Here is a 68,884-nt window from a genome sequence, read left to right on the forward strand (position 1 = left end):
ATGGGGTATTTTTGGGGGGTGGGCGGAGAAATGAAAGGAAGAACAGTTGTGGGTTTCTTTTGAGTCATACAGTGAATTGATTGCGGGAGTAATGGGACCATTTAATTATGAAACATTCATTATTAACTGCGTCTTAAGTTATACAGTAAAAAGAAGAAAAGTCATTCCTGTGTCCACTTAATTCGGATGTATAAATAATTTGGGCCCCCCGGCGGGGACTTTAATGTACGAAGCATGAAAAACGAGCCTAATGATTAGTGATGCAACCTCGGCATTTGATTCGGAGCAGTGAAATTATGTGCTTTTCGTGGAAAGCATGTGTTAGATTTTTTTTTTTTTGGCCGCCGGCCGGGGGGGGGGGGGGGGGGAGAACATTTCGTTGGTGGGGCGAATGGTCACTGCCTTAGGTAGTGCGCTTACGGTTCCTGCAACATTAAACAGACCTCTCAATCTCATGCACAGTGTATAGCGTAACATAAACGGAATCGAAATAACGAGGTCGTAATTTTGAGTTCGGCACAAAATATGTTTTCTTGTGCTTTTAAATGAAAAGAAAAATGACGAAAATAAATATTCATCGCTGAGTATGGATGTTCAGAAAGCCAGCCTAATCATCAAGCAATATACTACCAGCCCGTCCCAACAAAATCCTTTTTTATAAAAAAGAATATTAATCAATTTTATACGTCTGACTTTGTTGATTTATTGCGAGATGCAGGTTGATTTTATAATTATCTGAAATTTTAATTGACTTATTATTTTTATTAACTTAATCCACATAAAAATAATGCTCCCTCCGATTCTCAGTATAAGAGTTGATTGATAAATTTAAGTACATTAAGAAAACTAGTTAAGTTAATTATTTATAATAAATGAATATTATCTTTTTTAAAATATCCGTACTAATCAAATATATTAGTTAGAATTACCATTACAAAGCCTACCTTTAAAAAAATGGATAAATATAAGAGATAAAATAGATTATAATCTTATATTTATGATTAAAATAAAAATTAAATAAACTTTTATATTAATGACAGAATGTAGTATATAACCATGGGATTATTTATTCTTGCCAAAAACCGTGGACTGCGGAGTGTTTATAATGTATATCAACATCAAACTCAGATAAGCCATGTTATTTATGATAACATAGCACTGCGTAATTGAATTTATTCGTAAAACATAAGAATCTTTAATATTATATTACATCCAGTTCTTAATATAAAAGTTTGTTTAATTTTTATTTTAGTTCTAAATATAAGATTCAAATTCACTTTCTCTTTTATATTTATTTATTTTTTTTTGAAACAGTCCTTGTAATAATAGTAGTTATAGTTAATGCACTTGATTAGTACGGATATTTTAGAAAAGATACTCCTCCGGTCCTTAATATAAGACCCTTTTAACTAATTTGATTAGATTAAGGAAGTTAGGTAAGTTAGTTAATTATAAGAAAAGTGACACATTTTTCCTAAAATACCATAGTCATCTTTCTTAATACCCCTCCTCTCTCTTATACTTAATTATGGTTGAAGGAGTATCCATAGGGGTAATTTAAAAAAAAATTGATAAATATGAGGAATGAGTCTTATATTTAGGACCAAAACTAACTCAAGGATTGGGTCCTATATTAAAAACCGGTGGAATAATTTTTATTTATTGTAAACAACTAACTTAACTAATTTTTTTAATATGCTTAAATTAGTTAAGTAACTTTTATATTAAGAACCCGGTAGTATTTTCCCCCCTTAATTTACATATAATTTATCCCTTTTTTTAGCTTCCCTGCGACTTAAAAGGCCTTCAAGGGAAATTGGGCCGGCAAGTTTAGTAGCTCAGGCCGCCAAGGCTTAAGTGGGCCCCCTTGAAACCATACCTAACACCTAAGCCGTTAACTTCGGTTCCGCACCAGCTGAGTAAGAACAGCAATGGGTTGTTTGATCTCGTTAAATGAAACGGACTCCTCTTTTTTTCCCTGGTTAAGAATAAAAATAATAAATAATATAATATTTATCATTTTTTTATTATCATGTACTCGTAATACTTTAACAAATAAAATTACAGGAACGGTAGAACTCTTTATACTTACACAGCTATTCATGTTATTATTACTACCTCTAGTCCTAATTATAATTGTCAGTTTACTAATTTGAAGCGATTAAGGAAATAAGTTGAATTAGTTATTTATTCTAAATAGGTGTTGTCTTTCCTAAAATATCATTGCTAATCAAGTGTATTGATTAGAACTATCATTGTTAAAAAGAGTTCCTTTGAAAAAAAAAGTACAAATATGAAAGACAGAGTGGATTGTGGTCTTGTATTTAGAACCAAAATAAAAGTCAAATATGATCTTATATTAAGAATCGGGGGTAGTATTATTTATCTCTTTTATATGAATTTGTCTAAAGCGAAGCATAAAAAATTCACCTAAATTTCACATGAACGGTGTCCTTCACTTATTTTCTTTTATTTGATATATGTACTCCTCTGGTCCTAAATATAAGACTCTTAAAGCTAAGAGTCTTATACTCCTCCAGTCCTTAATATAGGACCCAATTCTTGAATTGGTTTTAGTCCTAAATATAAGACCCATTTCTCATATTTATTATTTTTCTCTAAATTACCCCTATGGATACTCCCTCGACTATAATTAAATAGAAGATGGAGAGAGGGTATTAAAAAAGATGATTATGATATTTTAGGAAAACTATGTCACTTTTCTTATAATTAACTAACTTACCTAACTTCTTTAATTTAATCAAATTAGTTAAATGGGTCTTATATTAAATACCGGAAGAGTATTTAGGACCGGAGGAGTATCTCATTCACTCACATATTTACCTGATTTTATAAAATAAAAAATGATACCCGTGCTTCCACTTTCAATTTTTTATGCATACAGATTAAATTTGCACATTCACGTATCTGTATTCAGGCCCGTTTGTCAATCACACGAAGGCTTTTAATAAGATCCTGATTTTGACACGTGTCATTTTGATGCCTGGCTCCAGGCATCATTAAGAAATATACTTATTGCCAAAACATCGTGAATATAGCTTATTAGACCGTTAACATGCAGCTTTCCCGCCAAAGAGAGGGTATAATTAAAATTTTGAAAGGAGGGCATTTTACTGATCCAAACGGATAAGAGCAAATATGGATGATAACGGCAAAATCTAGACTCCTGGGCCTTTTTTTTTTTTTTTCCTGGAGAGAGACCTGAATTTAAGTTTATAAATTTATACTATTAAAACAAGTTTTAGTTTTTTTTTTTGGGTGAACGAACAATTCCTAGTTTATCACGGCTGTTAAGTTCAAGTAATCTATATATTTTTTCACCTTTAATATTTTCCTCCAGTGTTAGGAAGTTTCCAACATTAATTGGGATAAAAAATTAATTGAACGATAAAATGATATTTGACATGATTTTGAGATTTTTTTTGGGTCTAAACATCACTTTAATATTAAAGCAACTTTTTCCCCTTACTTCCTTTTTTTTTCAGATTTTAATATATTGAAAATGACTTTTAATGTATTATCCAAACAAATTTATATAGATTGACTTTTACAAAAATTTATTTAAATATAAATTATATTATACTAATTGATTTTCACTACAATTTCAATTTGTAAGAAGGTAGTTGGAATGAAAGTTATTTTTACCATGTCAGTACAAACACACCCCTAGTAAATTTGGTTAATAATAATAATAATTTTTTAAATTAATGTTTACCCTTTCACACTTTCTATTTAATATTTACAGTGATAAATAGAGCTAGTACATTATACACATCACTCGCTTAAGAAGGAGATAATAAATTTCGGAAAATAAGATTTTCTCGGCCGTTGAATAAATAAGCCGCAAGCCACCAAGCGAGAGGCTCGGAAATAGGTTCGGTGCAGCTTTTCTGGGTCAATATTAGAAACATAACTTGAGAGGGAGAAAACTCAAAAAACACGTAGAAAGCGAGGGAAAGGATCACGATATTCAAACCTCCATTCTCTTTCTTCTCGCTTTCTTCAATTTCTTCCCATTCTGTTTTCTTCTTTTATAACTCCACATCAAACCTCTTATTACGATCTTACTTCATCTTTATTCGTTTTCTTCTTTCCCTTAAAATCTAGCTGAGAATTTTTATTTCCAATCCCATTTTCCGCTTCACATTGTTCCCCCCCGGTTTTCATGAACGGAGCTTTTCGTTTCAGTTTATCGGATGACATAGCATTTATAGCAGATCCTGAGTCTCCTGGTGGTTTGGATTCCTCATTACTTGGTGAGTAGTAATGGCCGCAGAACAGGTATTGCCATTTTCGGTGTTATCTGTTGTTGAAGATGTTCTTCAACAGCACGGGACCCGATGGAGTGATACCAACACGACGTCAAGGAAGCTTGAACCATCTTGTGTGTAATCTTTTCAATTCCTCATTTGTCCTTCCTTTTTTTTTTTTTTTACTCTAATAGTCTGATTATTAATTTGACATTCAACTTTAGCACGTGATCTTAATATGAAAATATCATTTTATTAATTCAATTTTTTTTTTAGTGGCATAAGACTATAAGAGTTTTGAATACCTCTAATTATATTTTTCATTAATACCATAAAATACATTGCGCCTCTTTACCAAGCATGTTGGTTTCAATTGAAATTGCAATTTCTCAAAGCATGTCTGCTAAATCTTCGCTTTGAATTGTATCCATAAGCCCTCAACATTGAGGGTAATAATGGAAAAAAACAAGGATGATCATTCCTAGTGTGAATTCCATGACATGCAGTAGTAAAATAGAACTACCAGTACATGGTTTCTGAAGTCACCATAGTTGGCAAAAAAGCTACTAATTTGGGAAGGTCTTTTGCTCTGATATAAGATGTTCACGATAAGGTAACAGAAGATGGTATTTATTATTTTGCAGGCTTAAGAAGGTATGAAGCAGCTGGGTGGCTACGAAAGGCAAATGGAGTAGTTGGAGGGAAAGAGTTTCCAGCTGAGCCTTCTGAAGAAGAATTCAGGATTGGTCTGCGTAGTGGCATAATCCTTTGCAATGTTCTTAACAAAATTCAACCTGGAGTGGTACCCAAGGTATGATTCAGTAGAACTTTTTTATGCGTCATACATCCTTTTCTTTTCGGTGACATTTATTGCACTTATATGTATGTTAGGTAGTTGAAGGTCCCTGCGATTCCGATGATGGAGCCGCTGCACTATCTGCATTTCAGTACTTCGAAAATGTGAGGAACTGTCTTGTGGCTTTGCAAGAAATGGGGCTTCCAACCTTTCAAGCTTCTGATTTGGAGCAGGTGCTTATTTGTATAAGCTGAAAAGTTTTTTTAACTACTTTGAATGAAATCAATAACAGTTGTGATATGGTTCCAGGGAGGGAAATCGGCGAGGTTAGTGGATTGTGTCTTGGCAATCAAGGCATATAGTGAATGGAAAGAGGGAGGAAAAATGGGTTCATGGAAACATGGTGGGAATATAAAGCCGCTTGTTTCTGGAAGACCATTTTTACGCAAAAACTCAGAACAATTCCTCTCCAGTTTAACAAGAACCACAAGTGATCAATTTACATGCAGTGATCTCGGCCATGATCGCATCGAAGGGGTTAGAGAGCTATGCCTTTTATTAATTAATTGTTTTGCCCGCACGTGAACCAATAACCAATATTTATATGACTTGGCTTGAATTGTAGGGTTCAATTCAAAACTTGAATGTGCTACTTCGGGAATATTTGTCCGACAAGAAGCCTGAAGAAATTATCAACGTAAGGGTTTTTCACTCTTCTAAATCTGCACTTACATTATTATCACCATCTTCATCTACAATAAATTTTTTTAACGATAATTATATGCATTAGATTTTAACAAAGCATAAAGTTTCAGCCGATTTGTTGTACCACGTACACTAATAATTCGTACTATTTATGTAGCTCAAGCACTCTTCCCATCTTCCTCTATTCATCTTTGATTAAATTTATGTATTTATCTCTTTCTTATCTCTCTGTCTCTTTTTCAGGTAGTGGAGTCCCTGCTTCGCAAAGTCACCGAGGAGTTTGAACGCCGCCTATTAATACAGGATGAAATGGTGGACATCAAGCTCTTTTTAATTTCGCTCAACTTCATATATAGTGATATGCTTTTGCAAAGAAATTTTGCACATTTCTCCTTTTTTTTTTTTTATCCATAGAGATTTTCTCCAACTCTTGGTGTCCATGAATCTGATTGGGTTTTCTGACAATTTTTCAAAAATTTGGTAGTCGAAAACAAATCCAGAAGATAAGGCCGCAGAATCTGAAACACACGACTCGATTTTAAAACTTGCTTCTGAGGATGAGGAGGTAAAATTATTAGATTCAATATAGGATCCTTCAAATGCATGCTTTGAATATTGTTCGTCTAAGACGCATTGCCAAGATCTCAACAACGTGACTGTTTTGTCTAATATATTATGAAGACGGAAGAAAAGGAAGATGTGCAGCCTAAGCAAGAAGAGTGCTATAATGAAAATCACTATATCAGTGAAGAATCAAGACTCCAAGCTCTGAACGAGCAGCAAAAGTTGGTTTCCCAACAACACAAAGAAATCCATATTAGTGATGAAGTAACAAGAATCCATGTTTCGAAGAACCAACAAAAGTTGCTAGCACAACAACACAGAGAGATCCAGGTAACTTGCACCAGGGGCATACTAAAATTGGTGTAAACATGTTTTGAAACATAGTGAGGTAAAAGACCATAAAATTCTGATGTCCCCATTTTATAGGGCTTGAAAATTATTGCCCATCATACGAAATCAGGGATGCACTCCTTACAAATGGCATACCAGGAAGATTTCATCTTTTTGAGTGCGTATTGCTAAAGTCCCTCGTAGATATTCAATAATTTTGGACTAAAGTTTTAGTCTCCTATCTAATTACTAGTTACCCTTAATAGGTAAGCATGTGCGTAGCCTAGCTTCTGCTGCTTCAGGATATAGGAGAGTTCTCGAAGAAAATCGCAAGTTATACAATCAACTGCAGGACCTGAAAGGTGGAATTCAAGTGGTCCCGATGTTCTAATTATAATTGTTAACTTTGCTATTTGGATTCTCAATTAAATTATTTTATTTTTATTAGGAAATATTAGGGTATACTGCCGAGTTCGACCGTTCTTTGGGCAAGCAAACAATGCTGGCTCTGTTGGTAGCATAGAGGAAGGAAGTATCTCAATGATAGCACCTTCCAAGTATGGAAAAGAAGGGAGGAAAACGTTTAATTTCAACAGAGTGTTTGGTCCTACAGCAACCCAAGGTTGGTCTTCATCTAATTTGTGATCACAATCATTTGCTGCCTGGTAAGCTGTCTTTATCACTCTTATTTTCCTCTGCAGCTGAAGTTTTTGAAGACATGCAGCCTCTTATTCGTTCTGTTCTGGATGGCTATAATGTCTGTATATTTGCTTATGGCCAGACTGGCTCAGGAAAGACTCATACTATGGTGAGACATTCTGACCATGCTGTTACAATTTAATTTCCATCACTTGTGAGAACTATGTTAACTAAGTTAGTTCATGTATTAATTAATGCAGTCCGGACCAAATGATCTTACTGAGGAAACCGTGGGGGTAAACTATAGGGCATTAAGAGATCTTTTTCTACTGTCACAGCAGAGGAAAGACACTATTACCTACGACATTGGCGTTCAGATGCTTGAGATCTACAATGACCAAGTCAGAGATCTTCTAGCGACAGATGGTGGCAACAAAAAATATCCCTCTATTCGAACTTCTTTTTTTATTTGCAAAAGGAACTATATGTGGGAGTCATTTCTAAGACGATTTTCTCATTCATCTATTGTTTGTCCTTAATAACTACGTAAGTTAGATATTCGCAACAGTTCTCAAAACGGAATTAATGTACCAGATGCAACCCTCGTCCCCGTTTCATCAACTTCCGATGTCTTACGTTTGATGGACCTAGGACATAAGAATCGAGCAGTTAGTGCTACTGCTATGAATGATCGGAGTAGTCGTTCTCATAGGTGCACTCTGAGTCTAACTTGGAAGTACAAATAACATTTTTCCAAGACACTAACTTCAAATGTGTGTGATAATCGCAGTTGCCTGACAGTTCATGTTCAAGGAAGGGACATGACATCAGGAAGCCATCTTCGTGGCAGCATGCATCTCGTTGACCTGGCAGGAAGTGAGAGGGTCGATAAATCCGAGGTCACAGGTGACAGGCTCAAGGAGGCTCAACATATCAACAAGTCACTTGCTGCCTTAGGAGACGTCATTTCTTCGCTGGCTCATAAGCAAGCGCATGTTCCTTATAGGAATAGTAGACTTACTCAACTGCTTCAAGATTCTCTTGGTATGATTTCTTTTATTCGCTAGCATTTTTCTTTGTGGCTAATATGGTATTTTCTGTGACTATGAATAATGAGCTAAGTTCTGTATACCTCAGGAGGGCAAGCCAAGACACTCATGTTTGTACATATTAGCCCAGAATCTGATGCTCTAGGAGAAACACTCAGCACACTCAAGTTTGCAGAACGCGTCTCCACAGTTGAACTTGGTGCTGCTCGAGCTAACAAAGAGAGTTCAGAAGTGAAAGAGCTTAAAGAACAGGTTCTTACAATTTCTCAATCACATAATGCTAAGAAATGCGTTCTATACTATATCTGGAAGAATAATCCACTCGTGTATCCATAGTTTATAAGTGTTACTACTGTCATCTTTGCCAGATTGCTGGTTTGAAGGCAGCTCTGGCAAGAAAGGAAGGAGAAGATGAACCGCTTCCACATTCTGTGAATAGTAGTCTGGATGCCCCAAAATTCAAATCTTTCAAGTCTTCTACTACGCAATCTGGAGGTCATAGGAAACCCCAAGACGATTCTGGTAGCGTGGAGGTAATATGGATTTGTAACTTTGAAATCAAATTTTCCTCCTTCATTTTCTTTAACTCTTAATTTGTATATCTAAAATTGGAAATTATCATCACTAGACACCTCAAAAGTATGACATGTTAGAGAATGAGTTGACCAGACACGTCCAAATTATATTTTAATTAATCTCAGAGGCGAAGCTTACTTGTATATGAACTATGATTAGAGCCAGAAGAAAGTCAAAACGAAGTTGAAACGACGAAGCTTAGATCTCCAGGACATGATCATGCATTCACCTCCCTGGCCACCTGCAAGTAGTCAGAGGATGAACAGTAAAGAAGAGGATGGAGAGTCAGTTTCTGGGGACTGGGTTGAAAAGATCGTGGTGAACAGGAATGACAGCTTAACAAGTGATGATAGCCTAGTGGGTCAGTGGGAAGCAGAAAGTAAACAATCTTCTCCCTTGCTGAGTCCTAGTTCTCTTTCAGACGCTTCAAAAATATGCTCGGAACATTCCTTTAAAGTTACATTGAATAAAAAGGATAGCCAAGACTATGACATGGCCACCACAGATGACTCTGATGATCCGCTTGAGGTTGCAACTAGCGATTCCTCAGAATCAGACTTGCACTGGCAATTACATATGCCAAAACCAGCCAGTAAAATCAATGGAATAGTTTCTAAAGTTAAGAAACCCACCACCCATCACAAACTAGTAAAGAACGCAGAAGCCAGGTAATCAATCACTCCTCTTAATCACAGTTCAAATCTATTGCATGTTATAGTTTTATGTTATTTCTACTCTTCTACAATCTATTGACTTTAGTTAACCTTTCCTATAACTGTAATTGCAAACAGGAGCATGATTCCATCTTTGATCCCTGCACCGTCAAGGAAACAATTGATGATGAGTCAACCCAGAAAGCAGGCAAGTCCTATTGATGGAAAAAGAAGAACCGGGAATGCAAAGTGAGGTAGCTATTTCAGCATCCTTGTGTAAGATTTCATTAATTCTTGCCTTTTGCCTTTCTGATGTTCATGTAGTTATGTCTTGTAGATGGAACTTGAGTCTTTGTGCGCGAGAGAGAAAGAGAGGGGATTTTTCCTTTTACGTTGGAGGAGCAATAAACCAGTTGCTCGGCTTCTCTGGTGGTGAACGTGAGATCTTTTACATCCTGTTGGAATCAATGTGTTTTAGTGGCCGGATTTTTGTGGCCTTTTTTTGAACCCAGAAAAGAAAAGAAGGAAGAAATACTCCTCTTGCGCTTTGAAGCAGGAGCATGGCCGCTTGGGAAAGAAGGGGGAAAAGAAGATAAAGTTGTATTTGGGGGGTTGGATTTTGTAAATTTATACGATCTTATAGGCAAAAGAAAACTCCAAAGTTTATAGGATTAATGTGATTTTTATAGACTAAATAACTCCAGTTCTGTAATGTTCTTACAGGATTTGAGTGACACGTTATGAAAACCTTTTCAATGCTAAGTTTAGTTGAGCCACCTAATATTGACCTTAGTGCCAATGTGAAATGACAATTTTTTTCTTTTCTTTTGTTTTTTTTGGGAGAAATCAGCTTGCTCCTACACATTATTGATATAAAAAAATCACTACCTCGTGTCTCTATTATAAGTCATGTCCGAGAAATTTTTCATCGCGGTTTTTCTCTTGGCCCACCGAAAAGGTTTTTCTCCAGAACTGCCGTATGTATTGGAAGGCAGTCGTTGACGTTCTCTCCTGTAAAAGGATTAATGAAAGACAACCTTGGAAAACATTGGTAAAATGGTAGTTTTAAAAAAAAAATGTAAAACACAAAATTTTAACTATTTTTATTGCGTATGAGGAACTTAAAAATAATTTATTCGAAAAATAGAAAAAAGCGTCTTATTTATAAAAGCATGGAATCAGCAATGATTTCGAGGTTATATTAATCGCAAAAATTTGAAATAGTTCTTAAAAAGATAAATAAATGAAAGGGTCAAAAGGGACGTTTTATTTTTGCCCCAAAAAAGAAAGAAAGAGGGTGGGAGGGTAGAGCCGGGAAAACGGGCCGAGCCCGTCGGGCCGGCCCTTTTAGGCCCTGAAATTATGAGGGCCGGGCTTGATATTTTTCTCTTAAAATGAAACATAAGCCCTGGAGGGCTGGCCCTGGAGGGCCGAGGGCTTAAAAGGGCCGGCCCTGGAGGGCCACGGGCCGGCCCTTTTAAGCCCTTTTATATTTTTTTTTATTTTTAAAATTTTTTTATATAATATTAATGTTATTAATTTTTTACATTGTTAATAATATTTCAAATATTTAGTTATTATTATCATTTTAAAAGTAAATTTAGTTTTAGATAATAATTTATCCAATTAAATTTTTAAAAAATGGGTTAATTTGGACTTTAATAATGATTTGATTTATATTATATGCGTTGATATTTTTAAACTATATATATATTTGATAATAGAATATTTTTATACTTATATAACTTGTGATTCTATAATTTGAATTAGAAATTCATGAGTTTTAACAGCAATGTTTCTCACATTAAAGTAAAAAAATAGTTAGATTGCAAAATTTAAAAATAAAATTCTTATAAAGAAGAAAAACTTGATATTTTTGTTACGAAAGAAAAGTATACTTATGAAGAAAAGTAATTAATTATAGTGATGATGAAGTTTCAAAAGATTAATAATAGTGTTTATTTATTGCACAATTGCATTATAGATAAAACTTTTAGATGTTGTTATCTTGTTAATGAATGTTTTAGATGTTCTTAGATGTTGATGAATATTTATATATGATGATATTTTATATATGACTTAATTTTATTCATATTTATGTCTTTTATTAATAATTTCATTGATTTATTTTTATAAAAAATATGATAAATATAAAAAATAGTATTTTTTCTTAAACGGGCCAAAAGCCCGCGGGCCGGCCCTGGCCCTGGAGCTTAAGGGCCGGGCCTAGCAAATTAGAGTATTTTTAAAATTCCAGCCCTGGAGGGCCGACCCTTTTAAGCCCGCCAGTCCTGAAGGGCCGGCCCTGGAGGGCCGGGCCGGCCCTGATTCCCGGCTCTATGGGAGGGGCGGATTAGAGAGGCGGCGGAGGCGGGGCGCATGGGCACGGCTTGTAACGGAAGTTACAGGAAGTTGAGAGGCGGGGGAAGGCCCCAGCAGCGAACGGCGACGCAGATGATGGGCTTTCCAGCTGGCTCCTCATTGTCACTGTGTGGCGAATTCTTCGGAGCCATGGGCGGTCCAGCCCCACGTGGCTACGTCACCCTCTCTCCCACTCTCTTCTTCTATATTATAAAATTAGAATCATAATTTAGGACCTGTTTGGATGCTCTGAAACCGTGGTTTCAGAAGCACTTTTTCGCAAAACGAGATAACCTCCTCCACATATTTACTTCGTAATCCGTAAAAACACTTCTGAAACCATGGTTTTGTTTTTATCCAAACACTCTCTTAGTGGAGCAATATGAGACGAAAACAGATAAACTGGTAGTCTGGTTGTAAGAGACAATCAAAGGCCAATAGAAATCCTTTTTTTTTTTTTTGGGGGGTGTTTTCACAGGCCTTTGACTTTTGCAGCTCTCTCCCTTTCCTGCCCTTTTTGCATTCTCCAACTCACTCCCTGCCATCTTTTTCCCAACTCTTCTCTTCTCCCTTCTCAAATTTCTCGGCCTAAACTGCTCGTGTTGTTAAAAAGATAAAAAAAAATTATAAAAATTTTTTAATAACAATTTAAACAGTCTTTAATAATAAATTTCAAAATAAAAAATGATAATTTTTAAAATTTTAAAATTTCAAATTTTATTTTTTCTTAAAGCCTCATTATAATTCTTCCAAAAGATAATTTAACTATATTGATGATTCAAAACTAATATATATACACCCACACATGAACTTTTGTTCTTTCTTGGCGCGTGTGTCTATATAGTTTATATATCGGGTAAAAGAAAACTAGACAAGTGGAGGGTATTCCCACTACTGCGCCTGCCACATTCAAAGGAAGATTTTGCTGAGATAAATCTTCATCCCCTTTCATATTCACGGCATCCTCATACAATTTTTTGGGCACAAACTATCCAATTAACCCAAACTAAACCCCAAAATATTTCAACCATTTTGTTTCAAAATATTATTTTTATAGTTAAAATATGAACAACGAATTTTAAATCCTACCATAGATCTCCGGTGTTTAATTAGAAACACATATTATGTGAATCAGCAGTTTATTGCGTTGGCCGAAATAAATAAAGTCACCGAATACTTACCTTATACGAGGGTATTCATCGAAGCTCAAAAAGCGAAATGTACGAGGGTATTTATGTAATTTAGAGCAAGGGCATTGTGCTTCCGTATATTACCACGAAGACTAGGACAAAAATGTCACTATCGGAATCCTCTGCCCAAAGGGCCTCTTTTCCGCGTTTCCTCTCGCCCTCTCTTTCTCTGGATTTCTCTACCAATCATATCACAGGCAAGCTCTCTTGCTAGTTGCTTCTCTCTGTTTTGGGCTACTAGGGTTTATGAGCATTTGATCTGAAGCTCAGCTCCTGGAAATGATTCTAGAATTGGAGGGTTAACATGTATGATACGGCCAATCCACAATGTTGAATCGTCCGCCTCGATCTGCTGCATTTCTCACTTGTGAGTTCAGTTTTTACCTTTTCCCTTAACTTTATCATTTTCATTCCGAACTTTCATACCAATTGATTCTTGTCTGAAGAAAATTATAAAATGCTGCTCAAATCCAACCAATCACGTAGGACCCTTCGATGGATTTACTACTATCCTTCTCCTTTCTAAAATGCAGCTTCATTGGTTTGTGGATATGCATGTCGTAAGATGGAATATTTTCGGAGCATTCCGAGAAAGTTGTTAAAGTTTGATTTTTGTGAATTAGAAGTTGGATGCGTACTTGTGATATTTGTCAATGCCTTGGTTTGAAATTAACTGTTCTGGCTGAATCATCCGATCATGATTTATTCTGATATTTCACTTTGCCCCAATAAAATTGACTTAAACAGAGAAGTTTTTGCGGACCTTGTTTCGGGGAGTATGGTTTTGTCTTTTATCTAAATTGTAATGTATATCACCAGTGTTCCATGGTTTTAGATTTATGTCCCCAGTATGGCATTCTGCTTCATAGGCGGCTGAAATTAATGGATCTTATTTTAGAACTAAATCATGCGTGATGGTATACTTAGGTCGTTTCATAAGCTGGATTTCGCCATTTCCTTTCCTGTGGAAAGTACTAACAGTATAAGCCCTGACCAGGAAAAGAAGCCCCGGATCATTTCGATCTACCAGCAATGATATCCCTGTTAATGATTTATTTTATGATTGATTATTAGGGTTTCTTCAGTGGGTTTCCAGAAATGTTGAATTTTAGACCAAGATGAGTAAGACAGAATTACCAAGGACGAAGGCGCCCCCGGTTCCTTTGGCAACTTTGATTGGCCGCGAGCTCCGGAATGAAAAAGTTGAAAAACCTTTTGTGAGGTATGGACAGGCTGGTTTGGCAAAGAAAGGGGAGGATTACTTTTTAATCAAGACGGACTGCCAGAGGATTCCTGGGGATTCATCAACACTGTTTTCTGTATTTGCGGTATTGTTCAATCTTCGTGTACTTGTATTATTATATACGTTGACTGGCATTAGTGTGTCATTTCTTCTCTATGACCAGGCTGATTACCATTTTCTCTCAGCATTTGTTACTGATACTTACTATTGGCTCTCGTTTGGCAGATCTTTGATGGGCATAATGGTATATCAGCTGCTATTTTTGCAAAGGAAAATATACTTAATAATGTCATGAGTGCAATACCACAAGATATCAGCAGAGATGAGTGGCTTCAAGCTCTTCCTCGGGCTCTAGTTGTTGGGTTTGTGAAAACTGACATAGAATTTCAGCAAAAAGGTACGAAGGCCTCCAGTTATATTTCATTGTGTGGATCCTCAGACTATTAACGCATGCTCATTTTGACAATCTAATTTTGTTTACAGGCGAGACTTCTGGGACTACAGCAACATTTGTTCTGGTTGATGGTTGGACTGTCACTGTTGCATCAGTTGGGGATTCTCGATGTATATTAGATACCCAGGGAGGTGTAGTATCTCTTCTGACAGTTGATCACAGACTGGAAGAGAATGCAGAAGAGAGGGAACGTGTCACTGCTAGTGGTGGTGAAGTAGGAAGACTCAATGTATTTGGAGGCAATGAGGTATGGCACAATCTACTTCATCCTTTATAAGCAGGGCTTACTTGATCTCATTTGTTTTAATTCCTAAATATGTATACAGGTAGGACCCCTTCGCTGCTGGCCTGGCGGATTATGTCTTTCTAGATCGATTGGTGACACAGATGTCGGAGAATTTATTGTGCCAATTCCCCATGTTAAGCAAGTAAAGGTGAGGCAGTTTTATTCTTAAGAGTATATAACCTTGAGCTTTATGTGAAAGTACTGAGTTTCAAACATTTTCTTGGTTACTCAGCTTTCAAATGCTGGTGGAAGACTTATCATAGCTTCTGATGGCATTTGGGATGCCTTATCTTCTGATATGGCTGCCAAGTCTTGTCGGGGTCTACCTGCAGAGCTTGCTGCAAAGCTGGTAGTTAAGGTGATGCATACTAGGTGCAGTCTTTCTATCACTTTGAGAGGCGTCCAATTATGTTCTTGTGTTAATGCTTTGCTGTTCCTCCTTTCTCCAGGAGGCTTTAAGGTCGAGGGGACTGAAGGATGATACAACTTGCCTTGTTGTAGACATTATTCCTTCAGATCATCCTGTATTACCACCAATTCCGAAAAAGAAACATAATATGATAACTTCACTTCTCTTTGGGAAGAAATCTCAGAACTCCACTAACAAAGCTAGTAATAAGCTGTCTGCTGTGGGAGTTGTAGAGGAGTTATTTGAGGAGGGTTCTGCAATGCTTGCAGAAAGGTACGTTACGCCAGTAACAGATGCTTTGTCCAGCCCATAACTGCTGCATTTAGATCTGTATACTATACGTATTTGCGTAATGCCTGCATCCATGCGTTTTGTGTGACAAGTGGTAGGATGAAAATTGTTTTTGCCTCTCTCCATACAATTTGGATGGGATTGAGTTTTAAATCTTGACTCTGCAAGTTTGTTGCTGAAAATGCAGGCTTGGTAAGGATTTTCCTTTGAATGCAAACTCTGGGATTTTCCGTTGCGCAGTCTGCCAGGTGGATCAACCTCCTGGCGATGGTTTATCAGTGAACTCTGGCCCTTTCTTCTCGACCGCATCTAAGCCGTGGGAAGGTCCGTTCCTCTGTGCAAACTGCCGAAGGAAGAAAGATGCCATGGAAGGGAAAAGGCCTAGCAGACCCACAGTGACAGCATAGTAATTGTCTAATATTTTAGTAACATAGTAAATATTAGTATAATTTTTGCCTGGCAGTGTGAGCATGTTTGGTTTTACCTTTTTGTTGGTGGTTGAATACCACAGATGTGAGGTTGAGATGGTTTGATAGGTGTGTTGGTGGTTGTTGTAAGTTTTGATTCTGGCTTGTGCTCAGCTGTTGGACCGACTGACAACAAACGTGGTCTAGTAGATAAGTTCTAATGGTGTGTTTGCTAACGGCTTGAATCTGTAAGTAAATCCAAATTGAAGACAGCATCGCGATATGTTTCTCAATAGTACATGGGTCCTTTCCATGTAGAGAGATTGATTATGTTGAAGTACACACAAAAGTCACCAATCTCTGCAACTCTTCTCTAGTTGTACCTGTCATGAGATGTTCTGTGGCCCCCATGCGACAATGACGTAGAAACCAAAAATTACTTCTCATACTCAAATTAAAGGATACAATAATGAACAATAAATGCTGCAGGTGGGGGAAGAAAATATCAAGTTTTTCAAAATATGATGAATGAAGTTGCGAGTCATGAATAGAATTTGATATATGATAAAGCTCACTTGTTTAGTTATCTGAATGTCGACCACAAAAATGAGTAATTAATGCCGGACTAAAGGCATTTGATTAATTTTAGTAGATTAATACAGTATTAAGATTAATTGGTTAACACGTAATTATCTGAGCTGAGTTGTTATATATTAGCTAGTCAGGTTAGTTGCCACGCCAGATTGTTGGGAGATATCATCGAGGCTATTAGGCGGACTTCACAATGTTCCTCTGCATGTATAAGTAAGCTGTATCTGGCTCGTTGTCGCACTGTTGAATAATAATCAGCACATTTTGTTCAAATTTTTCTCCCTTGCTCAACCTCCTAATCGTCCTCCAGGCCTAAAATTGCTTCATTTGGAATCAGATATATCATATATATTTTTTGAAATAGAAAACAATTACTAATGGGCCAATCTCCTACAGTTTAAAGGTCCTAATTCCTTAATTTTTCCCAGAGGAGGTAATACACCAGCTAATAAATCGAGATGAAATAAATAAGAAAAATTTACTTATTGTAAGACGTGGGGCTAAATTACCTGAGCATTTGAAGAGAATGAACCTTGTAAATCCCTCGAAATAAGGCATTATTCACTCCCACGTCTCTACCGTAATTTCCCACTTCTTAACTCCATTGTGCAAGTTTATAACCCACAATAATGTGCTTCAAATTCCTCCAAGCTCAACACAACACGATGGAAGAAAACCCAAACGCATGCAAGAATCCTATTGCTGCAGCTAACATTCCATCAAATTCTTCTTCGTCTCACTTCATTAGCATCGCCATGCGCGATCACTCAAAGCTAAGCATGAAGATTCCCAGGTTGATGGACAAAACCATGCACAGCAGAAGTCGAAGGACTAAACGTGGATATCAGTTTCCGAAGAAAGTTGTGTCAGTCTTCTTCTCCAGCTTGTTTGGAAAGAAGAGATCACTGGGTACAAAAGACGAAGATCATACTGAGTCGGAGAGTTTTTTAGGAAGGAGCGACTCCCAACATGAGAAAGAGAAGAACGTTACTGCAGAAGGAAACGGTTTGGTTCATGAGAATCAGCGAATTGTAGGTCCGTTATCTCAGCTTATTGAACTTGAGCTTGACGATGCTCTGGAGCCTCACGACGCAGAGGAAGGAAAGCAAGAACACGGAGTTCTTCCATTAGCAAGTTTTGTTGATGGAAACAAGAGTCATAATGGCGAAGCTGCGGGAGACCGTACAGATGTTGTGAGCGGTTGGGGACTGTTGAGGATCAAGGTAAGATCATGCCGCCTCGTTAGGGTTGTGTCGAGAATAGTCACCATTACGAGTTGGCTGAAAAAGAAAGCAAGGGAGGAGGTTGAATTGGAAGACGATGGGAAAAGAGAAGAGGAGGAAGAAGAAGCATGTCTGTGGAAGAAGAGGATCCTCATGGGAGGGAGATGCAAGCCGCTGTATTCTTCAGGCGGCTTTCAGTACGATTCAGATGGCATTTTAATCCCGGATCTATTTCTGTGACCCACGCTCTTCTTTGTCATTCGCAAATCGCAATCCTCCTTTCCGAAATGTTTGATATCTACATTAATTCTTCGATACTGGCTTCTGCTTCAAGGGGGCGCCTCGCCTTACACTTGTTAGCGATGCCTCAATTAGAATTCAATCTCCACTCCTTGCTTGCTAATGATGTACTTCGTTGGATTTTCCCACAAACTACACGATACTTCATTTTAAAGTCGTCTTTTAATTTCTGGCAAAAAACATTCTTTTAATTTCATCTCATTGTCCTCGTTAAGTGAATTTTGAATTTTTATCATAAACATCTCTTCAAAAGGAGACGGCAAACAAAGTAGAGGACCAGGTGCTCATAACCCATTTACCAGCCATAAAAGGTAACACCGACTTAACTAATTTTTGTAATTAAAGTTAGAGTGAAAGTCAATTAGTGTAATACGATTTATGTTTGGATATGTGTTTATAAAAAGTCAGTTGAAAAAGTTAAGTTGTTTAGATGATTAATAGAAAAGTTAGTTTAGTTGTAAAATAACTAAAAAAAATATGGACTTTATTAAATAGTAATATTTGAAATTTTATGTTTTTAATGTGATAATAATTTTAAAAAATACGTAAAATTATTATGATAAGATATAAATAGTTTATTTGTGAAATTATAAAATAAAAATATTTGTTACTGAAAAAATTTAAAAACACATAATAGATAATTAATTAAATATACATAATAGAACCATGAATATAAATTAAAATTTATTTGGTCTCTAATTAAAGTAAAAGAAATCACATAACTAAATAGATCATAAGCTTTGCACAATTTTTTCATAAATCAGTTAGAAAAGTTGATCCAGATTGTGTTGGATAAGTTAGTTAGAAAAGTTACTTTTTTCCATAAGTTAGTTAGAAAAAAAGCCACATCCAAATAATTTTCTGAGCCACAATAAACTATAAACCTCAATTTCACGTTTCTTTATGTGTTTTTACCATATGCAACGGCAATTCAAATGAGGCCGAAAAGTAACGAGCTCAGTACTGATATTTGGTCTATTAAGAAAATAGCTACTGAGCCAAAAATTAAATTGAAGCTGTATCCAAAAAATAATTAAATCGAAATGGGAACAAATTTTTTTAGGATTAATAATTAATTCTCAAAAAATAATATATTTAATTTTCAAAAAATGTATTTATTATAAAAAATCAACATTAAAAAACCTAATGATTTTAGGATTAAAGAATTAAATACATACTTTTTAAAATTAAGAACCAAATTGCAACATACAAGTTAAAAGACCAAATGTACACTTTAATCTTTCTTCTTTTTTTTTTCAGTTTTTAACTTCTAATTTTTCTTCAGATATGAACCTGCTAAAACAGACGATAAATCATCAAAACAAGCTGATTTTTATATAAAAACTTGTTCAGATATAAATTATATTATACGAATTAACTTCTATCCCAACTTGAAGTTTGTCACTTTTGCCAACTACAATCATACAAGCTCTAGCAGCCCAGTATAAAACTCAGCAACGGCCACTTCTAGTATGGAGGAACATTTTTTGTTCAGCACATATCACACAAACACAAGGAGACAAAGGAAGCGGTCAGGGTCTCAGGGGTTTCAACCCGAGAGCAGCTCGTAACTTGTTGGCTTCAGCAATCTCAGGATCCGGGTGATCGGTCCCATCGTCCTTCTTCTCCTTCTTCTCCTTCTTCTTCTTAGGCTCTTCACGACCTGCACCACCATCCTCACGTCTGCCATCTCCATGCCTTCTACTACTCGGACTCATGCTACTCCGTGCATGTCTCTTCCTATCCCTGCGATCTCTGCTCCTACTCCTGCTCCTTGAGTGGCTTCTTCGTCTCCCTCTCTCCCGATCCCTATCTCTCTCTCTCCTCTCCCGCTCCCTCCCTTCTCTCTCTCTTCCATACTCTTTTTCTTCCCTCACACGATACCGGTCCCGGTCCCGGTCCCGGTCCCGATCATGGCCTCGCCCTCTCTCTCTATCATAATCTCGGTCATAATCTCTATCCCTGGCAGCCAGACATCCAAAAATGCAAATTCTTTTAAGAAAAAAGCACTGATCATGATAACACCAATTCAGAAGGAGAAGACTTGTAAACCATTGAAAAATCACCTCCACTGACCACTAAGTAGTTTATGCACGTGACTGGAGAAATAGGGGTAAAATCAATATGACAAACAAATGATTTCGCTTTAACCCGTGGCAATTAATTGACCATGTTTAATGACTCATTCAACCACTGTCGCTCACCACCATGAAAAGCTTTTCTGACAAGAAATATGCAATTCCCTAACAGATCAATTGATTAATTCACATGTTGATGTGATCACATGGAACCATATTTAAACAGCAATAACAATGTCTGATCCATCATACTTCTCGCTGCACACTGTCAGTGCAGAGAAACCTGGCAGGATCACAATGTTTTACTCTAGGAAGCAGTTGTGCACCACAAATGGCTATGAATGCCACAATGGAAATAGAAATATGACTTTAAACAGGGTATATGTTGGGTAACTTCAGAAACAGCTTCCGTTACATTTTAGCCGTCTTTTTGAACAATAAAATGCCTGTCATTATCGCAGCAATCATGGAATAAAACGCAAATTATGCTTGCATTGGACATTTAAACCCAAACCCCAGCAGATTAATTTATGGATAACGGAAGAGCCAACAAGAATTATACTCCATTCAATCTCCTTGACTAAACTAACGTGTCAAGCCATGCAGATGCTTGCAATGAGTAAAAGATACCTGTGCCTATGACTATCACGTCTTCTATCTCTATCTCTTTCCCTTGTGGGACTTCGACCCCGATAGTAATCCTGTTGAACATTCAATAATCAGACCAAAAATTAAAACCACCTATATTTGACTTAGCATGGACAAGGAAGAAGGAAAGAAAGAAAAATGATAGCTTTTTTTTTTTTTTGGGGTTATTAAGAAGGGAAAGGGAACACACCTTCTCATAGGCTCCATCTTCAAGCTCATCAACAGGCTGTTCATTTTCCTCTTTCTCTTCTTCCTCCTCAAAATCTTCTTCAAGAGCACTACGTCGAGGTTCTAAGGCATCAAGGGATTCAAGAGTCCACCTATGAAATAAGAGAAGACAAGATGGAGAAAGATAAATCACAACCCAAATTGAAAAACCAGCTCTCGAAATAAATAATACTTAAAATATCATTGCAACAAACTTTTCATATAGAAATTGCCTTAGTTTGACAAGAAAAATTTTTCAAAGGTTTACCAAACAAGTTTTTCAAATTCAGAAATAGATAATCACATGGAAAAGTTATACTCGAGAAGTTAAGAGAAACCTTTTCTTAATTCGAGGCAAAGCAATATCGCAGGAGTAATCTTTTGTCAAGAGCTCATCAATAACCTCATCCACATGTGTCAAACTAAACTCTGAAACATCGAGAACAATTAATTTGCCCAAATTGTGAGTCGCAATAAGCATATGGTATAATAAACATATTGATTATAACTGAGATGGTATAATAAACATATTGATTATAAACTCTTCCAGTGCCAGAACTGGCATAGAATTATAAGGCAGAAGCTTTCATATTTAAGTTTAAAATCTTACGGCCATCAGGTAATTTTCGTCTGAGTTTTCGGTAGTCATTGTATAGGGGCTCCAAATATCGATACACATCAATATCAGAACCAGTAAGACGCAGATAAAAAGCACCAAGTATTCTCACATATCTGCAGCCATATTTTAAAAATAAACAAAATGAGAAACTACTAAAAGAAACATGCATCAATAGGCAAAATGTAGGAAGGAAAACGAGAACGTGATGTGACACTATATCTGATTTATTTTCGAAGACGGACATCAGTGATTCGGTGCCATTGTAAATTTCTCTCTCTCCCTTTTTTCTTAGAAGTAAAGTTGAACATGGTCCAAGAAGAGCACTGCAGTCTTGAAATAGTTAAATTATTTTTGTGCCCAGGAACACCATATAGAGGTCCTTCAACGGCAACACAAGCATCAAAATAAGTTTTTCAAAAGTATGGTTCCTAGGCTCACTCCCAAATTTTCCTCTACCAATTGCAGGTAAAGACACACTAGATCTAAATCAGCTCAAACTCATTCTCCAACTCAATTTACAACGATTTGCCAAGTAGATAATCAAGATAAAACAGTTACTTCTCCAACAATAAGCATTCAAGGAGGGGGGAAAAAAGATGCCAAAGTCATGCCAGGGAAAAGAAAAAGGTAGAAGTACTTGTAATCCTCATTCTTGATGAACTCGATAACAATTTCCTTCTCAGGTTGAATCTGCAACATCTTCATAACAAGACACATGAAGGGCGTGGGTTTGCGGTTACCGCCATAAGTCCCACCAAGATATTCAAGCTCCATGGCTTTGTCCACCAAGGTCTCCGCAGTCAAACCAAAACATTGTTCTTTCCAATAAGTGTTCTGGTAGATCTTCGATCGGAGAATCTTCTCCACTAGATTCTGAGGATTTGTGCCTCTGATGCTTTTAGCTGCTGGGTCCGTGCGATTCGCCATTTATGAAGTTCTTCACAAAGGATTAGATAAACCCTATTCCATAAAATTAACCAAATACAGAACAATGATTAACGACCAAGAGATAGCAGTGTTGTACAATTCTTTTACTTAAAAAGAAAACTGCGTCAAAATTAGTGTCTACCAAGAACGCCTGAACTTCACAAAAAAAAAAAAAAAAACTGCTCATGAGCTGTAGGGCAAAAATCCCTACAAGGGAAAGAACAGTGAAGAAGAATATAGTCAAATACCAGAATGTTAATTGCAGTACCTTTATAATGTTATTCTTTAAAATAAAATTAAGAAATCAAAACAGAATTGCTTTAAAAAGGCCCGTTGAAGCCAAAACAACGAGTAACAAGGGGGAGGGTGCAAAGAAGTATCAAATGGCATACCGTAAGCGTGTTGATTTCAAGCCATGACTGCAAGGTGCGATGCAGGTTCAAGCGGCCAACAAGCTCTCTGACGATAAGGCAATGTACGAGAAACTTGCGCAGGCAGGGAAGCCAGCCAGAGGAGGGAAGAACAAGCGGAGATAATGATGAAAGGCCGTAAAAAGATAAGAAGAGGAAGAAATGTCCGCGAACGGGAAAGAGCGTGAAAAAGGGGGATGCACAAGATATGTAAAACCCTAAAATTGAGAATTAGGGATAACGAAAGACATCTAGGAGGCTAGTGCCGCAAAAGACGGAGGCTCGAAAATGAGCACCGACTGTGGATCTATTACAGACCGATGATATATTAAAATGCGTTATTATTATTTTTTTATTATAGTTTTTGTCCTTTTATTTTATTTTAATTTAATAAAAGTATTTAAATAAAGAAACAAATTAATTGAGAAACTCGTCAAAACACTAACTCAAAATTTGATATGAGGGAAATAGAGAAAAAGAAAGAGGAGAGAAAATTTTAATGAACCTAACTTAAAAAATTGGAAGAGCGGGATTATAAAATTTTAATAAAGAGAAGATATAAGATAAAAAATTAATAAAAATTAATTGAAAGTTTTTAATTCTATTTTTTAATTTTTTTTAGATTGAGCTTTTTAAAATTCTTCTTCCTTTCTCATTTGATAAGTTGACATCACGTATATTACAAATTTTAAAAATTCACTTAATTCATAAATTGACATATAATATAATATTGTTTAGAATATTTTAAGTAAATAATGTCATGTTTATTATAATTATTATTTAATTAAATTTTTAAAATTTATTCAGATTAATTAAGTATCAAGTGAAGCAAAGAATATGATTTAAATTTAATTGGAAATAATTAAAAAAATCATCTCTAATCACAAGAGACAGCGTACATGGGGTTCACACAAAAAATACAACATAATTCCTTGAACAAGCACGAATCAGCTCCAATTGGAATAAACCATAAAATGCAAAGGGCAGTGCCTAATTAATTAGTAAAAACAACATTCCCTGTACAAGAAGTCCAAATCAATCATCTAAATGGAATTTTATCTTTCTTTTCACTTTCTCATGCCAACTCTTAAAAAAAGAAGAAGAAGAAGAGTTTTTAATCCTTTCGCATTTCCTCTCCATAATCACGTGTCGTCTAATTGGAGCCTGCTAGCAAGAGTTTTTTTTTCCTTTTCCCTCCCGGGTACAATAGTAAGAGTTAAACAGTTAATATGATTGCAGCTTGAACCTCATCATCAGCAGGGGAAGAAAAAAACTCGGGAATGCAGTAAGCAGGCCATGTATAGTTAGTTTAATCCTTCGGACCTAAATAGAAAACTTATTTTATAATGTAAATTATATTACAAAATATTTCTTATATTTAGGACTGAAAAAGTATTAGAATCTGCTAATATGATTTCTTCTTTCAAGACAAAAGTCCTTAAGCATGATTTTCCCTCAAATGAAAAAATCAAGGCACACAAGACATGCAGAAAAAGGTAGAATTATTAGTTTGTTGTCATTGTATGTGAGTTAAGGTTTTCCTCGGGCAAAAAAAAGTGTTTAATATACATATTCTTGTATATGTTCTATTTATAAGTTGAATTGCGCGAGAAATCTCGGAGGATTCTAATCAGTTCGTTTCTCTATATACAGAAGGATCGATGTACACACAGATTTGGACGGCCATTATGACATATATGGTAATTACTTTTGGACCAAGCTATATAGCCTAACTGATTGGTCTCTGGTACTGTCGACCTCTCTTCCATATATTTGACCACCACCAAAACCTCGTCAATTCCCGCCACACCAACCGTTGCATATCTTGATCGCTTTTGCTTATCCACTATGATATTCATGAATTGGAATTCGTGTTTCGTTATATTTCTTGTGAACTTGTCCCTTCTCGCTGCTTCCCCGTTGCAATATGTGGACGTTGTTGCTGGCCAAGATGAGAATGTTCGCTTCTGGCGGAATTATGGCCTTCCATGGGGGACAGCCCATGTCCAAGTACTCGACCACGACACAGAAGTTCGGCTCAGTCTGGACAAGTACACGGGTTTGTATTCTCCTTCCTAATTAATTACCCGTGCTCTTATTGGTTTAATACTCATCTCCATGCAAGTAATAGTTATTTTGGTGATACACACAGGTTCGGCAGGGTTCAAATCGTTGCAAACCTATGGATCTGGATGGTTTAGCATGAAGATTAAGATGCCCCAGAAAGATTCCACCGGAGTTATCACCACCTTTTATGTACTTAACTTTTTTCCTCACATACTTCAGTTCACACACACACACACACCCCCACCAGAATATATAGATTTTTAATTGTTTTCATTCATCGCTTTTGATATTGTTTTCTTGTGCATGCGTGCGTGCGTATGGCTTGTCTTTGTGTATTATACATACGCATAGTTGCGTTCAGATAAGGGGGATGAAATAGACTTTGAGCTACTAGGAGGAGATGGAAAAGAACGACCCTACGTGGTTCACACAAACCTTATCACCAACGGTGAAAGCCGAAGAGAACAAGGTTTCCATCTTTGGTTCGATCCAACTGCTGATTTTCATAACTACACTCTCCTCTGGAACTCCCACCAGATAGTGTAATACACTAATCATAACCACCATCATCACCGATCTTTTTCTCCCTCAATATTAAACATGAAGTTTGCATATTTATGTAGATATGTATCTTCAGGTGGTTCGTGGACGGCAAGCCTTTTAGGGTGTTCGAGAATAAGGGAGGAAGTTTCCCAAGACAGGCAGTGAGCATCATCGGGACAATATGGAATGGGACGTGGGCATCAAATGGGGCTCCCGTGAATTGGAACGACGGACCCTTTGTGGCTTCCTACAGAGGATTTGGGGTCACCGCATGCCCAACACACAGCATCGACGATCCACAGTGCAAAGATTCTTCAAACTATTGGTGGAACGCGCCCAAGTATGCGAGTCTTGACCCTCTTCAGAAGAAACTCTACCACGAAGTCAGAAGCAAGTATATGGTCTATGATTATTGTGCTCACAATCCCATCCCTGAGTGCCATGGTGGGGACCTTTAGTAAACGACTCATGAGTTTCCCTGTCATAATGATCGTCCGTACGATTATTGAACCATCCATCTCTCAGATTTGTTGCATGTTCCATCAACTTACTCGCCATTAATTTGGAATTGTGAACTATTGGTCTATTGCACCTTGTGATCAAAATCAAGGTGTAGCGTGTGATACGAATAGTTGTCCATGAGCATCAAATAAGAAAATTAAATACAGAAAAAATCATACAAGTCATTTTTATATTTATATATCAAGTTGTATTATTTATATGGGTAATTTATATATCAAGTTGGTCATTATAACTTCTTCATCCGCAAGTTTCTGCTATCTGCATATGCGTCGTAATTGCAAAACAAGGCAACTACCACATCTAGAAACTATGTTTACCTCCAAATTCAATTATCTTCTTCTTTTTTTCCCGGTAAAAAGGCTATTTTAATTATCTCTAGCTAACAAAAATAACTTCGATTTAAGCTGTAATAGGACGGGTTAGATTCTCTCATATCCTCTACATATAGCAACACGCGTAGTTTAAATAATGACGTAAATTGCAATTAAAGCGGCAGGTACTGTCTCCGATACAAATTTTTTTTCCATGGTGATTAGCGGAAAAAAATCAAAAACAAAGTCCAAGGCTTCAGTAACTTAAAATTCATAAGCATAGACAAAGGGCAATTTGTGGATAGACAATAGTAATTAATAAATGATTATGAAATTTGACCCAAAAAAATGACTGTGAACAAGAAGTCTGCAGGCAAGTTTTAAAAATCTGTTTACCGAAACAATCCAATCTTTAAATTAAGGTAAAAACATCGAACGCTTTCAATTGGACAAACCTTGTTGGCTCTTTTAATATATATTTATTAATTTATAATTGTGAGAAATTTATGTGCCAAGAGCCGCAGGAGTAAGGGCTTAGGCGTTGGCAAATTAATAGAAGGGCTTACGCAATTGATGCCTCTCGATCCTTAATCTGTCATTCTCCGGAAATGATTTCCGTAACATTTTTTTTTATTTTCTTTCTATCCATTTCAGCTCAAACTCCACCAATGATTCGCCGCTTGTTCTTTCGTCAACTTTCCTCACTCAAGCTTGTGCATGATTTTTTCGTTTGCCGATTGAGTTTTTAGTGAGCTTCATCATTAGTAGTCAACTGCCGATTTTAGAGTAAGAAAATGCTTCTCTCATTCCCGAATAACCCTAAAATAATAATGTGATATTATGGGGAGGGGAGTGGGGAGCGCAAAAGGCCCTCGTTAAATTTTGATTTTTGTTTTTCTGCCACAACCCTTAAATTTTGATTCATTTATTTATAATTATAAACCGTTGAATTTTTTAAAATTGGCAAGGAGATATTAAACTTCAATTTTTTTGGGGCGTCCAAAGCAGCAGGGTATAACGGCCCCCTCACCAACATCAGTAACCAACGAGATTTCATTATAATATATCAATATGGGAAGAGAATTAACATATTCACATTACAAATAACCAACGCAATTACAAGTTGACTACAATACAATACACAAGTTTAGTACATGACCTGAACATTTACCCATTTTATGTCCAAGCTGGTATTGACAAGAGACAAATGGGGGAATCAAAATCTAACATGATTAGACTAGAATGATACAATGAATCTTATCTTTGTGCCTGATCAGGAGTGTGGATATTTGAAGTAGATGACTGCCCTTGCCTACCGTTTAGCACTCCATTATCTACAGGTGGAGTAGATCCCCATTTACCATCTGATTCAGAGGGCTCTATTACTTTGACGGATCCATCGGTCAACCCAACAGCCAATTGGTTGGGTTCTTGTGGATGAGCTGCAACCACGAGTGGGTAAACAGCTTGGCTTCTGCAAAAATTAAGCATGACTTAATTGTCTGATCGAAAAATGTTTAATGCTAAATATCATAGAGGTGGATTCAATCCATTATTCCTGACACTTACCCACTTAAAGCTGCCTGTGACAAGTATGCTGATGGAGCAATACGACATCTTAGCCTCAAGCTATCAGCATCAAAGACCCCAATGTTACCATCAAAGAAAGTAGCATATATTAACAGACTGTTGCTTGAATAAGTTGCATATGATATGGGAGCAGGCAGAATATCTTGTGGAAGCCACTGCAGCACAAAATCAGATAAGCATATCACTATTTGGACTCAGTCAGTCAGTCACTAGCAGATCAACTAATGCCAGAAGTAACCTCCTACCTGTCGAATGCGATCCATCTTGGAAGCATCATATATTGCCAAATGAGTCTCATGGACTACCAATAAGCGGAGTTGATCAGAATGGAATTGGACTCTAGTATCACCGACTGGAGACTTTCCCGCAGGTAATTGTATTGTTATTGATTTTCTTTTCTCCCATGTATCAATGCTCCACACGCAAAGCTGAAAAAATAAATGAAATTTTAATAAATGAAAGGTAAAAGCATTGCACGCAGACATGCCTTAAAAGTATAGTACTATGAACTTCTGTAATTGTATAGATAATGTTAACAGACATACTTGGGCATCAGCACCAGACGAGACCAGTATGTTAAGATTGGTCGAAAAGGCTAAACCAGTGATACGCTTCTGATGACCCTTCAATTTCGACTTGACCTAGTAATACATCCAAAAGAAAAGGAAGATATCTATGATTATAGTAAACAAATAGCATATCTCAGGTTGGAGAGAGTAAGCAGCCAAAGATGGTAATCACCTCATCCACTCTAACATTGTAAATGTGAATCGTTGAATCCTCCATCCCAATGGCTATGATGTTGTTATCCTGTGGGTGGAAAGACAGGAAAGTCGAGGCAGGAGGTGGTGGCATGAACGTTGTCATTACCTGGGTGAAAATAAACGGTGGTTACAAATAAGCACCAGTAAAATTTGAAACGAAGATCAGACATCTACATCAGATGCAGACCTTGAATGTCATCATGTTAAATAATGAAACCTTTCCACCACAGGCGGACATAACATAAGAATCATTCTTTGAGAGTGCAATGCAAGGAACTGCTTCTTCAAGGTTGACACCAGAAATATCATTGGTCATAAGAAGACCACTGTTGGGTTGCCAGTGTTGAGGAACAACACTGGCTGTGGCCTGAAATCATCTAAGCATCATTAATCGATTCACTGCTGAGTTGGAAGAAGAAATAAGACACGTAACAGAAGGGTGGCAAGGAAAATTAAGTGAACCGATTATTTGATAGATGGTACCTTCCCAGTAGGATTTTGTTCATTACGAGTCCACTTCCACAGTTTCTGAATACCATTTGACCCAAGTGCCAAAACACCAGCACCAGAATTTGTATATAAAAGTCGAACAACCTACACATGAATACATAAGCTATGGGCAGGACATGAAATTTGTCAAAGAAAAGGTGATCTAACAAGTTCAACAAACCTTGCTGGAAGCATCTGCACTCTCGGGCATTGTAACTAACCGACATTGGATAGCATCCGAAATTTCAGATAGCTGCCATGGTTTAGTTCTATCTATCACATCTTCCATGGTTCTAGGCTTCTCCAAACTCAGTCCCATAGGGTCAACTCCATTCTAAATTGATAAAGTCAAAATAAGTTAAGACTTTGCTAACAAGTATTAAGATGAAGCACCTCAATCACACAAATATTACAGAATTCGGGAATCCAAAAGACGGTACTCCTTGCTAGGGAAATGCAGAAGGTTATTAAGGTTTTTATAACATAGGAGAAAAAGATCATGTCAGTTTCATGTTCTTGCACAGTGAATCTACAAAAATGAAATATCAAATCCACGTATTTATATATTTGCTGGGTCTTATCATTAGACTATGACATCATCATAATCACTGTGCCAACATCATAATCAATTCATGCAAATTTAGGCAGGCCAACTTCATACAAGGATTGGAGATGGCCTGACAGGCGAGTTCCTCTCCACTTTACAGTTGACAGGACTGACATTTACAGCAGGGGAGCCAGAAACCTAGATAATGGAAACAAAGTGGGCAATATATATAAATAATTGGACCTAAATATAAATTTTCAGAATGAAGAAAAAGTGGGGGAAAGCATTAGCCCACCTTATTTGCAGTTGATTCCATCGGAGATCTCAATGCTTCAAATGCTGGAGTTTCCACTGCCCTTAAGGATCTCAGACCAATAGCATTTGCCAGTACCTTGATTCCATTGTCCGCAGTAGTAACAGCAAGAAGATTTCCTTCCTTATTAAATCTCAAACGTGGCAGGCTCTGAATACATAGGTGCAATAAAATAAGGGTATCTTCAGAAAGTGTAGTTCTATTTGGGAAAGATTAAAACAGTTAAAAGCCGGATATTGACCTGCAGTCCACCCTCTGCATCAGTGCTTGTGAGAACACTAACAATGTCCATATCCCAGAACCTTATCTGGCCATCTTCACCTGCAGCCAAAAAGCGATTTTGGGTTGTGTCAAACTGCACAACCCCATTTGATTTCTTTCTGAACCCACTATACGTCCTCTTAATGGCTCCTTCACTTTCATTCCATTCAACTAGGAAAGATTCTCCATTTTTACTTGTTCCACAGGAAAACAATCTAGAGAAATGGGGGAAATTTTAGACGTTAGTTAGTATTATGTCATGGGAAAAAATGCCAATAACCAGGGAATGCAAAACTTATGGAAACATGCATCCCTATCTGTTTCCAACTTACCTACTTCCATCAGCACTGTAAAGCATTGTGGTGCAGCAGTGACCTGGAGCATCATAGTCAACTCTGGAACCCATGTGATCATACAACCAGGCCTTTATTTTTCCATCAACAGCAGTTGAAAATATAAACTGCAAAGTCAAAAACAGTTAACTTTAATGCCGAGGAAACCACAATTGACTTGAAAAGGCTGGCAGTGCTGATTCCACGCATAGCACATGTAACCAGTTAGCTCATGGGATATTATTTTCCAAGAAAAGAAAACAGGAGAGATTAGAGAATTGAAATGAAGACAATGCATCTGGGCTAGGGTCATGGACAAGCGGTACTTGATGTGAAATTCTGCAGTAGCAATACCATGGTCATATTCCACCATAAATATTCCAATACAGGATAAAATGTGGGATACAAAATTTCATTACTGACTGGTTTGTGTATAAATTAGGGACTAGAAAAGAATATAAGACAGACGTCAACCATAATGTGCATACGTGTGTGATCCAACAACAGTGATCCAGTGGCATTGTGTATTCTGCTGCCTATGAAATGATATAGTTAAGAAAGAAACCATCAAATAAGTTTGCTCTCCATGACATGGTATGAGAAATTTTTAGTCATTAAACATAAGTAATCTGGAAGAAATGTTGTCTCGAAACTGAGTTATAGTGAAGGCCATGCAGATCAGAGCCTCAAACTTGACATGCCATGGACAAACGTGCAATTTGATGCCTGCTATAAGTTACTCAACTAAGCCAGTTAAGAGGCAGAAGTGCCTGAAAATAACAGGTTTCATAGTCATACAAATGATTTATTCTTTGTACCTGAATGTTCTCTTTGTGATGAGGACAGATGGAATAGACAGGTGCTTCATGCCCCTCAAAGTTGAATAGTTTTCGTCCATTTAACTCCCACACCTATCAAAAAGTTCTTTAGAGAAAGTAGATGGATATTTGCAGCATTAAAAACAGCAATGAATATTCTGTTAGCACCTTTATCATCTTATCATCACCACAGGTCAGAATACATAGTTGTTTATTTGGATGAGCAAATGCCAAATCATTCACGCCACCAGTATGGGCATCAATCTGCATTAAAACAAAGTGTAACTTAAGCTGCACTATGAAATTTTGATAGTTTAGGATTTTGAATACAAAAGCTCACCTCCAATCGTTGGCTCAGCTCATTTGACCCAGTATAAGCATACAAGTGAACCAAATGTTTGCTAAATGCAACACCTGCAGCAAGAAATCAATTAGATATTCACTCCGGCTCAAAAATGTCTTTAGAAAGGGCCAAGCCACATACCAACATAATTTCCATCTGGGCTCCACATAACACGGCTGACGGAAATTGGTGCTTCTTTGGCAGCAGCTGCCTGCAAAAAACCGCAACTTTTAAATCTTTAATCACTAAAACAACTAGCATAATTTAAAATATTGACCGTGTTAACTTAAGCTAGAGCTTTTTTTTTTTTTTTTTTGGTTCATATTGTATACATCATTTAAACTGTCCAACTAGGAGTCCTGTAAAAGTAAGGACCATTTCAAGGAATGGGGAAAAATATTACATCATTTGAGAAATGAAACAAACCTGAAAAGGCAATGAGCATGCAGATAGATCCCATATCTTGAATGGCTTTGAAACCAACCTCTCCCGTAACCCAAGTTCCCATAGGGCAATTTCACCATTAGTAGAACCAACTGCATAATGGATAATATTTATCAATAGAAGAAGCTATGTCAAAATTCTATGAATATTTAAGTAATGAAAAATTTTCATAAGTAAAACCATCATAGGCAATACCAAGAAGCAATGTCTGGTGTGAAGGATGAAAGTCCATGCTGTTAACTGAGGATCCTTGATGCAGTGTCATTGCCACTGTTCTTGGTAGATCATCCAGTGACCAAGAAGCTTGTCGAGCAGTAGGATAGGAAACCTGAACAATATAAGTGAATCATCAGAACGTGAACAGAAATTACAAAGTCAGGAAGCCCTGTGCAGCCTAGTAGCAGAACAACGTGTGGCATCATGAGATTATCCTATGTATAACAAATAAAAAAGAAAGTCATTGAAATTACCTCCTCTACAGAATGAACAGGCCGAAGCCTTTTCATTAACTGCTCGTGATCGGGATTCTGATAATCAACCATGCCAGGGGCTGCCGGAGGTGTTCTTGGACGTTTCAAGATGGGTACTGTTTCAAGAAAGAGTCGGGAAGTGTTTAATACCCTCTTGTAATGTGAAATTATTAAACAAAAGAATATATTTTAAAGTGTTAGGACATATCGACCTTGCCACTTAGCATAGTAAATGCCACTGTAATAGCAACAACATGAGTTAAATCTTCTCCTTTTTTTGGATTTTTTTTTTGGGGGGGGGGGGGGCTTTAGAATGCATACAAAAGAAGGATTTACCACTTATATATTAAATTGGATCCTCTCCATACGGTAATATCAAGTTTTCTCTCAAATTATATCTCAACCATCAAGTTCATCTTATTGTAGTCTAGGAATTTGGAATTACATAACTGAACTTAACCCTTTCAAAATGATATGTACCGTCTTAAATGAAACGGTGCGTTTTGATTTAGAAGAACACCGTCTCTAATCTAGACTGCAAGATAAATTTTGATAGCCGAAATGAAAGCTGGAGAGAAAACTAGATATTATGGTTAGAGAGAATCCTAATCGGGTAAACATACTCGCATTTACTCTGGATTTCCTCTTAATATCATACAAACAGTATTTCCAAAATATCTTAGCGCACAAAAAGCCTATAATCTCAACCATAGACACTTGCTTTTACCTCTTCTACAATTTCTTATGGAAAACATAGCACATCTGATGATAGAAGTGGAAATAGCTGCTTACAGTACCTAATAAAGGTTAATTAATAGTAACGACCTTGCATGCACAATGCTAGAATGTGATATTGAAAGTTATGGACATTCTTTGTTTGCATATCAGTTACAAAATAAAGATGATTTTTAGAAAGAATAACTCTAGAACCCTGAGCTCTTGTTATATGATAAAACTAACATAATTTATTTTCCCATTTGCAAGTTGTTTTGGAAACAAAACAAAAAAAAAATCAAAAGCATGCTCTTAACTAAACTACATTACTCTTTTACTGAAAAGCAAGACTAATTTAATTAAGGACACGACCATTAAACTAATGAGGTAATACCTTCATCAACTCAAACCGGTCCAATTTCGATAGCCATTTTTCAAAACCTTTTGGAATCCCATATTAGGGCCCACTACAATCAAGAGCTTGAATTCTAATGCTTAAGTTGAGAGTAACATGTCACAAAAATAATAAAGTAGCAATGTTTTTCATCAACCCAATGTCACTGGGGGTCAAATTGGCACTATCCCCAGCTATAATACTTTGAGTAATATCGATATAGTTCCATTGATATGTTATCTTTAACCTTGATTCTGGGCAACAGGCATGGATGAGGCAGTAACAACTGCTGCTTGGACAGATGATGAAGCAGAAGCATTGGCCATCCAACCAGCTATAGAATTAGCAGAAGCTGCAGCAGGTGGGAAGGACTGCAGCAAATAAATAAGGACCAAAAAATAATTAGGCATTATGCTGAGCACTATTGAAACACATGCAAATGTAAAATAATGTTCAAGATTCATGAGATCATACACCATGAGCACTAAGTGATGTGTAAACAGCGGGCTTTGCAACTGCAGCGACTGGAAGATTGACAGGTGTGGGTGTTAGAGGACCATTAGGAGGTGAACATGTGTGATCTGTAAATAAAGTCTTAATATCCGGGTTTGCCCTTGGATTTTTGCAAAGCTGGTGCTGCCAGTTCAAACTGCATTCATTGATAAGGGCAAAAAAGGAATTGAGAAGAGAAATTGAAAGTAATAAAAAGCTAAATTACCAAATCAATATACAAGAATACATTAACTAAAAAAATGCTTCATCCGTCAAAAGGGATTCTACTGTTAATCCAACAAACAAAGCATCTACCTTTGATTGATTAATGTCCTCAATCTCGATGATTTAAGAGTAGGGAAGAGAAGCTTATCACGAAATAGAGGATTTGCTTCTATCAATTTTTTCAGCTCTATCAACATAATGCTTCGAGCTGTTTTAGTGTCACCATACTTGGCCAGCTGATCATTCTCCCTGGTATTTTAAAAAACCAGGAAACGTGAGAAGTTAAGAGATTGTATGCTTAAATAATTAAGTAGACCTATCTGAAAACAACCCCCCCCGGTTCATTCTTAAATCTCAGTATTGGAATTCCCTGTTTCTCATAAAAGAAAGAAATATGAGTACGGTTAGTAATAAAGGTTCTGAATTGAAATGACTGCCAATGCTGCAGAAGAAAAGTCATATTCCCATTTATTCTTAAATCTCACCATTTCACAAAAGAAAGAGGGATGACAATGTCAATGACTGAGATTAAAGGTTCTACAACTTAATAAGATACCACACAATTCAAAACGTAACCCAGAAGCAGGGCGCCCTGTTTAATTTCAATTTGTAAGGAGCAAATCATAAACTAGACAACGCAGCAAAATCCTGGCAACTTCTGCATTGCCAGTTGCTATAAGCATGACCAATTTTCCACCAGACTAAAAGTCTGGTGCAAAAATAAGGTAGTAATGATTGTCTGTGCACTGGGGCTCACATTTAAAAATTTACAATAGTCAATTTTGCTTTTAAATTCCATTCTCGAAATGAGCACTTAATGCTTTTGAATAATTAATTTAGAGAGAATTAAAAAGTTGAATAATTAATTTATGACATGCTCCCTACATCTTTATGAAACTCACAGAAATGAAACTCGAATTATGACTTTGCCTATTACATTACTTAAGCTCAATAAGCAAGTTACTCTATTGAGTAGAGCTCTTCTCAAGACTAAGAACATTAACATAATAATCATTTTATTTTTTTGGCATTACCTCATTGATGAAATGATGAAATATATAATGAAATTGGCAATAGACAACATATACAAGCATGGCACGATAAAAAAAAAGTACATTATTCAAGATATTACCTGAAATTATTAAGAGTTAACAGCTGGGTAATTTCTTTATACAGATCCTCATTGAAAGTGGAGAACACCTTTAAATCACTTACTAATATCTCAACAGCCTTTGCCTTGTCTTGCCTGAAATTTTAAACACACGGTCGACAACAGAACACTTGAAATTTTACAGTATGGATAGATACTGTGCCAAAACTCAACAAACACACAATAATTGATACCTATCAAGCGCTTCCAGATATTTTTGTTTTCTGATTTCAAAGAAAATCTTCATAGAGTATCGATTATCATCAACTTTAGTAAACCCTGACAAGTACTTCTCAACCTCTTCCCATTCTCCAGCCTGGACTTTTTCCTCAAAGTACTTCATGTTGAAGAAAAACCCAGACTCCTTCTCAAGCCTGCAGCAATTTTAAAAAAAAAATTGTAAGAGGAAAATGACCAATCCTTGGGATACCAAAGAAAAAAATTTATAGGGAACACACCATAGAACAAAACGAAGAAGGTTCGGCACAAAAAGAGGGAGAATCTTCAATTTATTTTTATAATTTTACAAATGTTCTCAAATCTATCACACAAATTTCCCAGAAAGAGGCAGAGGGAAACAAAAGTAAGGGGCTTACTTGTGCACAGACTCTTTGAACTTCTCCTCCTCCAGAAATTGGAGAATGAGGAACACCAATTCTCTGCTTAGAGAAGACATAGCGACCGCTCAAATCTAAAAACACAACGATAATTTGGATATTCAATCACAAATACACGACAGGTCGAGCCAAAAGAGCAGAGGCTTCGGATTCCATGAAGCAGAGACAAGTCAGGAAGCGTACATCCAGACTCAGCACGACGCAACTCTAAATCTAAACTCACACGTACTCCTCAAACTGAAGATCCTCGAGAATTTAGCTTGTTCAAATTATACAGGCCCGAAATTTGAGAATTTCTAGGGTTTGAAAGGCTGCGGATAAGAAGAAGAGAGAAACTCGGCCTCGCTATCTTCGATGCGTTGTACAGGGGTCTCGCTTTTTCTACTGACCTATCAGACATAAGTCCCATGACTTATGTGATAGGCATTGGAACTTATCATGGTAAGCTATCATTGCGTGAGCGATAAGAGAAGTAGAAAGCGAGTTGCGGAATCAAAACCACAAATTCAAATCTAGTGAATATTCGCTACACGCGTCCAGCGGACCTTCCTTTTGTACCGTCGCTTTCCCTTTTGAGTCCCCATTTCATGAACTCGCCGCCCATATTCTCGCGATAATATCGGGGTCTCGTCTTTCGAAGGGTGACCCTACGCGCGGCCAGAATTTCCTCCCGGGGCCTACATCTTTTTATGGGTTTCTTCACTCTCCTGTCCCTGGCGACCCCTATCTTTGTCAGGAAGGCGCTAAAAGATTGTTCCGGGTCCAGGCCAATCAATGATTTTAGTCAACATCATACTTGACTTCAGTAGTAACATATTTAAATTTTAATTTTATAAATAAATATATTTCTTCCTTTCTTTAGTGGATAAAATATGTGAAATCGCAAAAACATAATATTTTTATAAATTTTAATACTTTGACAATTTGAAAATAAAAAATTAACTTACAATGAACAATAAATTTTGAGGAGGAGCAAGAGCATTCATTAACTAGGTGAGACTGAGAATTGAGGGGGATATAAGATTACCCATTCGGGGTGGGGCCCATAGACATCGTCAGCAAATGTACTGTCCGTCGCTTTCAGAGAGCGCCAAAAATGAGTTCACGTCCACTCAGAAAAACAAATGACTTCACGCGCCCAGAACGTGATGGTACGCACAATATTCATCAGTCTGACAAGCGAGAGAGAAAAAGTTAGTTGCCATTATTTGTTTATCGCGAATTTTCGTATATCAAGTAAGTTATCGTGCGTAACTGAGTTTGTCGCCACATGGGCATTTTTATGTGCTTACTTTCCACCCAATTATTCCTATTATTATTCCTCTTCCCATGTTCCGTGTAGAAAATCTTACATATGATATCCTAAGAAGATCTTTAAAGTAGTTAATTTAAACTTTTTTAAAAAATTAATTTTTTTCGACTTCTAATTTACATATGACTCTGATCTCTCAAATATAGTATGGCGTGACTCTGTCATTACACCTTTGACTTGCTTAAAACACAATTCTTGTTTTTTTTTCCAGAAAATAATCCTTATTAGTTAAACACATATTTGAATCATCCTATTAAGTGCCAGTATGGCTGCCAAGTCACTGTTCCCATCATCTTCAACTCACCTACCTTGGTCATGTTTTGTAACTGCATAGCTCACATAACCTAATAGTCGCCCTTCACTTCTCTACTTACTCTCATTTTTATAACAAATTAATGACTTAACCACGGTTATTTATGTTTTGGTGCAATGGTTAGAGATGCTTATAAAAAATTAGAAAATTACAACAAGGTCCAAAAAAATAAAATAATTACTAATAAGTCTTAATAACAAGTCAGCAGTTATTATTTTGTTACCCTAAAACTCGTTATTACAGACTGTTCATTTATCATTAGAATTTTTTAATAATTATATTTTTTACTTGAAATTTCTCAATAATTCTCACCGTAACAATCAAAAGGAGTATATATTCTTAATTTTAATCTCTTGACTGGCAATATATAAAACGACCGGTGCAATTATAGTCAATATCAACAATGATATTGATATTGATATATGAGCAAAATGCACTGTAACGCACAGCGGAGGTGGCGTTAAAATTATGCAAAGAAGGAGGCTACATGGCTTTTCAGGGCGGCCATTAGCCGATGCATGTAAAGTAAAACAATAATTAGTATCAGCGAGGTGAAGGAGGCTATATGCTATTCTTTGCTTTGCCTGCCCACTTTCCTCCTCAGCGTCTTTTTTATTGCCCGCCCCTTTTTCCTTGTTGAAGTCAGCACAGGCACTTGTTCTGTTCTTCCACGTTGGGGCTTTTGTTTGGAGAAGCCCAGAATAAAGTTAGATATCCCTCCATTGTTTTCCATGGAAATTTTGACTTGCTAATTGATGTTGACAACAACCCATACACGTTGCAATCATGGCCACATAAGTTATACTCCCTCTCTGACGTTATATAAATTAAAAAGACGATTAAAAATAATAAATATATGAGATATATATCCCACACACATATGTTCTGAATATATCTTTGTGTATATGAAGTGTGGGTGAGAGAAAGAATAAATAGAAAAAGAGACAGGAGAATGTGAGTAAGAAAAAAGGTTGTGACCTGTGAGAAGCATATAATCAATTGGGAATAAAAATGAAAATGAATCAAGTATTCAAGCAAATATAAAGTGTGACTTACCAATACTTCTCCAGTCTTTAATGCGAAACTTATTTAATTAATTTGATTAAATTAAAAAAGTTAGATAATTTAGTTAATTATAAAAAATATAATATATTTTTTTAAAAAAATTATAGTCATCTTTTTTAATATTTCAATAAAAATAATTTAAAAAATTAATAAACATGATAAATGAATTTTAAATCAACTCGCAGTTAACTCTCACGTTAAAAAGTATTTGTGTGGAGATCTAGAGAGAGTATATTGATGCAGAGCACGTTAGCATGTGGTGCATGTGACACGCAAAGAAATGCCCGGCCTTGGCAAAGCAAGCCAAATGATTCGCTATGGATATAGGCCAAGGTACGCTCACTATGATGATGGAAGCCATACAATAAAATATGCAGAGGCCTCCCTGCCTAATAGGAGGGAGACTTGTTATGCTGCTGACTAGACTCCTTGCTGCAACACTTCCATCCCTTGCGAGCACCGGGTTCCTTTTCAGCCCACTGTCATCAGCATTATTGCGAGCTCTTTTTTTTAGGAAAAAAAATCTCATGACATATTTAAAAAAATATGCCAAAGCTTAATTTTAGTTTGTAAAAACAATATTTATTATTATTTTTATTTTATATAATTCAAACACTTGTGCATGCAAATATATTAATGTCAAATTCAGGTCTAAAATCTCATTTGAACATAACGGAAAACAAGTTGACGTTGACAACAATATAATCATAGGCCCAAAAAAATGATGGGAGCCCACCACTGAGCATACTATGGGTTTGAATATTGGCCCAGAAAGAAGATGCGAGGCCCACCTCTACGCCGCAACGATTGTTGTGGGCACCACGTCGCGAGTTCATTCAAAGCAAAAACCAATCATTACTTAATAGAATCAGAGCAAAGAAATGCTCTAACTAAGCGGTAAATTCTACATTTGAAAAAATGTCTGGATATCAACGTAACGAAACCAGTGAATTCGTCAGTAATAATAGCTATGAGATAGGAGGAGTATTATACAGAATGAAAGGCAGAACGGAATCATGGACAAGTAATAAGCGATAACTGCGGACGGGGCTCCGCATCTCACCATGATTAACAATAACCCAATATCACTAAATCATATTTATTAAAATTATGTAATTTATTTAGTGTCATCACCCTTTTTTTCCTGGGTTATAGGTACCCACAATTTTTAAATATAAAATTTACCGCATAGTTAAGGAGCATTTCTTTTAATAGAATTCACCTTTAAGTTTAATATCATTAGTCTTATATAATACTTTTATGCCAATTATTATTGTTTTCAAAGATTTAAACTCAATATATCATTAATTGATAATGTTGTGTTAACATCTAAAACTTCAATACCAGCGTCCTCAGTTAGTAGTATTTGTTTTGGAATATTGAAAAAAAAAAACATCTTACAATATTAATGGGTCAAATTAAAATTTTATATAAAGTTAAATTTTTACGGATATAAAATAAAGTAAGAAAATGGTAAAAGATTTTTAATAAGGATTCGGGTGAGTTAATTTTATATTTATAAAATGAGTAAGAAAACCTTAAACAAGGGAGGGAGACTGGTTATGAAAGTGAAGAGCTGCGTGACCATTTGATATGAACGGTCAAATTGTTGATTTGAAGCAGGGAAGTTAGATGGATTGGGTTAGCAACAAAGACAGATTGCAACGGATCTTAATCATAATGTGAACGGAGAAGGTTAGACGAAGCAACAGAAAGTTGCCTTAGAGCGAATGCTACTTTAGGAGAGAAGGAGGAGGAGGGTGCAAGAATACACATATTGCGGAAATATCATCCATGGCAATGCCCCTTCGTTTGCGCTTCCAAGCCCCCACCGCACACTCCACCAATCTCCTCGCTGCCTTCCCTCTGTCTTCTGTTGAAGCCACTATTTGCACCGCTTCTTCATTCGATATCACATCCCACACCTATCAAACATTTTCTTCGCACCATTAGATTTTAGACAAAGAAAACAGCAAAGCAAAACCATGTTTCTTTGAGGTGACCATATTTGTATACCCCGTCTGTTGCTAGCACGACGAATTGGTCTCTGCTGCTGATAGTCCTGTGTGTTACCTCAGGAACAGAAATCAGACCATACTCCTTCACGCAGTGGTCTCCGAACGCTCTGGACATGGCCAATCCCGGCGACTCTCCGTCCGGTAGCCACACTCTGTGAACTCCTGGTTCGTCCTCTAAGCAGAACACTCGTCCCTGACACTGAATTATGCGCTCTGCCTCCTCTGCAGAGAAGGGAAAAAATAAGGATCATCTTCTTACATACACTGAGATGCGACGTTGTGAGGGCAGCAAAGAGTCATAGAATACTAACCAGGCAGATTGGGCTTGAAATCAACAGTCAGTTGTACTGGCACTAAGCTATTATCATCTGACGTTGTGGCTAATACAGCCCGAGAGTCACCAACATTTGCCACAACGATTAGTTCACCCTGGACATTGCAGCATTTAAGGCCTCATGAGCTTAAATGGAAACACGTGGGGCTCAGAAATGCACATTGGTAAAAGCAGTTAATTACCTGGCGAACAATGGAGAGGGCCGTCGTTCCGCTGTAGAAAGAATCGATTTTGCGCGAGCGCCCTAACTCTTGATCAATGGCGGCACAAGTCTTCAAGTAGGAGTGCTTCCATATGTTGAAAGGATGTTGCTTTTTCTCATCCTCTAAGTCGAAGTCAGGATCAAGCGAGGTCTGCGCAAGCGTCTCCTGCCAGTTACACAACAAAGATGGAGCCATTGCCTCTCTTACTTTCTTAGCCACGAAGTGACCCCATGGTCCGTGGCCGTCAAATATTCCACAGAACATCATGTCTTCTTGACATCCAAACTCCTGCAACCAGCATCAACAATAATGTTTATTTACGGGATTGATTACATTACAGCTTTCGATATTTAAGATTCCGATGTGTTCTTTTACTTCTAAATACCTCCCACACTATGGAACAATCCTGGTTGACTCCTTTCTGCCCTTTCTTGGAAAAAACTGAGGCGAAGTTATTGGAACCCTGGACATGAACGGTGCCAGAAGTGCGGAGAATCTGGTCATTTTTCTTAGCTTCCTTGGCCATTGCTTCGGCAGCTTCTCTACCATCGCATTTCCGAGAACTCTTCCCTTTCTTTATTGAGAACGACCTTGCCAGCCCATTGAACATGGACGATAAGTGCCCCATATCAATCACCTTCTGCAATCTGATACTCTCTATACGAAGCTCTTCTGAAACAAGCAATTCAATTTATAACAGTTAGACGAAGACCAGCAGAGTAGAGGTCATGCGGTCACGAAAAGAATGAGTAGCAGGTAGAGAAATTTGGAAACAGCCCATTGAAAGGAGGGTTTTTTTTTCCCCCTTTCTTCCTTTCTCAATTATTATATTTGCATACCACACTTTTCTCTGAACCCGAATAAGGGAAAAGCAAGTTGGGTATGGGGGATATCGTGACCAAACAAAAGACAATTTCTGAGTCAGAAAGCTCGGAATCCCAGAATTTAATATCAGAAAAGGCTAAAACCTGAAACAGGTAGCCGAGGATATTCATTCCCCCACACAATTCCAGCATTGCACCTGGAATTCTTTATTTCGTTACTTCCGGCCTCAAATCACAATTACAGGAACCTCGGCATGGCCATTCCTGTACTCTACCCCTTTTGTGCAGGCCAAAGGCAAAGAAACTATACTATATCCACCTTATAACGTTCCATTATTTGCCATCCATTGGCTTGCGAAGCAAACAGGGGGGCCCCATACTTTCTTCTTCAAGAAAACAAGCAAAAAGATGTAACATAAGTAGGCCAAAATCTGGGAATCTGGAAAAGCTGGGATCCACGAAGCCACAACGGGTTCGTACCTCGTAGAATCTACTAGGTAGCTAAAAACAAAGAATCCCTCTCTGCGTCGTTCTTTTCCGCTGGTTTTTATGGAAACTGAATTGTTCTGCTCAATTAATAGGAAATAGTAAGATTTTTCTGCACTCCGGACCTGAGAAGAGGGAAAATTTTCGGCACAAACCAGCTTATGTTTAAAAATCAGTGTATTAAGCAGAAATTTAATAAAGAATTAGAAGAAGACCAGAAACAGCAAACTGAGTGAAGCGACGCCCCTACTACAAGAACAAAAAGGGCAAAGACCAAAAGTTGAGGACTCGACTTGTTTACCACCAAAATTGGCTGAACTCAGCATAAACCCATAAACAAAACATGAGAAAGATAAAAAGAAAACAGTGCATGGAGTTGCTGATCCAAATTGAGAACCAAAACCTTAGGAATCGCAATGAAGCAGCGGAATCCAAAGGAAACAAATCAAAAGCAGAGGAGAAAAGACCTTGGGTTTGGGGGAATCGGAGGAAGCGGTGGCTAGAGAGGCAGAATCATCAGAGGGAGTGGCCGGAAAAGGACAGGAAAAGGAAGAAGGAAGCTGAGAGTTCGAGAAGAGGAATGGCAATCCATGAGAGGGCTATTTGTTTGGTAGCGATACGTGGTTCAGTGTGATTTCTAACAAGACCGAGAGATGATCACAACGACGCAGCCTCATTTCTGTACGTACTGAAGAGAACTCGCTCTATTCATCTGTGACGCTAACCTTTGTAACTAAAATCACGTCTTCGTCTCATTAAAATATTCGTAAAGCATCTTTCTATCTCAGCTCTCGCACCAATCATCAAGTTAATTCCACAATACGTGAAACGCAAATGTCTTTTTGTTTTCCGGCTTACATCTGCGTAATTTTTTTAACTCTTTGGTAGGGCCACGTCGCCACGGTAATATATATCTTAAAATAATTTTGATGACCCAGCTTTTTACGCTTTAAAATCTTAATTCATGATAATTATTTGAAGCGTCGTCATTAATCATTATTAGATTGAAGAGTGAATTCGATATCTCCCTCGGACGGGGAATTTGTGGACTTTTTTTTTTTGGTGATCAGTTTTCCGTATATTGTTTTTGTTACGTTCAGGAGAAGCAATATGAGCTGCCAAACACTGGGAATCTGTATTATTATGGTTGTTATGGACAAAAACTGACCAATTCTATCTTTATTTTTCCTTAGTCCACATTCGGGGAACTATTGTGTCTCCTGAATAATATGTGCTCAAAATATGCTGGATAGTTGACGACAAGAAAAATTATACAGCTCTGCAAAAAAATTATACTACGCTTTTTCTTATTAATTACGGTAATTTAATTCATCCATGATCAACTTTTAAATAACGTCCATGGATTTTGAGTCATGAAGAAACATTCCTCAACTTTTTCAAAATACTGTTATAAAATTAGTAGGCGATATTTAAAAATATATGTATTGCAGGGAGTTTTCAAGGCCAAAATAAAAAATTTGGAGTTTAATTTTTCATCCGTAGTTATTTTTTTCAGTGAAGCCAATAATAATAATAATGATATATGTGTGGTTATTAATTAGATGCTTCGTACAAATGTCGGTTCGTACACCTGTCGACTTATCAGGGAATGGTTCCTTTATTTTATTGATCGGAATTTATTAATAGGCATTCTTTAATAAATCTGACAATATTATTTTAGCGTTATCTTTCTATTATTAATATATAAATTGTGGCTGGCGATTACGACGAAATGCATAATTAAGTCCCTATAAACGAATAATATGTGGCCAAACGATATTTAAGCTGATTTTACGTCATTTGATAATAAAAGTAATATATAATATATTTTTATGAAACCTTGTTTTTGAAGGCAGAATCAGACATTATTCTTTTAAAATGGCTCCATACCAATCCGATAATCATAATACCCACACTTTCGACGAACTTTTGGTTTTTGCATTTTAAATATTAAAGGTCAAGATTATGACTCCTGAATAATATAAAATCAATATATATAAGTGAAATATAACGGTTGAATTTGTCAGACCATCATCAACGAGGCTATCTCTTCTTCTTCTTGTTTTTTTTTTTTTTTAAATCCTGAAAATCAATGAGGCTATCATTATGCCATCGTTTGAGGACTCGCTTTCGATCGGAGGATCGCTTGAAGAGAAAGAGAAGATGGAGATGATGAGGTTTATGAAAAATCACCCCATGCGGGTCAACTTTCTCAACCGAACACTCTAGGGGCCCGTTTTGGAATCGTGACTAAAATTATTTATAAATAAATTTTATATAAATTAAGATAAAGTTTCTCTCACATGCCTATATAATATAATATAATATAAATTTTAGTTTAAAAACTCTTTATAAATCATTCTAAACGAGTCTAATACATCTTGCCACGCTCCAAGAAAATTATCACCAGTCACCCAAGAGTCTATGGAAGAAGGCGTGAGGTGATTTGCAGTGGATCACTGTAGACCCGGCCTCTACAATTTGAATTACAATTCTCTCCAACTCTCATAGTTTTGTAGCACGAAAAGGTCCTCCTTTTTTTTTTTTTAAGTGAAAGATCAGGGATTCAATATTGTTTATAGCCTTATCTTAATATCCTATTAATGGATGCCCTTTTAATAAAAAGAGAAAAAAAGATAAATGACAAAGTATGTGAGAGAATGTACAGAAACTGTCTTATTTATTTGTTCGGGGTATGGCGCCTACTAAAGGGAGCTATATGGTTGTCCTTCTCTAGGCCAAGCTTCTGCGTTCATGCATCTTCTTTTGCATCATTCATTTTTCACTCCAACTTGCAGTTAAGAATATGAATATCCCAATTGTCACCCAAAATAAAATGGAATTAACAAATAAGCAGACCTTTAAAAAGAGTTGAGACATAATAATAGGCATTCTCACCGACCCATGGGAAAATGGAAATGGAGAGACAGAGAATGAGACGATGAGAGAGTGGCCATGGTATCAGGGGACCCACCCTCCACTCACCGACGCTGGATCTCAATTTGCTTACCCACTACCGACAACTTCCGGTAAAACAATGACTCAATACCTGTGGATCTCTCCAATCCAATGTCCTCTGTCTCTGTGACTCTGTGTGTGAACCCTGCTTTACCATAAAAGTTACTCTCAGTTCATGCCCTGTTTCTGTGCCCTGTCCCGGCGCTTTCATTCTTCACGTGTCTCATGAATCATCTTATCAGTTCTTTTTCAGCTAAATTTGAAAAAAAAAAAAAAAAAGGAGTAAAATAAGGTGAAGGGTGGGAAAGGGAATCTGGTGTGGTCGTGGGGACCTAACAGGCTTTGAAGGAGAGGCGTAGGACCTACACTTTCTGGTACGAGTGGGTGTGACTTACGGTGGCCACACATTGGTTGGATGTATCCAATTCCAAAGCGAATCTAGGACTAAATCTTTTGTTTTTTGCTTGTTTTCTTTTTACAATCATTAAATCACATATCACTCCATCATTACCCTTCTCTCCTCATTCCAAGACTAGAAAGTGGTAGAAAATTTGTTCATCTTTTCCATGCTTTCAAATCATTGTTCCACTTGTAATTACTATCTCATTTGTGGATCTATTTGCTCCCCTTAGTTGTAATTTGTCCCACATTGTTTGACGTCCACTTCACGCTTCGTCGTGGAACTCAATTCAACACTTGCATATACATTCATGTGTTAATATTTCCACTTATTAGATTGTGCGCAAATGGGTCAAGTATGATCTGCATATACTCATCTTTATCTTCTCACTGAATGGGATTCCTCTCCTTTCCCTCATAAAACTGACTAGCTGCTAGCTCCTATAAAAAGCTTCATAGCCTCAAAATCGTCTTTGATACTGATACCTAGGCCAGAAAACAAAGTAGTATTTGGATTCCACTTTACGGCATGGCTGGCTTCAACCCAAGCGCAAGATTCCCACTCGTATGTATTTTCCCGATACACGGATCAACACACACACTCTACATACTATGTAGCATCAAATAGTAGCTAGAAATTTAAGATGCTTACATGCATCATTTGCGCTGCTGATATGATGCCCACTTGCCTTGTCAGATTGCATAATCGGTGTGGTCGTCGCTAGGTTTGTCGCATAGCTCACATGCAGTGCCAAGTATGTGTGCGCGCGTATATCCACAAGACTACCCACCCAACCCATACCTAACACTCATACCGTTTGATGTCCTCATATCCTATTGGCCGAAAGGAAAAGACTTTATAAAATAACGGGTCACTGTGAGCCTCGTGATGGTGACAAGAATCTGTCTGAAACTATTATGCGAGTGACAGTAAGCTAGCGTAGTGATATGAATATCACGTCTTTATCTAAAAAGTGCCTGATAAATGCTGATACTGATGATTCGAGATCTGGTATAATGCCGTAGGGTCGGTTGACGAAGCAACCCTCCTGGTCTTGGGTAAGATAAGATTGACAGTGTCCTGAGAACAGCAAGATCAATCCCTTTGACGAACGGCACTGTACTGGCCTTGAAAATTCCCAGACCAGGAACACACACAAAAAAATCTAGCTACCTTTGATAACCATCTTAACATTTAATTTACGATGTATTCACGTATAGTTGTTGTTGAGAAGGACGGGGTGAGGTGGATATATTGTTGACGAGATCATATGTGTTTTGTCGGGTTGAATGAGCTGGCCAATGAGTAAGTGGTCATCAGAGGCGACTTGAAATTAGGTAGGCAAGGTGCCTCTGCAGCTGGGCATTCCCTTTCAGACTTCAGTTCAGGAGGGATACTTCATTATTCAGTCATATCTCACCATCATCATTCACAAGTGTTGAGATGGCATTTTACGCTATGTCGATATCCTTACTAACCATTATGAGAAAGAGGACAAACTAGTTAACGGTTCCGCGTTATACTCTAACACCCCAGATATTTTCTCTGCCTCTGCACTTGATCTCCACATCCCCAACAACTCATTATTTTCGGCTATTCGCATTATTCCATCCATGAAATGCTGACAAGAATTTTTTCAAAAAATATATCTAATCAAATAATCGAATTCTCAACCACTGTTGAGATCATGCCCTTTATTTCCTCTGCTTATTTCTGATTACTGTTTCTGTCGTCGTCGTCGATTTTTATTTCGGGCGGCCTCCCCGTATTAACGCCAAATTGGTAGACGCTAAATGCATCCCTCGGCTCCCGAGTTCTCTCCAGGCAGCTTGGGTAAGAGAGGAAGAGCTCGCGACTCTTTATCACTTGCTGACTAACAAAACACTGTACACAACCAATGGATCTCTGAGTCTTATCCAACCATAGATTATTGACTACATTATAAAGAGAGCATTGAGCTTACACGGACGGTTACATTTGCATGATGACAACTGTACTTTGACTCTTTGACAGAGACCCTTACGTCCTTTAATAGTCTAATAGTAACCTCGCGGCCAGCTTGATTGGCTATTAATTTTTTTTAACCATATCTATATATATATACAATATAAAATTCATAAAAAAATGTTATCATTATAAATTATTAACAATTGTATTTATTCCGCAACATGTGCAAAAGACAAGTTTATAATCAAGCTTATTTTAAAATTTTTTGTTATTGTCGACATGAAATATAAATATTTAAATGAGTTATATTATTTATAATCTTAAACAATACACTTTGCTTTTATGAACCCACATCTAGTATGAGTACCAATGTCTCTGCTGACAATAAGCCAATGTAAGATTAACAAATTGAACTCTCTCAACAAAAGTGTAAACTCAAAAATAGTAAAGATTACAACTCCGAACCAGATCTAACCTCAAATGAAGATACATAAAACATATTTACTTGCAATGGTAGCCAAATTCTTAAATTCAAACAGTACTTTATTAATTTCCAGGAAGAAGAGAAGCCTATCCCGGGCCAATTGAAAAAAATGTATACACAATTCTTTGCAATCAAATCAATGAATTAATGCTGTACAGTGTGGCCTTTAAGTTCTAAGCTGCCACCGTCGGTTTTCCTGAGACTCCAGTAAGTGTCATCAAATATTTCCCTTCACTTTCCGCCCTTTCCCTTTTTATGTTCCACCTCATCTGATCCATTAGCTAATAAATAATGTACAACCCACGCATGAATAATACCAAGTCCTCTGGTTTATATACAAAAAGTCTGGGAGAGTTCTCCCTGGCTTCTGAACTGGCACACTTAATGATATACATGAGGCGATACGTAAAACTCACTCTCATTGAAAACTGGCCTTAAATCTTCTCCGCGCATGAATTCCAAAGGAAAACAAACAAGATGCCCCTTTATGCACTTCAGTCTGCCTGCGTGCTCTGTTTGATCAGGGCCTATTCCCAAGTCTATAGTGGTATGACCGAGTTTGTCCTTTAAGTGAGTCATGTTTTGCCTAAGTGCAGCTCTGCAACATATGTCGATGACAGATTAGAGAATTTGAATGCTGAAAGAAAAACACAAGAACATAGGTGGGATAAAAAATATAAAAGCACACCTGGAGTGTATGTGATCATTGGGTATGCAGGAAAAGACCTCATGGTATATGCTGGTATTTTCCTGTCACACATAAGAACTAGCGGCTCATATGCCATAATAGGAGCATAACGACAAAAAAGGCTATTCAACATGCAGATAAAATCACAAAGACCGTATCTGTGGAATCTGGACAGAATTTAAAACTTGTAAAAGTCTCACCTTCGCAGTTGCTGACCATAAGTCCTTGTAAGTTGTATCTGCTACTGGATCACTGATTTTATTTATCTCTCCAGTAGGTAGACCGAGGTGCTCAGACCATAAGGAGCAACGGAGGCTATAGGAAAATTTCCCAGCTTTCCATGGCTTTCCATCCATAGATGAATCGACATACTCTTTGTCTTCGATTACCACTCCAATCTGGTTAAAAGATATATATACTAGTAAGACTTGGTAATTTGCTTCCCAGCAGCCCAACCCTCTATGGAACATTGTAGCTTTCTTACATAACCACTAAAAATAACGAGTTTAGTGATGCCTCAAATATGAGTATACCTCAGAGTCCCTTGAACCTAACAAACTCCTATCATTTATATTAGAAGACCCAATTATAGCAACACGGTCATCTACGATCATTAATTTGCTGTGTACATAGACCTGCATAGACAAGGTAACGTACATCATATCATATGAATTGAAGGAAACCAATTTTAACAGTCAATCATTTTATTATGATGAAGACAAATTCACGATTTTACCGGTAAAACACTGTTTATTTGTTCTGCAGAAGCCATACTCTGGAGAGCAAGGCAGATTTTTTTTTTTTGGGGGGGGGGGGGGAGCTGCATAGAATGATGATATGTAATGAAGTACCTGCCTTGTAAGCATAGGGCCATCAGCAGAAAGTCTACCATGAGAACGCAGACCGTAGAAAGAAATGTAATCTTCAGTCTTAGGGCCAAGCGCAGCTTTAAGGTTAGCTAATATGGAGTGTTTTTCTCTAGAGATTGTTCGATACTGCCAATGTGTTATGGCTCTCACAGTTGCTGCCCCACCATCATCCAGACCACCCTGGTAATGGCAAGTTACAATAGGAGTTATTTCTATGCTGTTGCACAAAGGAGTGAATATTACGCAAAGAAGGCTAGTAAAATTTACCTGGAAGCCAGGCAATAGAGGCATCACAATAATAACTCTAAAAAGCTTTTGCTCTTTGTGAGCCAGCAAAATCCGCCTATATAATGCTTCCAATACACGGTTCTGTATGGTATCATCAGTTGCCAGGCCTGATATGAAAAACTGATTCTGAAAGAAAACAATAAATAAAGGCCAACCGAATAAGATTTTCCCTTTTTCATAAATTAAAGAATAAAATACAAAAGAAGCAGATATAATAAGTAAAGGTATGACACTCACGATTGTTTTGAAGTGTTTTGCATACCGACCTGACCATTTGATCAGTGTTTCATTCCAATGAACTAGAATTTCAAACTGAACTTAGCTCACACTTGGTATTTAACATGAAAATTTACGGAATGACATTGCTTCTTGATCTTGTATATCAGACTGTCAACTGATCCACTTATACACACACATGCTTGAACTTCATTTATTTATTTTTAATATTACTATATATAACTATATATTCTATTTAAACGTTTCTTTCATGTGGTTGCAATGCTGTACGCAGGAGCAAATTATCAATACGGAGATTGGATAGAGAACTGCAGTTCCTACTAAATCATCAACAAGAAAAGAAAAGAAAATCACAAAACTCAATTACCTCAATGTAGATAAAATGTTTCGCTTCTTCAATGAGAGAACAATAAGCAGTGTGAATGCTTTCTTCCGTCTGGCTGGTTCCAGCAGACCAATGGCTGACACTCCTGATTACCTGAGGATAGCATATCCATCCAAGATGGCAGCAGATAAATAATAATGTATAATGATATTAAAATAAACAAACAGTCCATGCACTAATGCAGTGCTCAATCAACTAGGAACTTGAATAGAATGTTCTAGGGCTCATTGTAAGAATTAGTCGGTGAAAGACTTTAAATCTCACTGTGATACAATTAGCAGAAAATGTAAAATTCCTCTGAATTTTATGATTTTATGATCTTATATATTGATACCAGATCCAGGAGGCATTACTAACCTGACAACGACATTTAGTACGAGGACCAACTTCTCCGCATTCCAGAGCAGTGGCATCACAATAACCTTCTTCAGGTGTCTGCCACCAATCATCTGAAGCATCCATGGGAGATTGTCTCTCCAAGTTAAAAGGATCAAAGTCATTTAGGAAACCTTCCACCTGAGCATCTGAAGTTTCGTCGCCTGGATTTCGGCTTTCCCAAAAATTTGTCTGATCCGTGAGATTATAATTCGCATTGTTCCCAATTAACTTAATATCTTCTCCACCAGCTTCTTGAGGCAAAAGCAATGGTATATCTTGCGGAGGTGATTGTGACGAAGAGGAATTCTGACTTTCAACTTCTTTCTTGTCATCTTCTTTGAATCCATCGATATCTATCTCTTTGCTTCTTCCCATGTAGTGAGGGATGACCATGTGATGGTGTGGCATAAGTAGCGGAATGGTATGTTCATTTGGAGCTTTAGTTCTCTGCGAAATGACTCAACATGTCAGAAGAGAGGAGCGAAAAGATAATTGGAAAAGAAAAAAAAAACTGGTGGGGTGGCTGAAACTTGAGCATTGGGCAAACCATGTACCTTAGCATGGTTCCAACGTTGAACAAAGTGCCGAGCAATGTCACGGCAGGGAGGTCCCCAAATAGAACAATGGACATCGTGCCACGGCATGCGGGGATACTTTACACGATCCAGTTCATCTCTCATGGTGTCTTCCCATGAATTAGGTTCAGATTCTCTGTCCAGATTGCATTCCGCAACCGATATATTGTAAAAAGTTTCGACATTACCATTTAATCCATAAATCATGAATCCATTGATTACATTCTATTTTTCAAATTTATTTATTTTCTTTTCTGAAACAAGAAGAAAAACATACCTTGGGTTGTAATAGTCCTTTCCGGGCCATATTTCGGAGGGGAAATCACCCACTTTATGTTCAGGTGTGTCATAACGGCCAAAGCATAAATCTAGTCCTCCAAAATAGCAAATCTTGTAATCAACGATTACAAGTTTTTCATGGTGCGACCTGAATGAAACCAAGCGATATTAGTCTTACGTGGTTACATTGACATTATTATGTTTAGTCCACCTTTAACTTTTATGAATGAAGGCGATGTTCACGCTTCATGGTATAGTTCTTACCATAAGTAGACACCAGTCGATAAATGGTTGGGATACCGCAATACTCTCACATTTTCATGAATGTTGAGAAGTCTTCTCTTACTGTACAAGCTGTTGATTTTTAAAGCTAAAGAGACCTCCTTGTACAGAAGCACATAGATCTGTAATGGCCAAAAGGAAAAATAAGAAGACAAGAAGCACGTGGATCCTTAAAATAATTATTTGAAGTCATGAGCCAATCTTTAAGTATCAGACACTTCCAAATAAGGAAGTAATATCCACAACCGATTGTGTGTGTGTGAGAGAGAGAGGGAGTGAGGAAAATGTGTACCTTAACTCCTTGTTTAGCCTTTTTTTCCAGTAATGCGTCCAGCCTAAAGGAAGAATGAGAGTGAAAAGGACGTTTCAGATAGAGCTCTGGGCAAAGCCACCATCCAGTGATAAGGATCTGCACCCAGTTTCCATCTTGGTTCAGCAATAAATGTCTAGCTGTCCCCTAAAACAAGCCAAATATATACACTCTAGTTACCATTGACTAAACGGCATTTACCTCTGACTTTGCTTCCTGAATTGAGGAAGCAATTGCTTCAAAAGCTGCCTTACCATCGATGAACCACTGGGCTTGGCTTCCATCTTCAGTCAAACCTCTTATGGGAGAAAATGAACCAAAGCGATGAGAACGACACCAACCCTCGTGAGGTCCAAGGCCAGCTTCGTTAATTTTAGTAACCCATTCTTTAACTTTGGCACTGCTGCTAGTTCTCAACCTTATGCTCCGATTTCCGCTAGTTACCTTACAAATTCCATTATTATTATTTTTTATAAACTGAAATTATTATTTGTTTGAGAGCAAAACATAATTATTTCAGGGCGGACTCTTCTGTATGAAGTGATAATCAATCAGAACACGCTTCAAAATACACTAGCACTAGAGAGTAACTTACCTTAAATGTGTATCTTAAGGGATTGCGTTCCTTGAGTTGATCAGCCAAATGTATAGGAGAAACCTTATCTTCACTGGATGAAGGAAGGATATCAAAAACAATTACATCTACCGGTTTGTTGCTGAAAGGGTCATCCAGCAAGGCCAAAAAGCCAGGTTTCAGGACAGCCCACACCTGTGTGCAGACAATATAGTATTAGGAATAAGGGTAAGAATAAAATGTAGGCAAATTTAATTTCCATGAGAAGATTACAAAGAAAATATGGTGTATGCTCCAACCTTGGACCAGTTGTTATTGCACAAACCCAGCCATTCGCATGGAAAGCATGTTACATCTGAATCCCTTGAGATATTTGATAAGCCCTTCACCATTACATAGCCCTCTTTCATTTTTGACCCATAGTCCTGTAAAAAGGATAACCTAGAGACCTCCAAGAACTTGCAGACCTGTAATCCAAAAGCATATGTCAGAAAGGAATATTTTAGCACCAGATAAGTTGCAGCAATTATGGAAAATCAGTATTTCGCTACCCAGAATTACATCAATATCACTGTTGTATGAAAGCCATAGGGATGAGCATAAAGGGGATTTGTATTCTCATATCAATCCACTTATATTCTAACTAAAGATAAATGTATTTGTATCCGAGAACAAATTCTCCATAGACACTAGTACTAAAATGTCATTTAAACCTTTGCAGAAGGAACAGCGTGCAATCCGCAAATATATCAGCAAAAAAGTCACATAAGCGAAAGAAATTCATGATGATGAGTATTGCCACTTGCCTCTCGAGAATTGACAATATCCAAGTTTCCAAGGAAATGATTCAAGTAACCCTGCATTGCGACTTTTGCTTTATCTGCAACTGACTGCTGCCCTCCCAGTGATGGCCGAATGATTGGTAGGGCTGCCGCGGATGGTACATATCTGATCAAGTTACAATAATAAATAAATTCAGGGGAATAGCATAAAGAATTCAAGGTATGTTGAGAGGTTCAGAAATGCATCATATTGTGACAATATAAATGGAGATACCTGCTCCTTATACTGTCTTCATGATGTAAAGGCACAGCCCCATCGTCAGGTTCTTCAGTATCTTGCACCATCGCCGTTGGATCAACTATTCCTAAGCTTTGCAGCCATTCTTTTACCTTAAAGAGAAAGTTGAAGATAAGAAATCAGACACAAAGGACTAAAGCTATTGAAAGCATAAGCCTACATTTTTACTTGATGAAGGATCTCATTTTTTTCCCTCAGAAAAAAAGAAAAAATGAGATTGGGAAACCAATCAAAGATTAAAAGAAAAAAATGGCCACAAAAAATGCAACATATGAGCAAACCTGCCCCTGCTTGTCATGAAATTCTTCAATTAATGCACGTTTCTTCAAAGCAAAATGTAAGTAGAGAACTTGTGATGCTCTCTTCCTTAAGCGCCATTTGAACTGTACATGTGTCAAACAATTTCAATTATTATCAATACATTAGCCAGACATGACTTGCTAAGAAGAGGTAGCCAGTAGAAGAAATCATTTTCCTTTAAAATGACAGAAGCCTCTGTTAGCATGAGACATGAAAATTTACAAACATATGTTCGTAGAATTTTCAAAAACAGCAAAACGCATCTTCCTAAGCGAAATTGGCTATATGCATGATGCCGTTAGACTCTACCACCTAATATATCATTTTGCTTGTAAAATTTTACCAGAACAAACTTATTAATGCACCACGAAGGTTCTCAAATGTACCATCTCTCACTATAGGTACATGCTGTCATCCGAATCGAACCATCACCAATACAGAAAGCACATAAGTGGTAAAATGTATTGAGCAAACTGTGAAAATACCCGAATTATGCAAAATTATCCGTGTAGTCTCAGTATAGTTTGTATTTAGTCGCGAAACGTAATTTCTACTGATCAGCTCATCCTCACCGATAAATTCTAAAATGTACAATGATCCAATTCTGCTAAAAATGATTTGCGTAGTAAAATTGAACACAAGAAAGAATAATCACAATCACAAGCAATATTTTTGCCAATGACTTAGACCACAGTTTAGCCGAACAACTCCTGAAACAGTCTATGCTTAGTTCTCCCACCCTTTCTTTGCTTTAACTCGACGTAATGAAGAATTAGGAAACAAAAATCATATCCAAAAACAGAAAAGTCCTCATCCATGAATTCTCTCATCAGCCAAACAAGAGAAAATCGAGGAAGCACAAACTTGATTTATAGAAAAACAAAAAGGCAGAACACAAACATAGATATGCAAGGGGGAAGAGAGAGTGAGAGTGCCTGTTTGTACTCCAACTCAATGGTGTAAGAGAGAAGGATTGGACTAATATCTGCGGTGTCTGGTCTGGAAACGGAAACAATGGTGGCCTTCGGCAATTCTTCAAATATCCAACTAGGCTCGCCGCATTGCCTCAACGACTGATAAGTCGGCAATGCTTCTGACATTGCATGGGAAGGTTCAATCAGCCGCTCCGTTGACATAGCAATATCTCAAACAAATGCGCAAGAGAATCAATCAATAGCACAGTGTATGTGGCATGAGTTTCGGTGGGCTGGACATGGGAGGAAGCAGCAGAGACCGAAGAAAGAGCGAAATGACGGCGCGTGTGAACTATACTTGAGGGTATCGAAAACGTAACAAACAGAGGGTGGGCCTTTTATAGTTTTTCAGGGAGTCCACGGTTTCAGGTATTTCATGGCCGGAACTGAGGCAGAGAGGGCTAGGATGACACCGGCTGCACGCTAACTCGCTGAAACGTGTTTTAACTATTATGCCACGTTGTCCTCTTTTTTTTTTCCTTCTCTTTTTATCTTCTTAAAATTGAACTTCATAGTGGATTCCACGGATCATTCTCCTTCTTGAGATATGATAATTGAAAGCGTCATCATTAGATTTGGTATTTACCTTAGGAACATCTTTTAATTGTAAATTTAAAAAATATGATCTTGTAGATAAAACAATTACTATTTTAAAGTTTAAAATCTTATTTGGAAGGCCATGTGACGTAAACATGGTGGTTATTTATTATAAACTGCATGGAGTCAGGCATAGGATACTGTTATGAAAAGAACTAAAGAAGAGTTGAGAATGAATGGGAGTAACGTGAGTGAAAAAGACGAGATGGTGAAACGACGGAGAAGTGCGTGGAGGGAGGACGCAACGGGAGGGAGGGCATATGCCGTGGAGGAATATGTGGAGAGAGAATATCCAAAATTAATATGCTGGCCACACACAGAATATGCCCTTATTCCAAATGATTGGCTCTTCCTTGTCATTTACTAATTCTCAATATTCATTATTCAAACTAACGAATGCACTTTGGTTCCGCGTCTTGTCCCGCATTGGCTGCTTTATCCATTCTTTAATCCCATCTCTTACTAATTAAATGTCCGCATTTATTGCTTACGCTCGTCGTCCCGGCGTGTCCTGCGTCTTTCTTCTTTTTTTTTTTTTGTCAACACGCCCTTGTTCGCACTTGCAGCAACCTCTATTTGTTATAAATTAGTAAGAATTTTCATTTCATTCTAAAAAAAAAAAAAAAGACATCTTTCTCCGAATCATCAACTTGGCGTGATGTTTCTGCATCAATTTAACATGATCTACATCAATTTAAGAGTCATCTATGTTGACCGGATTCAAAGTGGCCAAAATCCTCTGAGCAACGTAAAAGCTTCAAAAAACTTCGGATCAAAAAATCATATTGAGAAAAATGTTTTCCAATTAGGTTTAACAATGTTAAAATTTAACTTGATACTACCAAATACGAGTTGGTTAGCAGACATACTTATAAGAACAAAAAAAAGCGATCCAAAAAGGTTTCTTATTTTCAACAGGTCAATGTCTTCTCATAATAAGTGAATCAACATTTCAAGTCACGTTATATTGTCGATCTTCCAGCCAAGTATTGCGTGCTTAACCCCTTCAAATTCTAACGATAATGTCAACAAATTGCATATTACTGAATATTAATACTCCCTTGGTCCTTAATATATACATAATTAATTAATTTAAGTAGATTAAAAATATTAATTAAATTAATTAATACAATATTTTTTTTAAATCACCCTAATCATCTTTTTCAGTTCTCCATTCCCTCTCCTACTTAATTATTATTAAGGAAATATTAATAGGATTAATTTAGAAAAAATTGATAAACACATGAAACAGGTCTAACATAAATAACCAACATCAATTCTCAAATTAGGTTCTACATTAGCTAAAGGAATATTATTTATCCTCCACACTTTGCTTATCTTCATTCAGGCCGACCTTCAAGCCTGAAGGAAGATGAATTTGTGCACGTTCTAGTCTTCTTTGATTCGGCATTGTGACGCTCAATTTTCCTTAAGCAGACTATCCTACGTACCAATGTACCCACTTCACTGTGCCTTGCAGGCACATTCTTAAGGAGCACTTCTTATTGGGAGACCCAATTTCGACAGAGACAATGAACCTTGGCGAGAGAAGCCATATAATCATCAGATCTGCAATGAAGCATGAAAACCTCATGTTTACGGGTTGCAGTCCTATGGACCCAACAGATGTGCAGAATGTTGTGTTCAAAACCAAACCTTTGTCCATAGGGTGACTGGCAAGCAGCAACTATATAAAGCTTAGCACCTTCCGGGTTTTTCTACAAATAAAAATAATTGATATTCATTTCGAAACTCACAAGTCACTGTCAATATATATCAGAACTTAAAAATAAAATTGATAAGCAAGAAGCATTCTCACATCAAAAAAGGAGCCATGCTAACACAGCTACATAGAACTAAAATGTAGATCCGTGTTTTGCATAAATATAGAAGACATATTGTTCATGACTAATGAATCTCTTCTAGATTTTATTTTTTCCTTTTGGGACAGAGGTTCATAAAACGGAGCAAAATCAGGGCCTGAAATTCAAGCACAAATCTTTTGAGCGATCCACAACTGTCCAAGAAAAGAAGCGCCCTCTAAAAATAGTTATGCAGAGAAAAGATATGTTGATTCATGCGAAGTGAGGACACTTTCAAATTGATTTGGACAATAAACATCTGACAGCCCTTATCTCAAGGAGAAAAGATACTGATGCTTTTCTAAATTGTCGTTCCTAGAATAATATTCTAATTAACACAGTAGTACTAAATCGTAAAGAAAGATCTCCATATTGACTTAGAGTCATAGATCTACATCACGCCAACATGAGACCATGATCTCCATCAGTCATGCCCTCTGAAAGCAACAGCAGTCCCGTGAAGATGGTCATGCTTCTTTTGTTTTTGTTTGTTTTCTAATTCATTGTTCAATGACAATATCATTGTCGTGGGGATAAAAAATACAGGGAAAATTAATAAGTTGCCAGAATACCTGAGATTCATAATAAAGCCCGGCATATAGTGAAGCATAAAAATACTCATTTTCTCCGCCTTGGGAAAACGCAGCCGCAAGCTAGTCAAAAATATCAATTGCTTGTGTGAGATATTGTTCTAGAATTTCAAATAGGTATCTGAATAACAACAGAGTCGCGGGATTTAAAATGCATGCATGTATGTATGTGGCCTTCTGTGCAGGGGAATAGAAAATTTATATCTACTGCAAACTAACCGACCACAAATCGAAGGTGAATTGTAAATTATAGTACAAGGAACAAACGGTAAATAAAGTGCCCTTATCCTAAGATCAGTAAGATGAGACAATTTTCAATTGAATTATGAATAAACATGCAAAACCACAAACTAGACAGCGTTCCCCTGTCAACCCTCGTTGTGTACCAAGTAAACTTTAAGAGAGAAGATCAACAGCAACACTTTGTTCAAACATAAACAATATTTCAGATTCGGATTGCTATTAGGTCAGACTTATTGTAGTGCTGTTTAACAAGGTCTAGCTCTACCATTGAAATCTTGCAGAAAAATCTAACATGATCACTGGGTAACCCGGTTATATGAGGTCTAGCTCTCTTAGATGAATTGCATTATGAGTCGGGAAACATCAAAAGCAAAGCGTACCTTCTCAGGATCCCCGCCATCTCTAAACATATTATATGCTTCCCTCATGACAGGCCGTGGGTCTCTGCCAACCTGAATTCAATTAGTTAGCGGATATTTTCTATGAACGTATGTATGCTCAATTTCATGTCAAAGTCCTAGTAATGGATGGCATGCCTCAAGAAATCGCTTCCTTGCTTCATCCACTCCATATAGTTGAGCTTCACACAGAAAGCACCATATGGACTCCTCCGTATCATTTGGGTTTTGTGCAACATCTAACCGAAACTGCTCCGCGCCTTCTTCAAATCTATTTTGAGATGAACTCAAAATCTTAATTCGGTCAGGCAGAGAGTAGTTTTATATTTCATAGAACGACATTGATGATAGAATGTTTCTCCTAAGCGGAAAGGTGGCTAAAGTAAATGAGATATAAATGCTAAACCCAGAGGCTAGCATTAGTATTTAGGAAAATCGAAAGCCAAATATATAGTATCAGTACCTATCGAGATAGTACAACGATAGTCCTCTTTGCCAAAGATCTGGTACCAACCAAAATGTCCATAACCAGTTCCATGTAAATTGGCTCAAATATCAATATTCCAAATTCACATAAGCGTTCCCAAAATTTATAAACCTACATGCCTTTTGACGAGGGTCCAACTCAATTGCCTTGTCGAACTCCGCCAAAGACCCCGGGACATCACCCTTCACAGATAAAAGGAACCAGAAGAATGACAGATACGGGATTTGCAAAAAGCCTAGCGGAGGAAGAATGAGAAAGAAGCTGCAAAGCAAAAGAAAGTGAAGAGTACCCGCCTGAAGAGAAGCATTCCACGTCGAATTGAAAGCACGGCTTCATGAGCATTGTTAGATCCTCCGGTTAAAGCGTCCCAGATGCCGGAGACTGAAGGAAGGAAAAGCCTTCGGGAGAGGATGAGAGGAGGGTTCAAGCGTTGGGATATTGTTCGAGGGAAGGGGCTCAAGAAGGCTGATGCGGAAGGGCCGTTCAAGGAGTTTGAAGAAGAGAAACACAGTGAAGGAAGATTCGAGGAGGGAAAGATCAAAGGTGCAGGTCTAAGGTGGAGTCTAATTGCCATGGATGGATGGACGAAGAGAAACGAGGATGCACGATCACTTGAATGCCACGGGGAGACGGATATGGTATTTAACGCGGGCGCAAACGGTTCAGTTCTTTTAGAGGGAAAAAAATATGGCGCCGAAGCCCCACATCGGGCATTTTGCACTTATGGACTTTGCACCCTTTAGGCTGGCCCAGTAAACTTGGCCCATTATCATAATGAAGTTGAGACTTCCATAATTCCATTCCAGCGTATAAAAAAATTGCAATAACTATATTTACAGAGAGAAGATTTGTTTCATTATCGTATGCAGATTAAAAATAAAAAAAAATAAAATCAGGTGTTGTTAAAATTAATAAGAAGGCATAGTTTTTAATATAAGTTTTTTAATCGTATAAAAATAAGGTATGCTATAAAACCTAAAATTCTCATTCAATTTTAACCAGATTCAAAATAAAATAAAAATTATGCATAAGGACTGATTTCATAAATGCCTTATTCTTAAAAACCTTGGATATGAGAAATGGGCCATTCTTTGTTCTTCGATGTAAAGTTATATACTCCTCTAGTCCTTCATATAGGACCTAGTTGTTGAGTTGATTTTTGTTTTAAATATAAGAATCATTTCTCATATTTATCAATGTTCTCTAAAATACCATTATGAATGCTCCCTCAACCATAATAGAGTAGAAGAGGGAGAGGAGACATTAAAAAATATGATTATGGTATTTTAGGAAAAACGTGTCACATTTCTTGTAATTAACTAACTTACCTAACTTCCTTAATCTGATCAAATTAATTAAATGAGTCTTATATTAAGAATCGGAGGAGTACTATTTAAAACTATTTGCTATCACCACATTAATTCATATGTGGTGGGAATGACAAAAACATCCCATTGACTATACTGATATGGTTTTTCCAGCCATCTATTCAAAGCGGAGTGCTTAAATTATTGTTTAGTTATGCGAATTTTAATAAATAATTTCGCGGGAGCATATATCTCTAATTGCCAGTCAAAAATTGCTGGACACTGCGTTTGCAGACGACAAATTGTTTCTGGTAATAGCTTTTCCATTTTGAATGGGAGAGGTCTCAAATCACAGGTCAAAGCCACTGCCGGTCTTCTGGGTTTGAATAAACACAATCGTTTTTGGAAAAATGAGAGGCAGTTGAGTTGGAGAGTGCTTAAAAAAAAAAAACTTCTAAAAATAATACCCATATCAGTTATTAATGTAAAAGCTATTAATTAAAAAATATTAATATATAACATTTGATTAAATTAGATATGTTAATTTGAATATGGATGACAAATATGTTATCAGAAATAGAAGGGACTAGGAACCTTTGCTGTTTTTCATAGTCTTTCCTAATACTACCTCTGGTCCTTAATATAAGACTCTATTTGATTTTTATTTTGGTCTTAAATATAAGAGCCCAATTCATTTTATTTCTCATATTTATACATTTTGTTTCAAAGTAGCCCTTCTAACAATGATAGTTATAGTCAATACACTTGATTAGTAAGAATATTTTTAAAAAAATAACACCTATTTAGGATAAATAACTAACTCAACTTACTTTCTTAATCTCTTCAAATTAGTTAACGGACTCTTATAATTAGAACTAGAGGTAGTATTATTTTATCTCTAACTCTTTTTCCATCCAAGCTAGGCGTGGAGGGGATAAAAATAATTATCACATATACTTCCACATGTGATGTTAATTTACAGCTTCTCAACCTTCAATCCAACCGTTTGTATCAAATTATGCACATATACTGAATAATTAGATAAAATAGAAGTATAATCACGGAGAGTCCACTTTCATATCATTCTATATGTGTGCGCGCGCGCGCGCCTATATATATAATATGAATACCGAGTCTGAATTTTGAATGATGTTCAAAGGTCATAATTGGATTAGCCATTTGGATTGCGGGCCATGTTGAGCTGGGGTAGGCATCAGCCTAAGACACAACCCAACAAGTAAATGATTCCAGCATTTCGGCTCAAGGACTGGTTTGACTCCTGTTAACTCGGTATGAAACTCAGCAGGGTCAAACAATAATATTAGCTCCTGGTTTAACATTCAATTTAATTATAAATATAAGATTCTGATATATTTTCTCTCTTATATTTATACAATTTTTTCAAGATAATCATTGTAATAGTTGTATATATTAAATATTTTATCAAATAGTTGTTCTAGCCAATACATATAACTAGCAAGAGCATATTAGGAAAGAAAAAAATTTATTTATTACAAATAACCAACTTAATTAATTTTTTTAATCCATTTAAATTAATTAACTAATTTTTTTTATACATAATTAACTAACTTTTATATCAAGCGCCCGAACTATTATGTCATTTTGGGCTTGACGTTGTCTTAAAAAAAAGTCTCGACCCCGTTTTTTAGGCCCCATGAAATTTTGTAATTAACATATAACAGATAATTTAAGGAAAAAAAGATGTGATGACTGGTTAAGATGAAAAGTTATATTACTTTTATAAAAAATAAAACACAAGTTCAAATCCCTAAAAAACATACATATTGAGAGAACTTTAATTTTAATACTCTTTGCTCAATAAAAATTGGTTTTAAACCCAGAATGATTTAGAAATACTCTGAATTATAAATAATACTAATATTCGTGATAATGTTCACCGGGACGTCAATGATCTGTCTATTCCTTGCACAGGGTGATTCAACGAAAGCCCTATTTGCTAAAACCCAGCGGCTAACGGCTGGGTACGGAACTCAAGAAAGTAGACGAAATATATTTGAAACTCCACCAACATTTTAAAGGATGTTTCTATGTCAGTCCGTGTAGTTTATTACTCTTTTAATCTTTAATATAAAATATATTTAATTAATTTGATTAGATTTAAAAATTTAAATAATTTAGTTAATTATAAAAAGTATGACATATTTTTCTTCAAACACTATAATCATCTTTCTTAATATCCTTCATTCCTCACTTAATTGATTATGATTGAAGAAATATCCATAGGAATAATTTAAAAAAATTAATAAGTATAAGAAATAGATATTATATTTATGATCAAAATTAACTTAACAATTAGGTCTTATACTACCTCTGATCCTTAATATAAGACCCTGTTTGACTTTTATTTTGGTCATAAATATAAAACCCCAATCCACTTTGTCTATTATATTTATACATTTTCTTCCAAAGTAACCCTTCTAACAATAATAGTTATAGTCAATACACTTGATTAGTAAGGATATTTTAGAAAAAACAACACCTATTTAGGACAAATAACTAACTCAACTTACTTCTTTAATCTCCTCAAATTAGTCAACTGGCTCTTATAATTAGGACCAGAGATAGTACTCCCTCCGTTTCTTATTATAAGAGACATTTGATGCTTATAACATGTTCCTATATATAAGAGACACTTACAAGTTGTCTTTACTTTTTTGTGTTGATTTACTATTTTACCCATATTTATTATCTCCAACTCACACTCTCTCTCCCTCCCACTTCTCTTTCTTTTAATAATTTAATTGTTCTCTCTCATGCTCTCTCTCCTTATTAATGAGGGCATTTTTGGAAAAAAAATTATACTTTTTACACATTAATTGTTTTTAACTAATTTTAACTGTTTTTTTGATCAACGTACTTCGGTTATTTGTCTCTTATAATAAGGAACGGAGGGAGTATTAATTAAGGACCAAGGGAGTATTTTTATTTGAAATATACCCATATCCATTCTGAATACGAAAATTAATTAAAAACTAATTTTGATTCTAATTATAAGACGGAGTGATGAAACCTGGAGCTTATTTGGAACCTGGGCAGCAGCATCCTTTACCATGTAGGTTGGGATTTGGGATTGAGTGTTGTAGATCTTTAGACGCAGAATTGTTATGGCAGGATGATTATTTACAAGGGCATAATTGATGACAGGGACAGGAGTCGCGACTAAGCGGTCCCCGTGTCCACAATACCGGGCAAGAATGAGGACATGCGTGTCCAAAATGATCCATTTCAGTTTGAATTGTGATAGCATGTGGATGTATAAAATGTTGAGATGCAATGAAAGTGAGGTATTACTGGGTGATGACTCAAAGGTAAGATAGCTGTGCTAAGGATTAATTTATTGAATAGAAAAATATTAAGAACTGAGTTATGATCTAGTTAAAAATCGAGAGACCAGCTCATTCTTAAGAAACTGAATCATAATTGAGTTAAAAATTAAAAGATGATTAAATTTTTTAAAAAATGATTTAAGAAAATGAACACTAATGCTTTACAAATTATTAACTAGTCTTGTAAATATCTATAAATTACGAAATATCGAACTTATGCTGGGCTCACTGTATCCGATGGATATGGTCGGGTCAGGTGGCATGAATTTAGAATTGTTAACTGCACTCACAGTATTCACTTTCTGGCCAAGCTGGTAGGGAATGCTACCTAGCTAGATCTAAACAATCCATTTAACAATAGGTTGGTCGTAAAAATATACAAGTGTCTTACTCACGTTCTCCCATTGATAACTGTTTAAATTCATATTTACAGCTCATTTTTTATTTTTAAAAAATAGAAACGCAACTGTTATTAAATTAATTTTTTATTCTCTGTTAAACCTGTTAACATAACTTTATTAACGAGCCTATCATTCTCCCTGGTATTAAAATTAACTAAAGAATCACATGCCGCTTCGTAAATTGAAGAGGAAGCTCCTATGCGCCTTCCGCCCTTCCCCGTATATGCACTTCCAAAACAGGCGTTTTTAAAAAATGAAAAATAATCCAATGCAAAGACCGCCTCCGCAAATTGACCCTAGCCACGGTGTGTCAATGCCAAAAATATAATACTACCTCCCGTTCTAATTATAAAAGCTAGTTGACTAATTTAAAAAGATTAAAAAAAATTAAATAGTTATTTGTAATAAATATGTGTTGTCTTTCCTAAAATGTCTTTACTAATTAAGTGTGTTAATTAGAATTATCATTATTAGAATAACTATTTTAGAAAAAAAATATAAACATGAGAAATAAAATATATTAAAATCTTATATTTAAAACTAAAATAAAAATCAAATAAAATCTTGTATTAATTAGCGGAGGTAGTATAATAATGGAACAAACAGGGGGCCATTGGAGACTGGCGAGTTGCTATATATGGAACTCCCTAACCGATTCCCCTTCATTCTATTCCTATTCTTTTATTTTGAACCTTCAGACAACCACTGTCCCCCTGTCCCACTGCCTCTCATGTCTAACATCCATACCTTGCCGGAGGACTGTGTCTCCGCCATTCTGTCCCTCACTTCTCCGGTGGACGTCTCCAGATTCTGCTCCGTCTCCTCCTCTCTCCGCTCCCCTGCTCTCTCCGATCTCCTCTGGCTCTCCTTCTTGCCCTCTGACTACTCCGACATCGTCTCCAGGGCTGTCGCCCCTCTTGTCTTCTCCTCCAAAAGAGACCTCTTCTACGCTCTCACACGTCCATTTCTCATTGATAATGGCTCCAAGGTAAACCCTGTTAAACTTAATTTATTTCTTTCAACTCCTTCTGTCCCTCTTCCTTCTCTATTTTTCCAGTGTTGTGTTGCAGAGCTTCCAGTTAGACAAGTGGTCTGGTAAAAAATGTTATATCTTATCAGCTACGGAATTGTCTGTGACGGGGGGCGACGACCCCATGTTATGGAGCTGGACGCTCATGCCCGAGTCAAGGTCTCGCTATATAAAATTCTTTCCATATTCCGTCAGCTATACTACTTTGAACCAGCCACTCTGACAAGAATGAATTTACAGGTTCTCGGTGGTGGCTCATCTCAGAAGAGTGAGCTGGTTGGAAATAGAATGCAAAATCAGAACTGGGATCCTCACACCCAACACTTGGTACGGGGCTTATCTGGTATTGAAGGTGTCTCGTGGAGCGTATGGTCTGGACAGTGCTGCTTCGGAAGTAACGGTGGAAATGGGAAACATGGTGAAGAAAGGGAAGGCCTATCTGTGCGAGAAAGACGAGAGAAAGCAGAAGATGGAGAGTCTATTTTATAGTAACCGGAGAGAGATGTTGAGGGGGTCGTCGGCGAGGGAAGAAGATGAAAAATACCCTTCGAGAAGAGAAGACGGGTGGACGGAGATCGAGTTAGGGGAGTTCTGCAGCGGGGAAGAAGACCGAGAAGTGAAGATGAGTTTGAGGGAAGTGGGATATCAACTAAAAGCAGGACTTATCGTCGAAGGCATTCAGTTCAGACCAAAACCATGATCACAGTACCAAACGCACCGTGTGAGAATAGGTCCACAGTGTATATGCTCCCCCTGCGTACTCCTGTTTTGTCTTCAAAAATTTCAGAGCATGTAATTATTATTTTTGTTCAATAATATCTTGTTAAATGGAGTGCGTTAAATGCTGGTAAAAAAAAAATGGAGTGCGCAAATAAAAATATCCAAGATTAAGTGGCGGACAAAACTGGAAAAAAAAAAAACATGATACATGAATTTTACATTTTTCTTCACACACATATAAATGGAGTAGATGTGTACTATGAGTATCTTTTTATCTCTGATTCTTGATACAAGAACTCATTTTATTTTTATTTTTGTTCTAAATATAAAATTTCAATCTATTTTATTTTTTATATTTATTTATTTATTTTGAAAAAATTCTTATAATAATGATAGTTTTAACTAATACACTTAATTAATAAGAATACTCTAGAAAAAATAGTTTCTATTTATTATAAATAATTAATTTAACTAATTTTTTTAATATATTTAAATTAGTTAACTAATGTTTATATTAAAGAGCAGATGTGATGTTGCTTTTATCCTCGTCTTCTGTTGTTCGGTAAAGCCATGACACATGCTATTTCTCCAAACGGTGGGACTCAATAATCGACGCGGTTTATTAAACCATGTCTCAAGTCCCATGAATTATCCATATAGAAACTAGTTTTTCATTTCTACCGAAATTTGCGCAGTCGAATCCCGGAACCAGGGGGCCAGGATTGATTTGCACGTTCTGACGCACCATTCATATCATTTTTAAGATTTTCATTAGCGTAATTTCGAAGTTTCCTAAATAGCACAGCGGATTAACGAGTCAGAGAACTGCTCACAGTCCTGATTGTCACTGTACGTGGCACTGAGTGGTGGTGGGTCACTGGTCCTCCCTGACGAGGGCATCTATGCTAACGGACTCACAACTTTTGAATATTGAATCGTTCATAATTACTTGATATTGAATTTGAACGGCTTACACTTGATATATATATAAAAACAATTATTTAAATATAAATTAATGAAAAAAATAATAAAAAGATAAAATATTAGATGTTTCAAGATTTTATTTTACACTCACCGTGAGGAGTTAAGAGAAATGGAAGGGAGAAAAAATAGAAAGAAGCGGATCCATCATCCAAGTCTCCATGATTATCTCCTCGCATCGTTCCTCAGAATGATTCACAGTCCGACTAATGATCATAACACGGTCCTGCATTTAAAATCGCTTTCTAATTTGGCCAGTATTCTTCGGGCCAGCAATATTATAGTTTAATCAGAGCTTCTCCTTTCCTTTCATTCTATTTATTTATTGATTACGGATTCAATCGTTTACTTTAACAACCAAATGCAAAGGCGACGTCATAAAAAGTGTTGTTTTTTAAATGTCAGACATGTGTAATGAATTATAACTTGTTCCGTCATAATATCCTAGTGAGAGAATTTAATTAATTTAGATGGAAGCCTGCAAAACAAAGTACCGCGAACTTAATATTTGATTATTCTTAACATCTTAATAAGAACGCACCCTTGAGGAAAGAAAAAAAGGAAAATTATGCATAGATCTGGCTGAATATTCCCATTCATATAAAAAGTAGATAGAGAATCGACGTCCGATTCCCAGGAGAAAACGACATCGTCGTTACAAACTTAATTATAATGAATGTTTTGGAAAAATAAATAAATAAAAC

At 36.8% G+C, this 68,884-nt stretch overlaps 9 protein-coding genes across 15 annotated transcripts; 4 read left to right on the forward strand and 5 right to left on the reverse strand.

Moving 5' to 3' along the window:
• The first annotated feature begins 4,287 nt into the window (after nt 1-4,287).
• Nucleotides 4,288-10,317, forward strand: LOC114735917 (kinesin-like protein KIN-14I). The gene is made up of 20 exons (XM_028923704.1): nt 4,288-4,405; nt 4,916-5,082; nt 5,163-5,300; nt 5,377-5,604; nt 5,693-5,764; nt 6,016-6,084; nt 6,257-6,337; nt 6,454-6,666; nt 6,920-7,028; nt 7,115-7,288; nt 7,368-7,474; nt 7,566-7,742; nt 7,854-8,017; nt 8,096-8,349; nt 8,443-8,606; nt 8,723-8,900; nt 9,103-9,598; nt 9,722-9,832; nt 9,921-10,021; nt 10,307-10,317. Exons 1-20 carry the CDS (start codon nt 4,288-4,290, stop codon nt 10,315-10,317), a joined length of 3,132 nt encoding a protein of 1,043 aa, XP_028779537.1.
• A 2,976-nt stretch (nt 10,318-13,293) lies between these two features.
• LOC114735920 (probable protein phosphatase 2C 5) lies at nt 13,294-16,564 on the forward strand. Its single transcript, XM_028923708.1, has 8 exons — nt 13,294-13,501; nt 14,209-14,462; nt 14,603-14,774; nt 14,861-15,078; nt 15,158-15,265; nt 15,350-15,475; nt 15,567-15,799; nt 16,005-16,564. The coding sequence occupies exons 2-8, from the start codon at nt 14,253-14,255 to the stop codon at nt 16,222-16,224; spliced, it is 1,287 nt and encodes a 428-aa protein (XP_028779541.1). The 5' UTR covers nt 13,294-13,501; nt 14,209-14,252; the 3' UTR covers nt 16,225-16,564.
• A 3,085-nt stretch (nt 16,565-19,649) lies between these two features.
• LOC114735911 (pre-mRNA-splicing factor 38) lies at nt 19,650-23,480 on the reverse strand. The gene is made up of 7 exons (XM_028923692.1): nt 23,203-23,480; nt 22,528-22,853; nt 21,882-22,003; nt 21,610-21,700; nt 21,255-21,384; nt 21,047-21,117; nt 19,650-20,300 (listed from the first exon to the last, which is right to left on the reverse strand). The coding sequence occupies exons 2-7, from the start codon at nt 22,815-22,817 to the stop codon at nt 19,871-19,873; spliced, it is 1,134 nt and encodes a 377-aa protein (XP_028779525.1). The 5' UTR covers nt 22,818-22,853; nt 23,203-23,480; the 3' UTR covers nt 19,650-19,870.
• Nucleotides 23,481-25,362: 1,882 nt separating this feature from the next.
• Nucleotides 25,363-26,424, forward strand: LOC114735916 (xyloglucan endotransglucosylase/hydrolase protein 3-like). The gene is made up of 2 exons (XM_028923703.1): nt 25,363-25,483; nt 25,932-26,424. Coding segments are annotated over exons 1-2 (366 nt in total). The 5' UTR covers nt 25,363-25,481; the 3' UTR covers nt 26,296-26,424.
• Nucleotides 26,425-27,725: 1,301 nt separating this feature from the next.
• On the reverse strand, nt 27,726-36,971 carry LOC114735909 (topless-related protein 3-like). Of its 2 annotated transcripts, XM_028923689.1 has the most exons (25): nt 36,613-36,971; nt 36,211-36,390; nt 35,999-36,112; nt 34,957-35,115; nt 34,624-34,798; nt 34,397-34,520; nt 33,042-33,157; nt 32,767-32,899; nt 32,554-32,663; nt 32,269-32,338; nt 32,125-32,198; nt 31,953-32,048; nt 31,785-31,877; nt 30,967-31,094; nt 30,615-30,849; nt 30,356-30,523; nt 30,175-30,258; nt 29,695-29,847; nt 29,508-29,618; nt 29,212-29,391; nt 29,002-29,130; nt 28,806-28,901; nt 28,506-28,688; nt 28,240-28,415; nt 27,928-28,144 (listed from the first exon to the last, which is right to left on the reverse strand). In XM_028923689.1, the coding sequence occupies exons 1-25, from the start codon at nt 36,690-36,692 to the stop codon at nt 27,928-27,930; spliced, it is 3,384 nt and encodes a 1,127-aa protein (XP_028779522.1). In that variant the 5' UTR covers nt 36,693-36,971. The 2 variants fall into 2 exon arrangements, with proteins under 2 accessions (XP_028779523.1, XP_028779522.1); XM_028923690.1 differs by lacking the exon at nt 30,175-30,258 and having other exon boundaries at nt 27,726-28,144.
• A 3,855-nt stretch (nt 36,972-40,826) lies between these two features.
• Nucleotides 40,827-43,914, reverse strand: LOC114735912 (probable protein phosphatase 2C 73). 6 transcript variants are annotated; one of them, XM_028923695.1, is made up of 7 exons: nt 43,656-43,914; nt 42,847-43,268; nt 42,264-42,550; nt 41,858-42,166; nt 41,653-41,770; nt 41,340-41,563; nt 40,827-41,248 (listed from the first exon to the last, which is right to left on the reverse strand). In XM_028923695.1, exons 3-7 carry the CDS (start codon nt 42,504-42,506, stop codon nt 41,057-41,059), a joined length of 1,086 nt encoding a protein of 361 aa, XP_028779528.1. In that variant the 5' UTR covers nt 42,507-42,550; nt 42,847-43,268; nt 43,656-43,914; the 3' UTR covers nt 40,827-41,056. The 6 variants fall into 6 exon arrangements, with proteins under 6 accessions (XP_028779528.1, XP_028779531.1, XP_028779526.1 ...); XM_028923698.1 differs by lacking the exon at nt 42,847-43,268 and having other exon boundaries at nt 42,264-42,547; XM_028923693.1 differs by lacking the exon at nt 42,847-43,268.
• A 4,955-nt stretch (nt 43,915-48,869) lies between these two features.
• Nucleotides 48,870-56,567, reverse strand: LOC114735910 (phospholipase D zeta 2). Its single transcript, XM_028923691.1, has 19 exons — nt 56,158-56,567; nt 55,204-55,305; nt 54,899-55,014; nt 54,649-54,790; nt 54,142-54,309; nt 53,864-54,037; nt 53,470-53,712; nt 53,251-53,367; nt 52,941-53,080; nt 52,675-52,824; nt 52,377-52,533; nt 51,802-52,269; nt 51,427-51,537; nt 50,802-50,948; nt 50,517-50,714; nt 50,199-50,300; nt 49,866-50,063; nt 49,666-49,727; nt 48,870-49,575 (listed from the first exon to the last, which is right to left on the reverse strand). Exons 1-19 carry the CDS (start codon nt 56,356-56,358, stop codon nt 49,359-49,361), a joined length of 3,213 nt encoding a protein of 1,070 aa, XP_028779524.1. The 5' UTR covers nt 56,359-56,567; the 3' UTR covers nt 48,870-49,358.
• A 1,461-nt stretch (nt 56,568-58,028) lies between these two features.
• On the reverse strand, nt 58,029-60,989 carry LOC114735915 (uncharacterized). Its single transcript, XM_028923702.1, has 8 exons — nt 60,663-60,989; nt 60,489-60,555; nt 60,350-60,389; nt 60,025-60,157; nt 59,869-59,940; nt 59,228-59,308; nt 58,450-58,511; nt 58,029-58,362 (listed from the first exon to the last, which is right to left on the reverse strand). The coding sequence occupies exons 1-8, from the start codon at nt 60,945-60,947 to the stop codon at nt 58,296-58,298; spliced, it is 807 nt and encodes a 268-aa protein (XP_028779535.1). The 5' UTR covers nt 60,948-60,989; the 3' UTR covers nt 58,029-58,295.
• A 5,103-nt stretch (nt 60,990-66,092) lies between these two features.
• On the forward strand, nt 66,093-67,322 carry LOC114735914 (F-box protein PP2-B15-like). The gene is made up of 3 exons (XM_028923699.1): nt 66,093-66,437; nt 66,520-66,638; nt 66,720-67,322. The coding sequence occupies exons 1-3, from the start codon at nt 66,180-66,182 to the stop codon at nt 67,177-67,179; spliced, it is 837 nt and encodes a 278-aa protein (XP_028779532.1). The 5' UTR covers nt 66,093-66,179; the 3' UTR covers nt 67,180-67,322.
• Nucleotides 67,323-68,884: the final 1,562 nt, after the last annotated feature.

Source organism: Neltuma alba, unplaced genomic scaffold, assembly GCF_004799145.2.
Source record: "Neltuma alba isolate B1F8T4 unplaced genomic scaffold, ASM479914v2 tig00013260_pilon, whole genome shotgun sequence".
Classification (NCBI taxonomy): domain Eukaryota; kingdom Viridiplantae; phylum Streptophyta; class Magnoliopsida; order Fabales; family Fabaceae; genus Neltuma; species Neltuma alba.

Excerpts from the sequence above, each read along its gene's own strand:
- LOC114735911 (XM_028923692.1), bottom strand. The coding sequence starts at position 22,817 with ATGGCGAATCGCACGGACCCAGCAGCTAAAAGCATCAGAGGCACAAAT. Across the intron at positions 22,004-22,527 it reads ATCAAGAATGAGGATTACAA|ATATGTGAGAATACTTGGTG; the intron begins GTACTTCTACCT and ends ATATGGCTGCAG. Across the intron at positions 20,301-21,046 it reads CGTGATAGTCATAGGCACAG|GGATAGAGATTATGACCGAG; the intron begins GTATCTTTTACT and ends TCTGGCTGCCAG.
- LOC114735914 (XM_028923699.1), top strand. The coding sequence starts at position 66,180 with ATGTCTAACATCCATACCTTGCCGGAGGACTGTGTCTCCGCCATTCTG. Across the intron at positions 66,438-66,519 it reads TCATTGATAATGGCTCCAAG|AGCTTCCAGTTAGACAAGTG; the intron begins GTAAACCCTGTT and ends GTTGTGTTGCAG. Across the intron at positions 66,639-66,719 it reads ACGCTCATGCCCGAGTCAAG|GTTCTCGGTGGTGGCTCATC; the intron begins GTCTCGCTATAT and ends ATGAATTTACAG.
- LOC114735912 (XM_028923698.1), bottom strand. The coding sequence starts at position 42,506 with ATGGGGCACTTATCGTCCATGTTCAATGGGCTGGCAAGGTCGTTCTCA. Across the intron at positions 42,167-42,263 it reads ATTGTTCCATAGTGTGGGAG|GAGTTTGGATGTCAAGAAGA; the intron begins GTATTTAGAAGT and ends TGCTGGTTGCAG. Across the intron at positions 41,564-41,652 it reads TTTCAAGCCCAATCTGCCTG|AGGAGGCAGAGCGCATAATT; the intron begins GTTAGTATTCTA and ends CCTTCTCTGCAG.
- LOC114735915 (XM_028923702.1), bottom strand. The coding sequence starts at position 60,947 with ATGGCAATTAGACTCCACCTTAGACCTGCACCTTTGATCTTTCCCTCC. Across the intron at positions 59,309-59,868 it reads ATGGCGGGGATCCTGAGAAG|CTTGCGGCTGCGTTTTCCCA; the intron begins GTACGCTTTGCT and ends ATTTTTGACTAG. Across the intron at positions 58,512-59,227 it reads GGCTTTATTATGAATCTCAG|AAAAACCCGGAAGGTGCTAA; the intron begins GTATTCTGGCAA and ends TTTTATTTGTAG.
- LOC114735917 (XM_028923704.1), top strand. The coding sequence starts at position 4,288 with ATGGCCGCAGAACAGGTATTGCCATTTTCGGTGTTATCTGTTGTTGAA. Across the intron at positions 6,338-6,453 it reads TTGCTTCTGAGGATGAGGAG|ACGGAAGAAAAGGAAGATGT; the intron begins GTAAAATTATTA and ends TATATTATGAAG. Across the intron at positions 6,667-6,919 it reads AACAACACAGAGAGATCCAG|TTACCCTTAATAGGTAAGCA; the intron begins GTAACTTGCACC and ends TCTAATTACTAG.
- LOC114735910 (XM_028923691.1), bottom strand. The coding sequence starts at position 56,358 with ATGTCAACGGAGCGGCTGATTGAACCTTCCCATGCAATGTCAGAAGCA. Across the intron at positions 54,310-54,648 it reads ATATTGTCAATTCTCGAGAG|GTCTGCAAGTTCTTGGAGGT; the intron begins GCAAGTGGCAAT and ends TTTGGATTACAG. Across the intron at positions 53,713-53,863 it reads CCTTAAGATACACATTTAAG|GTAACTAGCGGAAATCGGAG; the intron begins GTAAGTTACTCT and ends GGAATTTGTAAG.
- LOC114735920 (XM_028923708.1), top strand. The coding sequence starts at position 14,253 with ATGAGTAAGACAGAATTACCAAGGACGAAGGCGCCCCCGGTTCCTTTG. Across the intron at positions 14,463-14,602 it reads CACTGTTTTCTGTATTTGCG|ATCTTTGATGGGCATAATGG; the intron begins GTATTGTTCAAT and ends CTCGTTTGGCAG. Across the intron at positions 15,079-15,157 it reads ATGTATTTGGAGGCAATGAG|GTAGGACCCCTTCGCTGCTG; the intron begins GTATGGCACAAT and ends ATATGTATACAG.
- LOC114735909 (XM_028923689.1), bottom strand. The coding sequence starts at position 36,692 with ATGTCTTCTCTAAGCAGAGAATTGGTGTTCCTCATTCTCCAATTTCTG. Across the intron at positions 35,116-35,998 it reads TTAACTCTTAATAATTTCAG|GGAGAATGATCAGCTGGCCA; the intron begins GTAATATCTTGA and ends TTAAAATACCAG. Across the intron at positions 28,145-28,239 it reads TCACAGGCAGCTTTAAGTGG|AAGCCAAGCTGTTTACCCAC; the intron begins GTAAGTGTCAGG and ends TAATTTTTGCAG.